This window comes from Acinonyx jubatus, chromosome F2 (genome assembly GCF_027475565.1).
Source record: "Acinonyx jubatus isolate Ajub_Pintada_27869175 chromosome F2, VMU_Ajub_asm_v1.0, whole genome shotgun sequence".
Lineage (NCBI taxonomy): Eukaryota > Metazoa > Chordata > Mammalia > Carnivora > Felidae > Acinonyx > Acinonyx jubatus.
Genome location: NC_069394.1, coordinates 18,298,465 through 18,370,553, shown reverse-complemented (window position 1 = coordinate 18,370,553; position 72,089 = coordinate 18,298,465). Strand labels below are relative to the sequence as shown.

General features: G+C 38.7%; 2 long non-coding RNA genes across 2 annotated transcripts in view; both read left to right on the top strand.

Moving 5' to 3' along the window:
• LOC128312808 (uncharacterized) overlaps positions 1–5,160 on the top strand; it is a 10,336-nt gene extending 5,176 nt beyond the window's left edge. Inside the window, exons 2-3 of the long non-coding RNA XR_008292569.1 lie at positions 3,370–3,508; positions 4,203–5,160. This is a non-coding gene — a long non-coding RNA (uncharacterized LOC128312808). The remainder of the gene's footprint in view (positions 1–3,369; positions 3,509–4,202) is intronic.
• A 16,037-nt stretch (positions 5,161–21,197) lies between these two features.
• On the top strand, positions 21,198–69,409 carry LOC113600470 (uncharacterized). Its single transcript, XR_003421459.2, has 10 exons — positions 21,198–24,284; positions 26,817–26,871; positions 27,837–27,931; positions 28,201–28,321; positions 30,940–31,143; positions 31,433–31,512; positions 32,189–32,212; positions 35,775–35,998; positions 64,736–64,841; positions 67,306–69,409. It is a non-coding gene; the product is annotated as an uncharacterized LOC113600470 (long non-coding RNA).
• The last annotated feature ends 2,680 nt before the right edge of the window (positions 69,410–72,089 follow it).

The window sequence follows — 72,089 nt, the reverse complement described above, 5'->3', positions numbered from 1 at the left end:
CTCTGTGCTGACAGCTCAGAGCCTGGAGCCTGTTTCAGATTCTGTGTCTCCCTCTCTCTCTCTGACCCTCCCCCGTTCATGCTCTGTCTCTCTCTGTCTCAAAAGTAAATAAACGTTAAAAAAAAATTAAAAAATTATGTGATATTAAAGTTAACTTATGATAAGGAGGTATAGCTATAAATGCAACTATCAAAGCACTTATAAACACATATCACATGTATATCCAATAAAAAGGATAAATCCAACATATTACCTAGTAAGATTATCAGTGATGTTTTGTATATCTTAAAATAGGAATATTGGACAATGTAAATTAACCTCCACTTATCTTCTCTTCTTTGGCAGAAACTCTTTTATTTCCTTCCCCCACAGTTTTAATGTGATGATTGTAAATTTGCTATACTTTGTTGGGAAAAAAAAAATTCAATCTAAGATAGTACTTTTCAAACTATGTGTGGAAATGTGTCAGTTTTTTTCCTTCCCCAATCCATCCTTGATTGATATTTTTACTAAAATAAAATAAAGAATGAATCACTAGAAACATAAAATGAAAAACAAGTAAACACATAAGACGAAACAAAATAAAAACAACACAAAAAACCAAAGGCATACATTATGACCACTTTTTATGATCACATGAAACAAACATTATTTTCAAACTGCTATACAAGTTTGTTGCAACTTATTCTCAATGTCTGTTCTTCTCCAGCAGACAGATAATGAATCCTCAGGGATCTGCCCTGCCTATGGATCACAAGGGACAGATTTTTTTCTAGGGCTGGATTCCTTGTCCACATATTCAATTCATTTCAGACATTTTATGAAATCTTGACTCAACTTTGGCACCCTATTTAAATCCTTTCTTTCTTCCTCCTAGAAATTTAAAGTAATTTTTGACAAGAAAAGATTTGGAGGGCCTTGATTTAATCCAGTGGCCAGGACAGAGCTGGCAAATTCCTCTTAGCAGTTTCAGCTCCTTGCTGGGCCACTACGCACAATGCCTCAGCCTTATCACATTCTCTGCATTTGCATTCTGTTCATCGCCTCGGTCAGGCCCTCAAAGGCATTTCTAAGGAGTAGGGTTATTTTTATTAAATTTTCTTTATTTCTCCCAAATGACTTGCAAAATCCTTACCCCTACAAACCCACTCTCTTTACCTTCATTTTTATTTCTCCAATATTTTATTTCTGTTTTTGGTAATGTTCCATAAGAGAAATGACATAAAAATTAGTACATTATGAACACAAAGCTCTCCTAGTTGAAGAAGATAGAAGCAGATGAAAACTACTTGAAAATCTCAAAAAAAGTGGAACTCATGGTCAAAGAAAACTCATTTTAGGCATAAAAATATTTCAGTTAAATTTATGTAAGACATCTTTAATGGACTATAACAAAAATTACATGTCTGAAGAACTTCTCTAAAGATTTTGGTGTTGGCATCAGGTAAGAGTAGGCATGTCTGCACTGGTTGAATGGGTCTTCAATCTGATGCAATTTGCCAAAACACATGTTCTTATAAGTAGTTAAAAGTTGACTTTTAAGCTCTTCACCACCATGTACAGCCAGCTGTGAGCTCTCCCTTCAAGAGATCAATAGAAAGCTCTGTGGGGAAATCAAAGCATCCCTGTTCTGAACCCAGTTCTGGTGCTGACAATCTGTGTAAATTTAGCATATCACTTAATTTGGGGCTTCTTACTTTCCATTTGTTAAATAAAGACAGTGACACCCTTCAGAGAAAGAGTGAGGATTGAAAGAAGAGATATTGCTGAAATTTAAAAGCTAAGGCACATCCCTGCAGTGAAACATTCATTGCTAATGACTTAATGAAATTTTAATCTGAGCTTTTCATTGAACATATGCTGTCCCCCAGGCTTTGTTCTAAGTGCTTCATGAGAATTAAGTCATGTAAGTCTCAGAACCACATGATGTGGCATATACTATATTCTGCATTTCAGTAAACTGAAGCACAGATGGATTAAATCACGTGCCCAGGGGCACATGGCTAGGAAGTCAGGGTTCCAGGATTTGAGCTAAGATCATTCCTGAGTTTACATCCTTAACACTATGCTATACCTTGTCCTAGAGTGGGAGTGATCTAATACCGGCACCCAGATGTTATTTTTAATTTTTATTGGCAAGTCCCAGTGTTTTTACCTATTGAATATTTAAAAAATCTATCCTTTGCTCTGAACTTACATGCACTGCTTTTATTCAGGTCATGCATTCATTTATCAATAAATGATTGTTCATTAATAAGACATTATCAATCATTTGCTCCATGCTGGGGCTAACAGAGTGAACAAGGCACATTCACTGCCAAAATGATGCTTATTATCTCACAAGGACACAGCACTGAACACATATGTACAGAAAAAGAGATTATTTATGACTATGACCAGTTACTTCTTATATTCTTTGCCTCCAGATTTTGTGCTGCAGTAATTAAAATTGCCTGTAGTCTCTAGTCACCTATGCATGCACTGTGTTTCATAATTCTGTGCCTCTGTTCAGGCTGTCCCCTACATGTGAACCCCTTTCCATCCTTTATCTCCTGGTTCATACTATTTTCAAGAAGCCCTTCCTCTGGAAACCCTACGAAGACACAAGTTACAGTGGTCTAAAAGCAAACCATACTAGGATGTTCATTCCTTGGTCAACTACTGAGTCTTTTTCATCACTGAATAAAGATGCTTTCTTAGTCTGTTCAGGCTGCTATAAGAAAATACCATACCATCCATGTAAATGAAAAAAAAAAAAGTATGGGCTGCTTGGCTGGTTGAGTCAGTACGGCATGCGACTCTTGATCTCCAGGTTATGAGTTCAAGCCTCATGCTGGGCACAGGGCTTAAAAACAAACAAACAAACAATAAATGGAAAAAATTTATTTCTCACAATTCTGGAGGCTGAGAAGCCCAAGATCAAGGTCTCCGCAAATTCAGTGTCTGATGAGGATCCACTTTCTCATTCTTCCATGGCATTTCTTCACTGTGTTCTAACTTGGAAGAAAAGAGAAATCTCTCTGGGGATTCTTTTGTAAAGGCCCTAATCCCATTCATGAGGGCTCCACCCTCACAACCTAATCAGCTTTTAAAGGTCCCACCCCTTAATATCATCATCTTAGGGGCTAGGAATCAGCACGTGGTAGGGGGAAGAGGGGCAGAAATATTTAGTCCATAGCAGGTGCCAAGGACAGTATCTAGTACACCATTGACAATCAGCACATGTTTATAGAAATGAACCAGAGGCTCACGTGTTCTGCCCTCTCTCCCAACAGTGTAGTCTCCCAACAGCCTGTTTCCCTCCCACTTGCCTGTGGGGGAGGATATTTTTAGCTATATTGTAGTGATTATAATCAATATTCTTTCCAGCCCCCATTCTTGCTGAGTTCTTACTTCACCATAAATTAGGCACCTGAATTCTGCAGATCTTGGAAAATTCACAGTCCTAATATACCCGTCATCCACACATTTGAAGATGAGGAAACAATTACTTTCAACAGGCATAGAGGTAAAACAAAAGCTTTGAGGTGATTCTGCAACAATATTGCATTCTTTTTTTTTTTAATCTTAGAGATAGATTGGAAGGGGTTGAACCTATAGTACACAATAATTAAGCCTTGTCATATGCTCTAACCAGATTTCACATATACTATGGCTGTGTGACAAGCCAGTTCTACTAATTCCTCTAAGTAATCAGTACATATTCTTTTTGTTCAACATATTGGGGAAAGCCCAGAAACATTATCCAGCAAAGGTCATGGCTGAAATGGTTTCTACCAAAAATGGAATAGAAATTGTGAGTCAGGAAACAAATTGAAATTATATTTGTAAACTAAATAACCAACAACCATTTGTCAGCTGTTTCCTTTATGGTCACACACCCATCAATGAGCAAATCAGCATTTAAAAAATCTAATTTAGATGTCCAAGGATATTATTTTTTCTAAAATTGTTCATTATTGTATATGCAAATTAAATTTAATGTACTGAGCTTTTACTTTCATGGAAATCAGTTTAATATTGAAAGCTGGAGGGGAAAGAAACATCATTGTTCTTTTCTGCCTTTGCGTGTGAAAATAGAATTGAGAGTATTCTGCAAGTTTTAGTTAGAAGAGTCTTATGGGAAAAGCCAATAAAATCAAAGAATCAACAGAATTATGTAGTATTCTTGAAGTTAAAATTGTGAACTATGTATTCCTAAGACAGAAGCAGTATCTACCAAGTACATGGAGAAGAGAATCACCACCCCCCCCAAATCAGTCACCTCAATCCTTCTGTATCCTGCAATAAAATGGGGCACAAGCAAATAAGAGCTTATTTACTGCTGCATAAAAGTTTGGCTGAACAGTCAAGGAGAGGAAGTCTGCTTTCGATTTCAACCATCTGGAAACATTACATCTCAAAACTAAGATCTTTCCAATTTTCTTGTAGGATAAGTAGCGTGTCTTCTCCTTAACTCTACACTCTGTAGACTAGAGCAGATATCATAGAAATAATGATCATCATAGGTAAATTAACCCATGTAAGTGTATCGGTCCTCCAGAACTTTCAAAAACTTGGGGAAAAATATTAACAATGGTCTCTTAAAATGTGAAATCCCCACACGTTTTAAATTAGAGAAATTATTTGCAAAGTCATCATTGCTGTGTTTTGTAATCCCTCGTAAATGTAGAACATAGCTCTCTTACATCTATTTGCCCTCAAAACTATTTTTCTTCTTCAAAGCAAGTAAGAATCACTTTTTTCTCAAGGATATCTGGGTAAAGAGATGTGCCCTGAGTTTCTAGATCAGCCCCCTGAAGTGTTGTTTGACACTTTGCAAGTCACTTAACTCCTTTGGAACTTCTGTTTCTCTCTGTGTAAAATGATACTGACCACCCACTGAACCTACGGGCATGGAGCAGCCCTGGACACTGGAGTGTGCCAGTGCTTAGGATGAAAGTGTCATGTAAATTCCAGGGAGGCAGTGTGGTCCAATGTGGAAAGGGTTCAATTAACCCCCAGGAGACCAAGGGGCTTTGTTTTCAATTCAGAGGCTAAGTGACCCTGGAGACTACCTCTACTCAGAGCCTCGACTATCTCCACAGGACAGTGTGCAGTCTCAATCACTACTCAACTGAGTTTCAAACTTTTATTTCTCTTGCTTATTTCAATTTTTTTTCTTAGTAATTCCTCCTATCCATTTTCTTTTTCTAACACATTCGAATTTATTTATGTATTTTTTTACTTATAAAATATGAAAATGGTTATAAGATTCCAGAACTCTTCTTGGGAAGTTAATGAAAATAATAAACAGAAGTAGCAGTAACTACTTGGAGAGTTCTCCAGACAGATAAAGTCCTTTTGCTATTTTCAAGTAATAGACCAAAATGAAATCAGGTTTCTTAATTTCTCCCTTTCATTGGTCCTCCATTTAGTCTGACCTTGAAGGGAAAAGTAATGTATTTAATTCCCCATGTCATTTAATCATGAATTAAGACAAATAAAATTTTGCAATGAGAACTTAAAAATTTTTACTTAAGAAAAAATGAACAGAGATTATCCAATAAAAACTTTAAAATAAACAGTAGTAAAGATGTTCAAGGTAAGATAATCATTTGAGTCACATCTGACTATAGTAAATTTAAAGAGGCAATTCTCATTCACATTGTCTTTATTGTGGTTAGGGACAATATTTACTTAAAATAAGAGGACTTTTGTACAGTGCTTCACAATTCTGCTTATTTTTTGATGATTTGAGGTTTTCATAATATTTGCCATTCAGGGACATGATCTTTTTTGAAAAGCTCTGCCCTCTTACTCTTCATAAACCAAAATAATTAAAAATGTGGCTTTCATAATGATAGATATAATACACTTTCATATTGTGTCTGCTGGGCACTTCTCATTTGTTTCTTAGTATGTTGATTACATTTAGTCCTGGACACCATTTATAGACGAGCTGAAGTTGAATGGATTATAGAATAAACACCTGTGACAACAGCCCCAGGTGGGTGTCAAAGTGCTTAACTGACCAGCAGCAGAGAGTGTGGCTCCTTGGCAGGAGATTTAAGAGACTGTGTTCAGTTGGATCCAGTGGTGCTTTTTTTGGAGTGAACCATTGCATCTAATTTCCCTTTTGAGGGAGGAAAAATATAGAAAGAAAGCGGTGGAACTGTAGGATGTTTTTAGTTGACATCCAGAAGTACATATTTAAAAATGAGACAGATGTAATTGATATTTAAAAGGAAACAAAAATAGAAAATCACTTTAAAAAGCATAGAAGTGAAAAAGTCTTTTGCAAAGAATCATAGTACATAAATTGGGACTGTGTAAATTCAGTACTTAGTTACGGAAAATTTGCCATGTTTTTCTATTTTGCACATTCACTCCGAAGTATGAATAGACACAGACCAGAAATACAAACTAGCCCCACAGGTGATCGAAGCTGTAAAAATAAGTGGCAAGGTAGTAGTAAAGGTAGTAGAAAACAGCAGGAATCTAGCAAGGGTGACAGAAGAGTGAAAAGGCCTGAGTGAAAAGAGAGGTGTTCACCTTTTTTACATGACAAATGGACTAGAGAGCTACAAGATATCCCAAGCACCCTGAGGATTAAGGATTGCAAAATGGAGGAATGGAGGTGGGATGAGGACTAAAAAGGAGGATTACACCTATCTGTTAGGTCCTCTGGATGGAGTCCAGGTGAGGAGAACCAAGGTTCCCCAGCTGACAGGCAGGCAGCACCATGTCCCAGGTATGTGAATGAAAACAGCTTGGATCTCCCAGCCAGTCCCACTGCTATCTGATTGCAACTTCCCCGGAGTGTCCAGGTAAGACAGGTAGAATCATCCTTCAACCCATAGAATTGTGGGGGAAAATAAATTGTTCATCAAACACTAGATCTTTCTTTCTGAGTCTGTATATTCCAAAGGAGAGGCAAAAAAATCCATTTGAATCATGTTATTCTGCACATAAGATCAATGTTTCTCTCTTTTATTGATTTGCTTTGTTTTGTTTTACATCTGCCATCAGTACTTTTGGCAAAAATATCTATAAATTCCAAATAAGGTGATTTGTCACCAAAAAGATTAATTTTGCATACATCCAGAAAATACAGCAGGTTGAACATCAAGGAATGTACTAGGTTTATTTTACAACAGTTGCTTAAGCTGTGGAAATTCCAAAAATTCAGGTTCAGTAAGGAATTTCAAAACTGGGGCATAAAGGAATGTGTTTTTCCATGAATCCTAGTAAAAGTTCTGAATTTCCTAATGAAATGAGCTCCATGTTGTTAAAAGAACCAGTGATATGAAATAATGACAAATGCTTCCATGACAAGTGCCAGGGAGAGGGGAGCATGTTATAACATAGGACATTGATTAATGACCACTTCCTTGAATCGGTACAAATCAAATACATTTGAGAGATATGCAAGTATGCGTTCTTTGGTGTTCGCTTCCATTGTTGAGCTCTTTAAGTCAGCTTGAAGAATCATCATTTTCTTTGTGAAATGGAAATTATGGTTCTCATATTACACAGGACTTTTGCCATGACAACATAATAGTCACAGAAAGAAACAAATCCAATCTTAAGCTACCATAAAATATTAAACCTCAGATTACAGAACCCTCACAGTTACAACGGGCAACAACAACTAAAATTATGGTGGGTGGGAGGAGGGTTTTCAAGACCAAGACTAGAAGACCAGGACTGGCCCTGAAAATACAGACCAAGGTTTTTTTACAGAATGACCATTAATAATCACTTAGTTGTACCAGGTCAAATGTAAAATACATCCTTTGCCCTTTTCTCCATGTTTTTATTTTTCATTTTAATATTTTTGCATCTTTTCCAGCAGCCCCTTCGGTACATTTAATAGACTCCTTCTTTTGTGTGTTGGTAGCTGCAATGCCAGGTCTGTAAAAGTGGGTCTTAAAACAAACAAACAAACAAACACCCTATTCATTATCTTTCCAAAATGACCCCAGTCAAGCCCTACCCTAACCATCGCAACAAACAACTTCGATTCCAAAAAAGAATGCAATCACTCATGGCAATCAATAGCAACCCAGGATGCTGAACGTTTTTCCTCCAATATTAGACCAACCGTGCCATTTGGCATCAGTACACAGCACTCCTGTTACCAACTTCCCTTTAACAGAGTTGGCTATAAACTCTTCTCTAGGTGTAGCTGCCATCGAGGATTTGTCTGCAGATTTGAGGAGAAGAGCCAGGAAAAACAGTTGTCTTTGCCCAAGAACATAAGTCTATCCAGTAGTGGAACAAGCCAGGGATATCTAAGTGAGCTTTGGGTTTTGCACTCAGCTTAAAAGTGATCCTTGCCTTGATCTTCTCAATGCATTTTCTTAAAGGTATTGAAAGCTGAACGTCTCTGAAGAAAGGTTTCTGCAACCATGGCCAAGAACACTAAAACCTCAAACCCACGTGAATGGGATCAGCTGTTTGTTCTAAACCTCTTACTCACTAGAAGCGAATCAGCTAACCCCACTCTTTCACACACACCAGCATGTTCTTGGAATAGAATTTTGTCTTGGGAGGGTTAAGGAAGTGGCCAGAAACCATATAGCTCATGATTGGACTAGCAGAGTGAGGATAAGAATCTATTCTATCACCCACTCCCGCTCCTTGGTGCCAGGCTGTTTCTTCATGGGCAGGACACCGTTTCTAGTCTTTACAGCAAATTGAAACAAGTGTGAGATGAAATGTGTCCCGAAGGAGTTTCATTCTCCTTCAACATGATGAAAACGCAGATGGATTAACTAATAAAATCAAGAAGTGGTCCAAAAGGTCACACGGTAGCAGAAGTGTCTTTAATATCAAAATTTCGGAGAAGGTTTCAGCTGTAAAAAACACTCAGCGTGTGTTATGGAGACAGTAAATTGAACAAGTGAACTCCTAACTGGTACTTCACTTAGGTAGAGCAAAGAAGAGCAGAGAAAGTTGGGGACTGGACTCAGGAGAGTCTTGATCAGGGCCTTCTGCTACCTTGAAAAACACATTCTTTCCTCCCAACAAACACCCTGTGTACATTGTCCATGGTCTGTCTCTGGTGGAGGTTTTCCCTGCCTTTTGGAGTGATGGTTACTTATTGAATAAATAGAGGTCAATTTCTTTAAAGGGCTTGGGAGGCACCTGCTCATTAGCAAAAACATTTATTTTAATCTTACCTCTTGGAGCCAGTACCGCCAATTTATAGTTTTTCCCCTATTGGTGATTCATAGGCAGGGAAAGTAGGCACTTATGTTAAGTGGGGTGATAAAATGCTTAGGTTAGAGAGAGCTCCTTGAGGTCCCTGGATTACATCCACAAGCCTCCTTTGTACGCAACGTTGCCAATAGAGCTGTATCTACTGGGTACTTTATTTACTATGACACATGGCAATTAACATAACATTTTAATTTGAGGTGTATAAAACAGACAGAAATAGTCATTTCCTTTTTAGAAGCCAATCCTTAAGCCCAGGAACTTCTCATTTATAAATAGGACTGCTGAGCCATATCGATATTCCTTCCCATGCTGAAACCCATTTGTGATAAATTATGTTACCCATGTGTTTACTTCTTCACTCTTTTGTGCAACCCCAAGAAATTCAGATACAGTTTAAATAAGTCACTAATTGCTCTGCAATTTTCACACTCCTCTCCCAAATTTGTAAAATAAAAAATACATTGAACATTTGGACGGAGAACAGACAGGAAGAAAAAGCTTCATTGTATCCATACTGTTTGGATTTTTTTTAATTTTTCCTTTTGCTTAAAAATATGCACAGTAGTATACCCTTTTAATAAACAAAGGGTAGAAAATAGAAATTAATTTTATACTATTCATTATCACTTATTTTAGATATATGAATAACAATTGTTGAACTGAGTTTATTGAGAAAGTCACCAAATAGCATTTGACACACATTGTGTGGACCTTTCATAGAAATACTTGTACCAAATGTTTGATTTGCCTTTTTTCCCCACGGTGGCCAGTGAGGGATCCAGTAAGACAAAATGTTATTAAACTGGCTTTTGCTTGAACTTTACAGGTATAATGGAAGTGGGGGAAACATCTTTTAGGACTAATAGCAAGTAAGAATTTATAAATAAAGCAAGTAATAAAGCAAGTAAGAATTTATTGTGGGCTCTGTAACTGATGTTGTTTACCTCTTTGCCTGGGCCATTGGGAGGTACATAGTTAAGTTGAGTCTATGTAATTAGTTAGGACCTTACTAGATACATTTATTTGCAGTAACTTAACCCCCGGCTTCATTTGCTATTCTACCCTTTTTTCCCCCTGTAAGGTGTAAGTTTTTTTAAACATGACATCTACTGTTATGAACTGAATTGTGTCCCCTCAAAATTCATATGTTGATGCCTTAACCATCAATGTGACTATATTGATGGGGCCTCTAAAGACGTAATTAACTTTAAGTCAAGTCATAAGGGTGGGGCGCTTATCTGATAGGAGTGGTTTCAGAAGAGAAGTGAGAGAGTGTTCTCATGTGGGCACACAGTGAGAAGGTGAGCCTCTGCCAGCCAGAAAGAAAGGTCTCACCAGAAACCAACCCTGTGGAGACCTTGATCTTGAACTTCCAGCTTCCAGAACTGTGAGAAAATAAATTTCTGTTGTTTAGTCTTCCCAATCTGTGGTATTCTGTTATGGCAGCTCGAGCACACTAAAATACCTACCATAATCTTTTTTTAAGCAGTCACACCTCCAATGTAGAGAAGAAGAATTGCACTGTGTATGCTATGTAGCCATCCCTTCTTTCCCTGTGTCCTTAGAGATATTGGCCGATCTCTATACCGTCTTGGAGTGGTTATTGTGGGCGAGAATACTTCTGGGACTTTTACCAGTACCATTCTACCTAATATTCAGAAGTACTTTTTCTCCCATTAACCATATCTTCCTCTTTTATCTATTGTGTGGGTCTGGGGAGGGGGGTGAATTTACTTATTCAAATAATAAAAATCTCAGTCCATCTTAACCCATTCTTGTGCCTTGTAAATGCTGCAGTCCTAGATGTCTGTGGCTTTCTTGGCTCTCCCTCCCTGGTCTAATAAAAGCTGTTCCATAAGGGCCGGGGATGGACTCTCTTTTTAGTGGTTTTCTGGCTCCTGCTCATTTATATAGAAGCAAGGATGACATTAGGAGAACATGCACTTGGGGATACATCTGGTATTTTATAGAGTACCTAAAATCAAATACATCTTGCCACTTCCTTCTGGGGCACCATAAATTCTTCCAAATAATCCAGGGACATAAAAAGTCACATGCACTCTACCGTGAAAATCTTGTTACTAACTCTTATGAATGAGTAGCCATGACCTTATTATGCCAAGAGAGCATTTGTCCCTTCCCTGCCTCGAGTTACATTAAATATTATAAAGCTTTCTACGTTGACTAATAATAGATGACATCCCCCCAAAATGCCATCTCTCTAATAATGAAAAGGCAACTCTACTGGCCAAGAGAGATGAGAAGAAACTTATGGTTCCTCTGGCCACAATTATTGATATAAACCGAGTCATTCCCAGGAATTAAAGATGACAGACATTTGCAAAATTGATTTCATAACACTATGCTATCAACCTCCAACATTTATAACATAAATTTTGTATCCAAGTAGCTTGATATGTTGGGAGTGCTTGGTTGTTTGGTTGCCATTTGTCTTAGCCACTATAATGAAATACGTAGGTCGGGTGGCTTAAACAGTAAGCATTCATTTCTGGAATCTGAAGAGTCCAAGATCAAAGTGCTAGTAGATTCCGTGTCTGGTGAGAGCCCTCTTCCTGGTTGGCGGATGGCTGCCTTCTTGCCATAGTCCTCTCATGGCAGAGCGCGTGATCATCTCTCTCATGGCTTTTCTTACAAGGGCACTAGTCCCATTCATGACACTTCCATCCTAATGACTCAGTTATCTCCCAAAGGCCCTACTTCCAAATATTATCACATTGGCAATGAGGGCTTACACTTAGGAATTTGGGACACCACAAATACCCAGTCCATAGCACTGTTTTGAAAAATAATGAAGCAAAGCACTACTGTTGGAAGGGTTTCCTTGAAGTTGAGAGGGAGCCATCACTTACCCTGAACACTTTTATCTAGCTTTAGTTGTGTTGAAATGTTGGCCTTGCCTTTTTAAAAGAACATTTGAAACTCTCACACACTGACCTGAAAGGTCAAACTTTTGATCAGATGATAGGGTGAGAAGTTCTAGTGAGACATGGCCAAAAGTGCACTCAGTAGATGTTATTGTGACCAGAAGGTCCCAAAGAGCCTATAGCTGTCAACAGCTTCAAAGATTTCAAAGGCCACTCTTCCTACTGCTTTTAATCCTAGACTTTTAAGAGTCACAAACCTTTCAAACCCTTGGGCAGTCTCTGTGAGCTTACCAGCTATTCTTGAAAGATGCATAGATGCTAAGAGCTAGAAAATTGACTCTTTGGCTTTGGTACTTGGAAAAGGACAAAAATTTTCTATCAAACTATGGAAAGAAACATGTGATCTTGATTTAAAACATGTGATCTCAGGAAAATGAGACCCAAGACCCTCATTTCTTCCTTGCAGCTAAGGTTCACTTCAATTTTACCTCTGTTACTTTCAGTTCAAGTAATACGTGAGTCTCTTGGATAAAAAAAGTTCTGACTCTATAAAATAAATACACAATATGTGTGTAAGTGTACACATACATATTTGTGTGTATATTCCTGTATGTATGTGACAATATGTATATCTCCCAGAATAAAATTTGCATTTACTTATATTTAACTTTTTTCCATGTAAAATGTAATCATTGTTTCTGTTTTTATTTCTCAGACATAATGCTTATACATTACAGAATTTCAAGAGCGTGAGTGTTTTAGAGAGTACTGTCTTCAGCCATGCATACTAAATGGCTTAATCTCTTGCTACTGACACTTTCTACTTTATAAATCATTAGTTAGGTATGGTGACCTATATCAACTAAAAATGAGTGAAGATCAGAAGAGATGCATGGAAATAAGATGCAACTAACATTCATTTCTTGTCTTTTAGGACCTGTATATGGATTAGATTTGTGAAAATACAAGTGTAAGGGTATCCTATTGATAGTTAAATAGCTGGTGATGAAAATTTATTAAGTAACCATATATTTCAAGTTCATTATCTCCAAATGGTTTTGAGTGCTTCTTAATCAAGAAAAAAATATCATGCAACCCAAACATATGCATACATTTGGAAATATATATATATATATATATATATATGATTCGCAAAAATAGAAATTTAAAAATTATTACATCAAGATAGATAAAATTACGTAACTTTTATTGTGTTTAATAATAGTACAAAAACATTTTTCTGTCATTAAAATATTTTTAGCAATTACATTAGTCTGAGTAGTACTGTCTCCCTTGTAGTAACGACAATGACTTTTCATTGGCTTATCATAATGAATTTTATTTCTTGCTCACATTAGAGTCCAATGTCAGTATGCTTTCATTGGTAATTTCGTCTCACATAACTTCAGGCTTTGTCCATATTGCAATGTGGCAACATGTGGCCTCCATAGTCACTTTTAAAAAGGGAAGTAAATTCTAAAAAATTACGCAAGAAGTTTTAAGGGCCGAGCTCAGAAGTTAGCACACAACTCTTCAACTTCTATATCATTAACCAGAATCCAGTCAAATGACTCTGGTCTTATAGTGAATAAGGCTGGGAAATGAGGTCTTTATGTGTGTCCAGAAACAATAATGGAGTAAACACCTAGCATTGTTTGTGTGATAATAGAATTTATTACTGTTATAATTAATGTGTTTGATTAATTTAGTTAGAGCAAGACAAATTAATAAGCTTAATAACTATAAAATATTGGCTTCATATACCATATTACAGAAATTCAAAGACCTGGTTCTAAATTTAATTTATTTCAAAACTGGTTTTAAGGGCTTGTGGTTGCTGAAAAAGTTACTTCATAAAGATATGCAGATTAGAATAGGAGAAGAGAACTGGAAAAAGATACTTTTGTGTGTTATGAGCCTTAAAACTCTTTAGCCTGACAAGGGAACGTACTTTATCTTTTGACCCTATTGTTGTCTCACTTCCTGCAGGCCATTCTCTGCAGCAAGAAAAATAACTGGTTCTCTAATGATTTCAGTATTTTGCTATTAAAGAATATCAAAAGTGGTTCCTAAGCATTTATTTTACCTTGAGAGACAATTTTGAAAAGTACATGTTTTAGTACCATCTTAAAGCACTGTTAGAAAAATCAAAGAGCTACATCTTAGTAACAATGGCATCAGACTGTTACTGACTTACCAACTATCAAGGCCCACTATGCCCTCAAGAGGAGCTTCATAATTAATTGAAATGGATACAAATCCATAGTTGACATAGTCTCCATAATAATTTTAAATATTCAGGTTTACATCTTACTTTTATTTTATGGCATGGGTGATATAAAGCCTGTTCTAGTAGAATGGGCTGGCTTCTTTGTCCATGTTCTTGGATTCTGCTGTGCTTACATTTTTAATATTGTCTTCAATTTTTGATTTCTTAATAGGAACATTTTAAGTCACTTACTCATTTCATTAGCATTAGATTTTTTAAAACTACTTGATGTGATTTATAAACTTACTTAAGTGGATAAAAGTAAAGTACAAGTTATTGCAATGCACTAAAATAGAGAAAAATAAATGAAAGCTCCATTGCCAATCCCTTCACATTTGGGGACTTCCATTCTTCCTCTGACCATCTCTTGAGTCTCTGACATCTTTAGTTGTATGTGACCATCTGCTAGGTGACCTGAGTGGGGCCCCCCCCCTTGTCTATCTATGTTTTAAATATTTGGAAAAGAATTGACTTATGTTTACAAATAAATACAAGCCCAAGTTCTAGTATTTTCTTCTTTCAACCCAATGGAGCATTTTAAGCATTCCCCGAGTGTACATGTCCCACATTTGAAGACACTCTTTAGGAACTTACAGATGATTAAGAGTTTTTATGATAAGTTAATCCTAAAACTTTTAGGGAAAAAAAGTTTGATATAAAGCTATTTGTTTTTGCCTGCGTATTAATTTTAGTTTTCCAGTTTAGTACTATTTTCTTTTTATTGTTTATCATAGTCTTTTAGTGTTTACATTTTCTGAAGTCTTAATCAGGCTCTGGATATTAGCCTAGGTGAATTATTTTTATGTGAAAAGTTCAGGGGTGGGAGGGAGGGGAAGCATGGGGGTTTGAGCCTGGGCCAGCGAGGCTACTTCTGCCCATGTACTAAAATCAAGGTTGCCACAGCTTTTGACTGCCACCACCAGCATATTTATGTAAGAAACAGATGAGGCCCTGTGTTTTAATGTTCATCCAGTTTTTTTGTTAAAAAATAAGAAGTAATTACAATTCACATATACAAGGAATTTCCTAAATTTACACTGGATTTTATACTACTTTGGGTAAGATGTTATTGTATCTACTAAATATACTAAATACGTTGTGGTGAACAAGATGGCCCTGAAGTTGGAGTTTCTGGGTTTGAATACTGGCCCTGCAACTTAATATGTGCACAGCTTTGACAATTTATTTAATGTCCTTGAGACTCAATTTTCTGGGGTGCCTGGGTGGCTCACTTGGTTGAGCTTCTGACTTCTGCTCAGGTCATGATCTCTCAGTTCCTGGGTCCGAGCCCCACGTTGGACTCTGTGCTGACAGCTCAGAGCCTAGAGCCTGCTTCAGATTCTGTGTCTCCCTCTAGCTCTCTGCCCCTTCCCCACTCACTCTCTGTCTCTGTCTCTCTCTCAAAAATAAACATAAAAAAGACTCAATTTTCTATCTCATAAATGTATTTGAAGTTTAAATAAGATAATACACTAGCTTGTATGCAGTGCCTGACAGAAAATTTGTGGCCAAAATGTAGTTTTGTTATTATACTAATAGTTATTACTAATATCTATGACTACTATCCCTGAATAGTGTAGGGATAAATATGTATGCATGTATTTATGTATGTATGTATGTATGTATGTATGTATGTATCCTTTGCAAAATTTTACTCTATTTTAAGATGTTTAAGTTTCTTGATTCATCCTTAAGCCACTGATTCTAAAATCCTCTTACTTGCATCATGACTATATAAATCTAAGGGTAAGAGTATGGATGTCAGAATGTGGGTTTCATTGAAGCTCTTAGAAGAGTCTGTTAAGTCCCTGGAGCATCTTGTTTTTTAAGTACTGTTGCTCATTTATGTACTTACATATTTGTTTTAATTTTTTACCATACTACCCCATTATTATTATTATCATTATTATTATCATTATTATTACTATGTTTATTATTAGTGAACCATTAATAACGTGTTTCTGGATTTTAGAGCAGAATACCAAAAGTAAATGCAAGAACAACAAAAATCTGTCCTGTTTGTATCACAGTCTGGCCCATGACTCAAGGTCAGTGTTGAAGCCAACAAAAGAAAAACAAGCCAAGGACTGAATTCATATTTGGACTGTTGCATTCTGGGTGTGCCGTGGAGCTTCACAGCCTTTTAGGTTAGATTACTTACTCTGTTCTCATTTCCCCATGCTCCATGTGTTTTTCAGGAAGAGCTTCCAATGGAAAAGGCACTGGTCCATACCAGCTGCAAGGAGTTTGTTTATAATGATCAATTCAAATGAGCAAACAGTGATTGAACACCTGTCATGTGACACAATCTGCGCTAAGTGGCAGGACACAAAATAAGGAACCAAATACCAGGTCTGCCTTTCAAAGCTTCAAACTGCAGTTGAGAAAGAGGAAGAGGAGAGGGAGTGAGGGAGGAAAAGAGGGAAGAAGGGAGACTGAGAGAAGTCCCATAGGACTTCTACAAGATAAGCACTTGAAAGGAAGAACAAATTGCAGTAGAAGAGGGGAGATGAGCTAAATCTTTTAAACTAGGAGTCCTATTTTGAACCTACCTATAAACTAAATTTTCTACTTGATTTTGAAATAGTAGAGGAATATCCAGGTTTCCACTTCTTATTCCTTTTATTTTAGAATTAAAATTATTTTTTAAGTCCTAAAGATGTGATGCTACAAGTGGAAATTATACTTGCTGAGTTGATAGTGTATGTCATGGCTTTAGACGAGCCTACCTCATTCTATACATGGTATTAATTAAAGCCAGAGTTCAGCTGGTATCCCCCAGCCCTTGCAAGTTAAAGCAGAGAGCGGCTCGCTCTCACTGTCTCTCTCTCTTTCTCTCTCTCTCTCTCAAAATAAATAAACTTAAAAAGAAAATCCTCCAAGTAGGAAAAAGTATTCTTAAACATTGAATTCCAAATAACTTTTTCTTCTATGTAAATTATGTTCTTACAGATGCTAGTTAATTACGGATCAATTATTAGAGATGAGCAATAATAATGAAAAAGTGGAACTAGGATTTCATCTACTAGGAAGAGAGGCATAAAATCTCCTAACTTAAGGGAAAGGCAAAGCTCACCAAGTTCTGCCCCCTTAATCAATTGATGAAATTCAGAGCGGGTAATGTGACCTACCTTAGTTCTGGGCTACCTTATAGCAAAATTGTTACGAGAATCTGTTATCTCCTGATACCTCATCTAACAATTTGTCAGTACAGATTCTTTCCCCACTCTGTCTGGTAGTTGTAGCAGCCAGGTTAGAACTGGCAATATTTCAATCTTTAGGCCTTTTCTTGTCTGAATAGGTCTGTGCATCCAGGAACAAGTAAGACTCTAGGCTACACAATCATCATCACCCTACATCTATGCTTGCTTAGGAGAAATGTGTAGATGAAAGTATTTTAGCATTTCTGTACTACACATCACTCCAAGGATTTGATTGTTTTAGGTGAACACAGGATGCATAACATTGCTAAGAGCAAAACATTTAGCACCATCTCAGTGTTTGAGTCCTGGGTCTACCCTTCACTAGCTCTGTGACTTTGGGCACATTATCATCTCTGTGCCTCAGTTTCCTCATATCTAGAATAAGGGGAATAATGATATGTCACAGGTTATGGGGGTTGAAAGAGGTAATATATGGAAATATACTTTGTGTGTGTTGGGAATTCATTCCTTTTTACTATTGATTGTCTATATTTATTAGCCTATTGGTGGGCAATTAAGCTGTTTCCAGTATAGGGCTATAATAACTAAAGCCACTATGAATATTTTTGTGCAAGTCTTTTTGTGAATACTTATTTTCACTTTTCTTGACTAACAACTGAGGTCATAGAGTAGGTGTGCACTTTACACTACCAGAAACAGCTAGATTTTTTTCCCAAAGTGGTTGTACCATTTTATATTGCCACCAACAAGGTATGAGAGTTGAATTGGCTTTGTTCATTTTCTCTATTTTATGTGTTTTCTTTTTCATTGATTTCTGCCATTGTCATTCTAATTTCTTTCATTCTTCTTATTTTGGGGTTACTCTTTCTTTCCTACCTTCTTAAGGTATAATTTTAAGTCTTAGGGCTTAGTTCTTTTTTTTTTTTCCTTTTTACTAGAAGCATGTAAAGCTATCCATTTCCTTCTGAGTACTGCCTTAGCTATATCCCTCAAGTTTTGATACCAGTTTTCATTATTATTTAAAAATATTTTCTCAGGGCTCCTGGGTGGCTCAGTTGGTTGGACGGCCAACTTCAGATCTCATGGTTCATGGGTTCAAGCCCTGCGTTGGGCTCTGTGCTAATAGCTCAGAGCCTGGAGCCTGCATCGGATTCTGTATCTCCCTCTCTCTCTCTCTCTCTCTCTCTCTCTCTCTGCCCCTCCCCCACTACTGCTCGCTCTCTCTCTCTCTCTCTCTCAAAAATAAATAAACATTTAAATTTTTTTAATAAAAATATTTTCTCACTTCTCTTTTTTAAAAACTTAAATTCTGGAAAAATTTTTGATTTACAGAAAAATTGAGAAGATAGTACAGAGAGTTCCCATGTAGCCCATACTCAGTTTCCCCATTATCAATATCTCCATTAGTCGGTAAACTTGGTACAATTAAGGAATCATTTTTGGGACAGTTATTATTAACTAAAGTCCATACTTTATTCACACCTCCTTAGCTTTTACAAAATGTCTTTTTTCTGTTCCAGAATCCTACAGGATATTACAATACATTTAGTTATCCTATCTCCCTGGGATCCTATTTGCTATGCTGGTTTCTCAGACTTTCCTTGTTTTGATAACCTTCACAGTTCTGAGGAGTACAGGTCAGGTGTTTTATAGAATGTCTCTCTCAGTTGGGATTTGTCTGATGTTTTCCTCATGATTAGACTAGAGTTATATGTGATTTCTTTTTGGTAGTGGATTCTTACACTATCCACATGTTTGGTATTATTTCCTGGATGTGTTATTATCCATAATTTTTAATTTAATTTCATGTGTAAAGAAAATATGTTATTAAATATTTTTTAAAAATGAGACTTGAGCCGTGGCCTTGCATAGTACCATTTTTGAACTATCATTTTGAAGCATCTTTTTTTAGATGGTGAGCACACCATGAGCAAGTGAAAAAAAAATGTGTATTTGACAGTTATTGAGTTTATTCCTGCATAATTATCAGTTAGGGACACATTTATGTTCTGTTAATCTTATCTCTACCTTTTCTGATTTCCTTTTTGTTCCATTACTCTCTTGATTGTTGATAAAGGGGTAATAAAATCTTCAACTGTGATTGTAGGATTGTCTCCTCTCCCTTTCTGTCTGCATTGAAATTTTGGTATTAAATACACACATTTAGTCTCTGATTAACTGACTTTCTTTTTTTATACACTTTAAAAATTTTTATTTTGAGAGAGAGAAAGCACATGAGCAGGGGAGAGGGACAGAGGGAGAGAGAGAGAGAGAGCGAGAGAGAATCTCTATCCTGAGCTTGGAGCCTAGTGCAGGGCTCAATCCCACAAACAGTGAGATCATGACCTGAACCAAAATCAAGAGTCAGACCCTCAACCAACTGAGCCACCCAGGTAACCCTGATTAACTGACTTTATTATCATTATGGGATGTCTGTATTTTAATTTGGTAATGTTCTTTGCCTTAAAATGTATTTTATCTGATATTAATATAGCCACTGCTACCTTCTTATCTTACTATTTGCATGATATATTTATTTCCACTTACTTTCTTAATTCCTATTTGTGTCTTTTGATGTAAATTGTGTCTCTCATAGGATAGACTAGTATATAGCTGGATTTTATGCATTGTGGCAAGCCTTGCCCTTTAGTATGAAGAATATTTTAAAATTTTACATGGCAGGATTATGGACCACAACAAAGCACAGAATTATTAGCTTTTAATTTCAGAAGCCACAGTTTAGGTTTTTTCAGTCTTCTGGTCTTTAGGTTTTTTCAGTCTTTCAGTTTCCATAAGCCAAGTAAGGTAAATAGGAGGGCTATTAAACCCTACAGATGAGTAGGGTGTAACATTTTGAGATGCTATGAAGCTCGCTCAGAGTTCAGCAGCATTTGTCCTCAGGGCCAATAAGGTTTGGAGCAGTTGTGTCATTGCAGAGAAATTTCCTGGGTTATCCATTTCTTCCTTGTACAACTTCGATCAAGTTGCGTTATCTCTCTGACTTTAACTTTTCTTTTCTGAAAAATCCCAAATTTCCTAGATTGTTGAATTCTTAGGTTAAATATTACTTTGTTACTCTATGTTACTTTTCATAATATTATCTATCATGGTACTCATCATGACTTTCAGTTAGTATTTATTGATGTGTTAACTTTTTCAATATCTTACTCTTCCAATAGGCTGCAATATACATAGCGACATGTTATTTTTTTTATTTTTTTTAAGGTTTATTCATTTTTCAGAGACAGAGAGACAGAGTGTGAACAGGGGAGGGGCAGAGAGAGAGGGAGACACAGAATTCAAAACAGGCTCCAGGCTCTGAGCTGTCAGCACAGAGCCTGACACAGGGCCCGAACTCACAGATGGCAAGATCATGACCTGAGCTGAAGTCAGACGCTTAACTGACTGAGCCACCCAGGCGCCCCTTAGTGACATGTTTAATGATTATTTTTATCTCTATATACATAGCTACACATATTTATATCAATATTGATATCTATAGATATATATAGTGCCAATCCAATGCCCTGACATAATAATCATCATCATTTGTTGTGTATTTATGATATGCCAGACATTTCTCTAGGTATTTATATACAATTTTCACAGCAATCTTACAAGGTAGATTATTTTTATGCTTATTTCACAAGTGAGGAAAACAACATAGGACCCAAAATTCTAAGCTATTTGCCTCAAATTAAAGCTAGTAATGTAACATTCTATGTCAACTACACTAAAAAAAGAAAAAAAAATGAAAGAGGTAAACGCTAGAATAAAGTATAGATAATTTGGCTCAATAATGTCACCTAAACAAATCCTTAGAAATATTCTACACTGATTCAAAGGAATGTGGTAAGTGCTCAGAGAGTATTTTTCAATGTATAACAAAAACTTAAAGGCTAATAATTTGAGCTTGTGCTAAATAATTTACACAAAATCGTCTGTTTTAATTCTCTGAGCAATGTCATGACACAGAAGCTGTTGTAATTCTATCTGACAATGAGGTGTTAAGTGGCTAGACCAAGGTCACACAACTAACTTGTTTAAAGATTAGAACTTAAATGCCTATCTTCATCATTGATCTTCCCTCCAAAATTTTCAAGAGGATGAAATACAGAATGATTGTGAAGGTTCTTTGTGAATGCAGAACAACTTCTGGTAGAAAATTCTGGTAAGATAGTGTCATAGTCTGTGGTATGGAGGAAGTATCACCTCAGCACTTCATGACTCTTAATGTCATCGTCTTTGCCATAAGAACTTACAACTCGTTCCACTGAATCAAAGTCTGCTTAACCACACCTCTATCTGAGCTTGCCTTCATGACTTGTTTGTCCAATGAGACAATTAACAATATGACATGAACAAAGGCTTGAAAATCTCTTGTTTATCAGGACTTTCTTCTTACTGCTCTTGGGAATCCTGCAACCATCACCACGTGAATAAATCTGGGCGAGGCTGTGGGATAATTAGAGACATGTGGCCTGTCACCCCACTAACACTGAACCCACAACCAGACTTGTGAGGAATGCCATCCTGACCACCCATCCCCAGCTGAGCTGCTAAGTGGGCCTAGGATGGAACTGCTCAGCCCAACTCACAGCATTGTCAGGAATAATAAATTTTGTGTGTGAGCCAAAATGTTTTGGGGTGATAGTTACACAGCAAGAATTAACTGACACAATTCCCACCTTTGGTTTATTCTTTTGGTTTGTACCATTAGATGCATGTTCCACATGGTGGTTGTGGTGGTAGTGGGGGCAGTTGTCTAGTGAAAATAAGATGAGAAATTGAGATCAATGTGGCCCATACTATGTAATAGCCTGATTTGCTTGTATTTAGAGTGAGAGAAATGTGAAATCAACTGTGGCTAAACACATTATACCCTTAATTACAAATAATTACGTCGTAGATGGGGCAGCTGGGTGGCTCAGTCTGTTAAGCATCTGTCTTTGACTCAGGTCATGATCTCACAGTTCATGAGTTTGAGCCCTACATTGGACTCTCTGCCCACTTCAGATCCTCTGTCCCCGTCTCTCTGCCCCTCGCCCTCCTCTCTCTCAAAAATAAATAAACATTTTTTAAAAAATCACATTGTGGATGAAATGTTTTTGGTGATTGTATTTTACTAAAAAGGATGTTATAAAGGATCATTTTTTTCTATTATCCAAACACACTAGCTGGATTATTTTGGAAGACATCTTGGAAAGAACATTAATTTTCATGCTAAACTTGTTCGGTAATGTTAGCCTCTTTGGAAAATGGATGCTAAGGAGCACTTCTACAATGTTCCCTTAGGATCATTTCGTCTAATCCTCTTCTACCCCTAAGACATCTTCTATAAACGCAAGTATTGGTTGTTACTTAAAACTGTAGATAGAATCTATTTCCTCTATAGCAAACATTGCCAAGATGATTTTGGTAAGCTCACAATTCAAACATACGGCTAACTGTCATCAGTCATAAATAAACTGGATATTTTTCATCATAAAGCAAACAGAAGCCCATGTAAAATATATACTACTTAATGAGTTATAGAGTTCATATTTGTCATCATATGGGGAGGCTCCTTCAAAATCAATGCCAGGGTTCTTTCTTCTTAGACAACCCAGTCCAGTCATTTGTCTTTGGCCCAATAGCTTATGCCAGGCACATGGAAATAACAGAGTGTTCAGATTCCAAAGAATTCTGTTTGATTTTTAGTATTACAATTAACAAGCCATGTTTTGTGGGATAATGAGACTACTTAATATCTTTGCAAATAAATGTTCTTATCTCTAAAATAGCTTGTATTTATTGAGTATTTACTATGTGCGAGGCACTGAGCAGTATGCTTTATATGAGATATCTCATTAATTCTCACAGAAACCCTATGAGGTAGACTTTTCATTATTTTCATTTTTACCCACAAGGAAATTAAGGTTTGGAGAGTTTAAGTATCTTGTCTAAAGTGATAAAGACTGTGATTTGTAGAGCCAGGGTTCTAGAAAGTTCTGACTCCAGAGCTCAAAATTGTTATTACTCGGCCATAATCATTCTCTCCCCATGCTACCTCCATCTAAATTCTCTTGGGAATTTTCCTCCTTTTCACTATGAAAGCATTATAATAAGGATAAAATGAGAATGCATATGTAAGAGTTTAAGTACTTGAAAGCACTATACATATTAATATTCATTCAACAAGTAATTATAAGCAGCTACCATGCAAATAACAATTGCCAAACTGGATTTCAACCAACCTGGCATATGGATACAAACAGTTACTCCAAGGAATGTGCACTAAAAGTCAGAATTGTCCTCCATGGCACCAATGTTCAAAATTTTGCAGTGTACCCAAATATTTTTGTTGCCTTTAATAACTCTGTTGATTGTCTGTGAACATATATAAATATTTTTGAATTAGTATGTGTATCTTCATTCCTTACCTCTGGGGTAACGAGTTCCATATGTTTATTCTCAACTCATTTGTCTTTTTGTTTGTTGCTTAAAGTCTCTCAAATTTCAAAGGATGTTTCTAGTATTCTGAGATCTCGTGAATGAGTTAGAGCCAACTTACTCAAATCCTTCATGATTGTATAGATTTCAATCATATCTTACTCGTTCTCTGTTTTCCCATCTCCCCAATCTGAAGAGTCAGAATATTTTTGAAACTCTTTTTAGAAACATTAGGTGTTGTCTCTGTGATGCCAAACATCTGGCTGAAAATGGAATAAAAAAGGGAAGCATCAGGATGCATTCACATATCCAGCTGTTTGGCATTAGGTACGTTTCTAGTTCTCATTCAGATATGTAAAGGCAGGGAATATGTGTCTGTATCTTCCTTTCTACGAGGGTTACTGAGTGGTGCAAGAGGGTAATAGGTTTAGGAATGATAAATCAGGATGTCATGGTGTCAATACATCCAAGGAGGTGACTGAATTCAGTTTCTGTTCTCTGGCTTTGAAACAATACGATGATTTTCCTCTAGTGGCTTGCAAAGGCAGAGAACTGAAACTGAATTCCAAAAAGGAAGCCTCCCAGAGTGTTTAGTAACTAGATGGGGGCTTTGTTGCTGTTGTGGTAAGTTTAAAAGTTAGGACATCCTGTGGTTTGGTAAGGATTAGAGTAAGCGACCAAGAAGAACTATTAAGGAAGTGTTCTCGAAAACCCTTTTCTCAGACGAGGCCATAATTGTGTAACTTGTATGTAGCTGCAATACTTTCATAGTGTACTGCACAAGACATCTTACATGATAAATTACCTACAACGTTTGGATAATGGAAGAAAAGGGCCATTTAATATTACATACAATGAGCAAAGTATTGCAGTTTCTAATTAAGTGCCCAAGTCTCTTGTACAATGAACTATTTGTTGAACTTTTAAAATATAATTTGGAACCTTTGAGTAAATGACTTACGGCCATGTGGTAAAAACAGAGACATTTATGCTGGGACACATGGATTGCATTATCTTTTCTGAGGCTTGCTTGCTCACTCTTCCACAAGCTGGGCCAGACTACCTGGCATAGCCAGGAAGCAAGAATCCAGGTGAATTGGCAGGGAGGACCCTGCTCTACCTTAGGTGGCAGTAAGCCAAAGGCTATTCTGAAAGAAATTCTGAGATTAATTGTTCTCTGGCAAACGGTACCTTCTGATTTCAGAATGTTAGTGGCATCAAGGACGAAGGAATCCCATTAGGACCTAGGGAACTGTGTAATAGTTTAAGAAGGGTTCCTTGGGTCAAGCTGTGCCACAACCTGTTTCCTGAAATTCAGAGAGAAATCAAAAACTTTGTGCATGGATACATAACTTAAGAACATGAGAGCACATGCCAGCATGTTCATGCATATATTTTGATCCCTTTAACAGTCTTAAGTTATTTGAAGTTCCCATTTACTTGATTTGCCCAGAAACAGTCTCTCAGTTCTTGGGGGGGGAAATGTCTTAAAGACCTACCAAGAGGCTCCAGAGTCTTCTTGGACATCAAGGCTCTTTACAAACATTTTTGATGAGTCAAGTGCAAACAAATCAGATATAAAAAAGCCAGTTTTTTTTTTCCTTGACAAACATGAACTTAATAACAAGGGAATGAGGGGTGGGAGGAATAAATAAAAGGTGGGAAGATCTTGGGAAAACATCTTCTGAGCTTTGATGATCACAAAGTGGTATACAAAGATTTCTTGCTACATGAACACAACCAAGGCTGGATTCACTCAACACTGCTATTGTTTCAGCAGGAAATCTGGTGATAATATTTAGCTCAGTTGCTATTTAGTATTTTCTCAAAGTGACTCTGATATAAAACCCTCTATGATGTCATAGTTCTGCATAGCAATTGATAGTATTAGTATTTGGGGGTGCTTTTTTGAGAATTAGAATACATTCCTGCTTTGTAAATGTGAATATAATCACATCTAGAATTCAGGAATAAAGTAAGGATATCAGGAAAGACTTCTTGCAAAAGAGAGATGCTTAAAATGATTTTTAAAGGATATGAAGAAGTTAGCCATTCGTAGAAGTGTGGTCAGATTCATAGGAAAAATGCTTCTGAGTATGATGAGAGTGAATGGCGTATTCAGGAAACTACAAATAGTCTGGATTCCTAGAATGTCAAATGGGAGGAGGTGGAAGGGGATGAGATTGGAAAGGAAAACAGGGCTCCTATCATGACAATATTCTGAGGGTAATGATTAACCTTAGAGAGGTTGTAATGAGGAGGAGAAATGGTTATACTAAACATGGTGCTGGCTACAATGTGGAAAATTGATTAGATGGAGCTAAGACTATAATTGTGTAAAAGATTTGAGTGATGTTGCAGTATTTCAGGAAGGAGCTTAAAGAGATCTGAAAAGTGGCCATGAAGATTTAGATAGACGGCAGGATGGGAGACTAAATAAAGAGAATCCCTTTCTGTAGTTACAATACTTAGAGCTAGCAAACATGGTGAGATAGTGGAGAGCCTGCCAATAAGCATGGACTCCGGAACATAGATTTGGGGTCCGTAGGTCTGGGTTAAGATTTCCACCTCCAAAACTTTCCAAATGTGTGACCTTAGACAACTCACTTAATCTCTCTGTCCTTTAGTTTCCCCATCTGCCAAATAGGAAGAAAATAATATCTAACTCAAAGTGTTGTTATATGAGGATTAATTGAGCTAATATGTGAAGCATTTAAAGAGTGTCTGGCAAAGAGTAAGCACCGTACGTTATATGTTATTAGTGCCACACACGGGTATTGTGCCAACCTCTTAATATATATTTTCATGGTTAATCTTTCAAATAACCCCATGAAAAGGGTATGCCTTCTTATTTTTCAGATGAGGCTACTGCAACTTGGAGGGTTTACATAACTTTTCCAACATCACAGAGCTGGTAAGTGATGAAGATGGAACATAAGTCCAGAGTCCCATGCTGTTAACATTTTGTTATGACTTTTGTGAAAGTTCAGGCCGCTTGCCTCTGGAGAGATAAATTCAGGAATAACGTACAATATATGACGCCTTCTCTCCCATTTGTGTCCAGAAGAGAATGCATGTAGAGTGGCGTGGTATTGCAGAATGTAGGGAGGTTTGAAGTTAGGACACCTGGTTTAAATATCAGCTCCCTAATTCATGATGCTTGCGTTGAGAAATTTTTTCATCTGGGTGTGGTTGAAGGTGGGAGATATCAAGCTGGAGAAAGCCCTTTATAAATGGTAACATGCCAGATAAGCATTAGTCATTGATCGTCCCTTTAAAAAGAGTAAAATAATAGTCATCCATGACTGTGACTCCTTTTTTCTCAGCCGCCACAGGAAGTCATAAATAAAAATCATCCCTCCCCAACATTGCCGATTCTGCATATTCAGAAAAAATAGCTTTGTCACTTTCCATTGTAGGCAAACTTGAAACTATTGCTTCTTACCTCCTTCCAGTCAGCTCTACGTTAGCATGACTCAAACATTATCCTAAGTTATTTATGGCATAAATGAATTCTCCTTCTAGACAGGAGAGAGGAGACAGAGAGCAGCTCAGAATTTCCTAAACTAAGATCTTTTGTTCTCTGGGGATCCCTGAGCGTATTCCCAAGGGTCCATGAGAATTTTTAATTTGGGAATTTCATGTCAGTGGCAATTTAAAAATATGTACATAGGCATATTTTTGACCATCTGATGGCAACCTCACAACCAATAATTGTCCCATATTGGATAGTGGTTTTTTTTTTTTTTAATTTGTTGCACCCAAATAGTTCCACTTCATCTTGGGCTAAAGTGAAAAAGAAATGGAGGCAGAATTACTATGTAAATGGTGCATTTCTGCCAAGTGGAGGCCAAATGACATCATGTTATGGTTTCACAGTAGTTGGAACAGAGAAGAGTGGTGGAAAAAATGACTGATCTCAGAACACACAGATGTATGGGCGTGATGACCGCAAAAGAACTTGAATCTTAACAGTGAGTACCATGTTCCTTTGTGAGTGGTTTCACTTTCAAGAAAACAACAACATCCATCACATGAAATAAATGTTACCAAATTGAATTTTACTGGGTTGCAACTTTTGTTTGCATTTACTTAGTAAATGTGTTTAAATTTTATAGCTTAGATGATTTATAGGCATAAGAAGTTACATCTAGGTTAGTGTTGCATATATTTTAGCAGCGTTATAACAAAAATACTACAAATCAACATTGATATTAAACAGAACTTCTGTTTCTTTTAAAAGGAGTCTATCCATCACTCAAATTTGAGAAACACTAAAATAATGGAAAAGAATACAGGCTTTGGAATTAGACGGAATTAGGTTCAAGACTCAATTCTTCTACTCCCTGGCTGTGTCACCTTGAGTGAGTTGCTTGACTTTTCTAAGCCTTAACTTCTTCCTTTCTAAAAGGTATTCATTATAACAATCACAAACACTAATTCAGTTCTTCCTATGTGCCAGAAAAGCTCAAAGAATCGAACCTATATTAACTCTTACTGTTAAAACAATCCTATGCAGTAGATACTAAGATTATTTGTATTCGTGGGTGAGGAAAATGAGACATAGAAACATGAAGCAATTTGTAAAAAATTACACACCCATTAGAACATGGATCTAGATGATCTGACTCTAGAGCTGAAGCTTAACCACTTTGATACACTGCCTTTTGAACATCCACCATGGTTTCTTATATATATTTATGTTAGATATGTTCATATGCAGCTTTCCAGGATTAGTTTCTGAGCTCTGCCCTGACACAACACAAGTTCCATGACTGCCCCTCTCCAAACTGGTACAAGCGTGTTCGAGGAAAAGCTGGGAACAGTTCCAAAGACAATCCCCACTAGCATTACAATGAAGTCTAATTCATTCTCAGTGTTTACTAAATGTCGGATACTGTGTTTAACAACTTACATCGTTAACCTTGTTCAAATGTGAAACAACAAAGTGAAAAAATAAATTTCATTTAGAAAGGAAACTTGTTTCAACACTAATATTCCATCTAATGTATATACCACCTTCTTCAATGCATTCTTTCATAAATGGACATTGAGTTGATTCCATGTCTTGGCTACAGTGAACATGGGAGAGAAGACATCTCTCAAGATCCTGATTTCAGTTCCTTTGGATATATATCTAGCAGTGGGATTGGTGGACCAAATGAAAATCCTGCCATTTGCAACCACGTGGATGAACATGGAGGTCATATGCTAAGTGAAATAAAGCCAGACACAAAAAGACAAATGCTACATGATACCACTTACATGAAAAATCTCAGACAGTCAAACTCATAGAATGGTGGTCGACAGGGGCTATGAGGAAGAGGAAATGAGATGTTGGTCAAAGAGTATAAAATTTCAGTTATGTAAGATGAATATGTCTGGAAACCTAATGTACAGCACAGTGATGATAGTTAATTATACTCTACTGTATACAGTTGGCCCTTGAACAATGCAGAGGTTAGGGACACCAACACTCTCCTACAATCAAAAATCTGTGTATAACTTTTGACCCCTTAAAAACTTAACTACTAAGAACTCACTTACCGTTGACTGGAAGCCTTGCCAATAGCATAAACAGTGGATTCACACGTATTTTGTATGTCATATGTATTTTACTGTATTCTTACAATAAAGCAAGCTAGAGAAAAGAAATGTTATTAAGAAAAGCACAAAGAAGAGAAAATGCATTTACAATAGCGTGTGTGTATTGATTTGGGGGAGAAAAACCTGCCTTAGGTGGCCCAGCAGGACAGGGACGGTAGAAGCAGCTGGCCCCAGGATCACAATGTTCTGCAGCCTGGTGGCCTGGATCTGCAGCAGGAGGCACAGGACAGGCCCACAGGAGGCAGAGTACAGCTGCGCCTTATGCCTGAGGTGTACCCAGCCAGTGGCCAACAGCAGGTGCCAACACACAGGAGTGCCTGGCCTCTGGAGGACGCTGGCTGGGGTGCCTCTCGGGGGGGAAGGGTGCTTTCCAGCCGAGACCAGAAACCTTGGAGACCTGAGAACTGGAGTTTCCAGTTAGGATTGCTCACCAAACCACTCCATCCTGCACACAGGGCAGTCCACAGCCCTGCCCAGTCCTAGCCCTGGAGGCTGGTGAAAGCTTCAGCGCTGGCTTCCATGGGTACTCAGAAGACAGCAGGTGAGATCTCTGGGCCAGTTGGCTTTGATTCAGTCCTGTGGAAACTTGGGTGGGCAGTTATAAATAAATGCCTTGTGGCTTTTGCTTTCAACTCTCTTTTTAAAAATCTACATGTAAGTGGATCTGTGAAGTTAAAACCCATGTTATTCAAAGGTCAACTGTATCTGTGTGTGCATATGTGTGTGTGTGTGTGTGTGTGTGTGTGTGTGTGTGTGTGTGTAAAGAGAGAGGGAGAAAGAGACAGAGAGACAGAGAGAGACAGAAAAATTTATTACTAAGGACTGCTCATGTGATTATGGAGACGGCGAAGTCTAGATCCAGGTGAGCTGTTAGTTTATGTTAGTATCATTTCAAAAGTCTGAGAACCAAGAGAGCCAATGCTGAAATTTTAGTCTGAATGTGAGTCTGAGTGTTAGCTTTTATTACTTGAATTACAGAAGAACCATGTCTAAGCTTGAACATGGTCAAGCAGAAAAAGAAAATTCTTACTCAGCCTTTTTTCTTCTGTTCAGGCCTTCAGTGAATTGGATGAGGCCCAGGCATTTGGGGAGTAAAACTGACTCAAATACCATCCAGAAACACCTTCACAAAAATATGCAAAATAATGTTTAAATATCTGGGCACTTCATGGCCCGGTTGAATCGACACATAATTCTTAAGATGGCCAAGTTATGCATTGATGAACTTTACTCACGTACTCATTCAGCCAGTGAATCAGCAAATATTTTACTGGCCTCCATGTGCTAGACACTATACCACATAACCTGAATTTTCTTTTCTTTAAATTTTTAATGTTTTTTTTTTTTTGAGAGAGAGAGAGAGAGAGAGAGAGAGAGAGAGAGAGATTGAGCACAAGCAGGAGTGGAGCAGAGAGAGAGAGGGAGTCACAGAGTCCGAAGCAGCTCCAGGCTCTGAGCTGTCAGCACAGAGCCCCACACGGGGCTTGAACTCACCAACCATGAGATCATGACTTGAGCCGAGGTCAGACGCTTAACCAACTGAGCCACCCAGGCAACCCCCTAACCTGAGTTTTCAAAGGTAAATAAATCTCTTCCTGTCCTCAAAATTGCAAAGGCTATTGGTCATATTAATCAATACAACTATTATCTATGATATAATATAAAAATTGGCTCACAAAGTATTCTATGATCCTTAATAATTGAAATCTTTAGCGTTTTGTAATTATGTTTAAAATATACAGTCTTTACACTTTATAAATGAAAGCCATGCTCAGACCACATCTTTATAGGGGAAGCTTTGTAATCCAGGGGTAAAAGGATTGATTAACTTTTGTGAGCTTTGTTCTCTCCTTTGTAGTCTCCCATAGGGTGTATCCCACAAAGTGTGTCTGTTCAGTTATGCCCCACTGGATATGTCTCTGAGGAAGAGGAAATTGGAGGAGTGAGGGTAAGATTCCTATTTGGTTTCTCTACAAGCACCTTCGATGCAGCGGGACGTGGAGGTGAAGGTAGTACAGAAGAGTTTATCCAGACAACCAGTAAAATAAAATTGACCCCCTCAGATACAGGGTATTAAGCACTACTGAGATCAAGCAAATCACAGACAGCAGTGAATTTTGAATCAAAATCTAATGTAAGGTGGGGGTGGAATAGAGACAAAGCATGGGGTATAGGACCTAACATGTCTCTCCTGAGAAATGAACCTTTTTTTTTTTTAGGAGGGGAGCTCAGGCTAATAATTTGTTTTATGTACCCCCTCATCCCATTCCAGCCCTTAGCATGGCAGTTTTTGGAATGAAAAATTGGGGGATTATGAAAGAAAACATGAGAGGGGATAGTAAAGCAGGTAATAAATAACTTGAATTCTGGATTCAGAGAGACACGAGATGGAACCAAGTGTTGCTATTGAATAGCTGTGACACCTTGGGGGAGGTTTTTCACTCCCTGAGTTTAATTTTTTCATCTGGAATATGAGAATGAGGATCATACCTAATTCTTAGGGGTGATGCAAACATTACACGTGCTAAAACCCGGAGGCTGATGGAACCAGAGGGAGCACTTCAGTGTTAGTTTTTATTACTTGAGTTACGCTACAGTCTAAATAGATGCCTTTCTTTTTATAGGGCCTGGCACAGTATAAACACTCAGTGAGTATTGCTAATTGCTAGTGATAATTGTTGGTAATATAAAAATTATAGCTGCTCTTATAAATTACACTACTATGATAATGCAGAAAAAATTCAAGAAGACTACAGAGATGGAGAAAATCAAACTGGCATTGTCAGATGAGACTTCAACCAAAATTCCAAGAAGAGAGTCTGCTTTCTCCATTTGGAAAATGGCCAGATTTTACCTGAGGTTTCACACATAGAAAAAAGTCTAATTATAAGTATTAAAAAAAAGACAAAAGTTTACCTTGTCTCTATTTCATGTCACTCAACCTCACAATGCAGAAAGCCCGATTATCCACTGTGTCTCTTGCTCTGAGACCAAGAGTAGACATCCTCTTCCATGTGCTTGTGGGAATGTTTGAGGTTTGCCTGGCTCCAAATAGCTAATCCAAGGAAACATCTTCCATTCCTTACTGGAATATTAACCCCAAAGCAAATTGGAGGCTGCTGTGGCAGAACAATTGAAAGCACTTTCCAGAAAATAGTTAGCATGTCACCGTTAGCCCTTCTCCTTTTCTAGAATCGTAAGGGTGCATTGAATTAGCATTTATATATATGTCACCACTTACTGAGTGTTTCCTATGTGCTAGGCTCTGGTAGGTGTTTTGTAAACATTATCTCATCTGAGTCTTAACAACAGGGCTGTGAAGTCACACTGATATCCCAAATTCACATGTGAGAACCTTGAAGCTCAAAGAGGTGAAGGAGCCAGAATTTAAACTCAGGCGTGCCTGAATAAGGAGGACCCCTCCGCCCCCACCGCCACATTATGGTGGACAGTTTTGTTAACAGTTTGACTCTTGAGTGAGTTTGAAATGGCTCAATTTGGTGAGGAAAGCCAGGCTCATCGGCTCATAACCTTTGACCATGGTGTTAATCCAAGTCTTTCTCAACCCTCGGAGCACTGCAGAAACAACCACAGTGGTGCTACTTGCTGAGAAGGGGCTGTTTCTCTCCACGGAATAGACGGAATAGACAGCTTGTTGACTATGCCTTGGGCCACAGAAAACCTGCAAGCCATGTGCTTCAAAGAAAAGCCAGATTTCTCAGCAGAAGTTATCTTTTCCAGATTGTGCAAACTCTGGAGAGCCGAGCTAGTCAGGTTAATGCAGTTTAACGCAAAGGCAAAGTAGGAGGGGAAAGAAAGCAAAACTAATGAATCTCAGCCTTTGATCTCTGCTAATCAAGGCATTTCATGAGGTACTTTATGATCATGTAGTACTCCGTTCCTAATGAAAATGGTTTAAGTATGATTTTACTGGAGAGATCTAAGAAGCAACCATTTAGGGAAGCAAGCCAGATATTAGGTAACTCAAGACCACTCAGGAAATCAAAACAAAGTTACAGCTCCATTAGCCAAGTGTAATGTTTTTGGAGGGAAGGCAAAGAGGCCCAGGTAGCCAGAAATTTTCCCTGCCTTCATTCTCCCCGGGGAAAATATCAAGTACATTGCACGTTCTGGGGCATCTTAATCCCTATTCTTAACCCTATGCAGGCACGGCTACAAGTCTTTTACCACCTTTGCACACGAGCACTCAGCTGTTTACCTTATAATAATTTGCCTTTCCACTCTTGGCAGAGTCTAACTTGCCAGATGGACACTTCATTGAGTGTACATGTTCTGGAAGGAAGGAAATGTCTCCCGGGATGTGTCTGATGGAATACAAAGATGTCCAGTGTATTTCTCTACATTTCAATAGCACTTCATATTTGCAGAGAGCTTTATCATAATGTTTTATTAGTGATTGCATAAAACAACCCAATGAGTGAGATGGTGATGTTTTCACCCTACAAACAAAATCGAGACACATTCAGGCTAATTTGCTTCGGCCCACACAGCAAGGATTAGAAATTCCAGACTCAAAGTTACATATTTCCAGAGCCTCTCTTGCTTTAGGTTTTCTGAGGTTGTGGCCCAAACTAACGCTGAATAACAACTTATAGTGGTTCTCTAAGCATCCGTGCTAAATATAAATTTTATACAAGGCCCTATAAATACATTGTAATGGAATGGCCATGAGGGTGATTTGCCACTTTCTTCTTTATTTGCATGATCTCACACTTTTCTGGTTCTCCCCGTTGATCTTCAGTAACTCTTCTGTTACACGTCTTTCCTCCATTTTCCCCCCCAACTGTGAATATCTCCAAGAGTCTAGTTCCTGCGTTTCTAATCCCACTACTCTCTCCAGCTTCAAATAACACCACAATATTAATAAATCCCAAATTGCCATATTGTTCTCCTTCTTACAAATTCTTTCTGTCTTTTACTCATTCTTTGATTCAACACATATTTCTTTTATCTACCACATTCTAGGGGCACACGACAAATAGGTGATTAAACACCAGATCCTTTCATACAGCTCATGGGCTATCAAGACAGAGCCACAGAGAGAGGATTCCACTATTCTGTAACACATGTTGTAATAGTCTTGGCATTATTAGAGCAGAGAAACATTTTGCCTTGCCTGGACTGGCAACTAAAGGAAGGAATCCTACAGGAAATAAATTTGTTCCTATTTCTCAGTTCCAGTTGATCATTCAGTCACTCATTTATCTGATGATTAATTAGTTAGCACTTACTGTGTGCAAGTCCAGAGTGAGAACACAAAACATTACATAAGACACTTACCCATGACCTCAAAGATTTTACTATATAGGCAGGAAGAAAGGATATTTCTACAAAACCAGAAGGTGTCTCCATCACATTGATATTTGTCTTCCCTCACTTATCTGGTTGAACAACTTTTATCTCTCACCTTCATTGTTTGTTTTTGTTTATTTTGTATGGCCCTAGTGGAAAATCAGTTTTTAGAAAGGGTAGACCCTTAATGAAAAACTTTATGTCTACTAATTACTTACCATGTAACTGAAAGGAAATTGCATGGCCGCTTTGAATTTACTTCCTTTTTCCCCAAATGGGAGTTATTAATGGTATTAATACTATAAGAATGTTATAAGAATCAAATTACAGAGATGCTGTTATACAAAGTATTTTTCAAACTGTAGCCTGCCCACCATGTGAATAATGGCTAGATTATTTTTACATTTTAGGTATGATAGATTTATTTTAAATTTTTAAATTAAATTATTTGCAAATCCATGAATAAAAGGGATGCCACATCTGTTTCAAGTAGGATAGATCATAAGATGTTTAACAGACTTTAATCTATTTTCATCATGTGCTCCAAATAATTCATAAAGTGTTAGTAACTGTCAAAAGGCATTGGAAACCAGAATTTTAATTTTATAAGAAAGACTGTAGAAATCATTGAGTGATATCTCCCATTGTGTAATAAGATAGTTGGGATTTAAAGTGGCTTAGTATCTTTCCTAGGGTCATAAAACTAATTAAACATAGACAGGAATTTGAAGCTCATGTCTGCTGCTTTCTCATGCATCACACTGTATTTCTTGAATAGGATCAATTTCTTACTGGAGGCAAATTAGTTAGGTCATATTAGGCCAAGGAAAACAAGATCCCATCTGTGGGATATGTGATCTAATGGATTTTATTTCTCTGCTGTTCTGCTTTACTTAGCACCATGTTCTACACGCGATGGAGTGGGAAACAAGCTGGCACCAAGAATAACGGACTCTCGTATGGTGGGCATGGAAACTGATATCCTTCTACGAAGTCTCCGAAGCTCAGATCGCTTATTCCTAGGGACTCCATTCATTTCCATCTCCAAAGCTCCCACTCGCCACATGCCCCAAGGACTCTGTGAAATGATCCTCTGAATGATCTCCTGAGAGATGGAAGAGGTAGGCATTGACTCATCCCCTCTTATTCCACCCACATTGGTCAAGGGTTGCCACACAGGGAGATAATTCACTCACACCTCCACATCTGATGCCTGGTGGGTGTCGCTAGGGGAATTACACCATAATGTCAGGGAAAGCCCAGGGCAGAAAACGAGAGACGGACGGGTGGTTTGCTGTAGCAGGTAGTGTCAGACTACACAAAAACTAAGCCACTGCTGAGGCCCATGCTGGAGTAAGGCATGCCAAGAAGAGGTGAACGCAAACATGAAAGGTCAGATCTTACTAGGTATCGGATATTCTTCTGTGCAAATATTGACACGGTACTTACCATGCGTCATATATCCTTTTATGCAAACACACACAGAGTACTTTATAGGCATCATACATACTTTGGATTGCTTACGTATTTAAGTTATTTAACCCTCACGATAGCTTACCATGTATGCACTGGTACTGTATCCATTTTACAGATGAAGGAACTGAGACAGAGACATTAAGTTGCCTAAGTTCACACATTTACCAATGTGTGAACTCAGGCATTCTGGCTCCAAAGACCATGCTCTGGCTACCCTACATGGGGCAGTGCTTTGGAAGTGGCCACAGAAGAGGAAAGCTTGACTTCTAAGCTGGTGTAAAATGAGTAACTGTGAAGGACACATGAATCACTCCAACGAATGTGAGGAAGTGTAATGTAATACTTCAGAGAATGCATTCTGGGGTCACACGGGCATTACTTTACTTTTTCACCCTCTTTCTAGCTACATTGCACAAACCACTTAACCTTTAAACCTCAATTCTTTCCTCTGCATCATGGATCATCTTTATTTCACAGAGTGGTTAGAAGAAGTAAGAATTTTTAAAGTGCAGACAGCACTCAGTAAGTCCTTCAGAAACAAATGGCAGCTTGAAAGTGTGTATTTTAGAGAGTTTTTATGATGTCACATGTCTCTTCTGCTTTTGAAAGTCCTCTTTAAAGGAATGGGAAAGAACGAGGCTTGGAGCTGGCAGTATATGGCTCAGGAGGGGGCAGGCACCTTATTTATTTATATACTTGCCTTTTAGTTGAAATTCCTTTAAAATGGTTTTCCTGCCCTTGGCCAACACAGAAAACAAACAATCCTAACACTGAACAGGACTGAGTTCTCTCTGAAGGAAAATCCAGAGGCTGCAGCATGGATAGAGCCCTGGGGGCAGCAAATCTAGGTTAGAATTGCAGTTCCGTGATTGCTAACCTCGTAGGTCATTTTTTTTCTTAGTGTCACGGAGCATTAGCTTTTGCATATTGGAAATGGGTATAATAATAATGCTTATTTAGCAAGGTTGTCTTGTTGATCAATGATATGAAATAGGTAAAGCAATGGGCCCATACTATATGCCGAACTAAGATTGTCTGGTGGGAAAGAAACTATGAGTCCAAATTCTGTCCAAAGGGAAAAAAATCCTTGCTGTGACTCTTTTTCCACCCTTATTTTCCTCCTTATTGTCCGTTACTGTTCCTGGGGCCAGCGGGGAGGTACTTTCTATGTATATTTAAGTTGGCATTTGATTATTGGCCCAAAGAAATGGCAAGTGGCTAAAGACAACGGGGCTATCTGTGACAGAATGGCTGGTGTTGGCGTGGAAAGATTGGTACATAGTAATAGGGAAATGCATGCAAATCTGATTGGAATACAATTTTGGAAGCATCATTTTCAAGGAATGAAATAAATTGCACTTTAAGAACAGAGGGTGGGCCAGAACCAAGTCTTATTGGTGGGTGATAAGAGAATAGAAAAGAGAGGGTTCTTTGGATAAGGGCTGTACTTATTTTGTTTTCCAGGAGATTCAAATGGGACACACTTGGCCACATAATTGCTCCTGGGTGCTACACCTACAAAATTGGTTGGGCAGCAGTTCTTGCAGTTGTGAGGTCTGGGAATGAGGACTGGGTCATATACGAGACCACAACTGCTCATCTTTTGTGGTCTTAGTTTGACATTTGGCCAATGTTGGACAGGTGCCTAGTTGTCTCCTAGGAGATGGTTGGATTCAAAGCATAGAATCTGGGTTACGGCAAAGATCATATCAGTGATGTTATGCATGAGATATCCTGGCACTCATCATTATCTAAATCCATTTGGTACAGGGTGTAGACTTGCTCTGGGATTTGGAAATGAAGTAGGCACTACCCAATTTCCCGTGTAAACTTAGTGATATTATATTAATAGAAATATCATATATTTCATAGTTCAAGACAAAGGCCCGTTCCCCAAGAATTCTGGGGAAGCTCCCCAGGGGCAGTCTCATCCATGCATATAATCATCTCATGACTTATGCTTTCCTTGGTAGCCGCCCACCATCATCCCACCCACACTCCTCGTCCACACTAAGGTGCCCTGCCAATGAAGTCATCACTTTAGGGTGGTATATCATGCTGTTTGTTGTTTGTGACTTCTGAGAAATGTTACTAACTGTATCAAGAATACTATTTCCCAACTCGCCCAAAGTTGTGACATTCTGGAGATTCCAAAATGATGTTTTGCTTAAGACTTCTTAGGACTGGAAAAATCATCTATTTTATGCAGAGAGGGAGCAAATACCTTCCCCTCCTAACTGGAGGCAGATATACTCTGGGACATTGTAAGGGGCCCTAGCAAGGTGTTCCCATGATTCTATGTTTTATGATATTCACAGCATGTATTTAAACTGCAATCAGTGAAGGCTGCTGTCTCTTTCTTCTACCCCTCTGTCATACATAGCCCTGTGTCTACTGGCATTGGAATGGCTAAGGGTAATTGGGGAATCTGGCTAAGGGAAAGTTAAATTGGAGGACTCTTTAGATTGGATACAGTAGAGCAGATATATGTGGTTTGTCGTTAATTCTGTGTTGTAATTAATATATTTCTAACCACCCAATATAGAAATGGCTTCTAGAAATACTTCTGCTGCCCTATGTGCTGGCACAGCATTGTGATAGGAAGTTCCAGGCCAGATGACTTAATGTGATATTAATGGGTCGTCTGGCATGCAGCACCAGAATTATATGGCTGGGGGGAAAGAAGAAACAAGTTTGAAATGTATGACCTAGGAGCCAATTCTGGAAAATTCTACCATTTTTTAAATGTATAAAGTTGCAGGCAGGGGATTTGGGTTTCATCAAAGCCTAGAGAAAATGGAAGCCCTCTTCTGTCAAGAACAAACTTGATAATGTAACATAATTATAAATACTCCTTATGCTTTTTGTCTGGTACATGTAAATCATACACAGTGTAATTTATCATAATTCTGTGTTTATAAGGGCATAATTCTAAAAGATACTACAAAGGATGGGTATGTTTATAACTATAGTTGCATGTTTTATGCATGTTATTGATAATAAGGAAATTTTGATCAGTTATAATAGAGCAAAGGCTGAGCTATCTCTCTATTCTATTATCAAAACCACAAAAATATCCTGTGAATAGGCAGCGATCAAAGAGTACATAGCCAAGAAATATAGGAGAAGAGAATTACAGAGGTGGCAGACAGTTAACAAAAATACCAGTTTTGTGGATTTTTTGGTAAGGTTTATAGTGTTCATTGACTTTTTACATATTGTAACTTCCTGTGGCTCCTTTTGTCATAAATAAATATTCACCTGTTTCTTATTTTGCGCTGATAATTTGCATTAATTTTCTTGAAGTGGTACTCCTTGACTGTATCGAATTTCAACATCACAAAACTTGGATCTGTTTCTATGTCTTCCCGCTGTACATCCTGTCATCCAGGCCTGGGGCGGTTGAGCATTGGTTGTGCCTCTGTGCTACACAGTGAGCTTCCTTGAAACAGTTGATTCAGCTCCCGCTGCCCCTGCTACCCCCACAGGCTACTTGGTGCATGGGGGTGAGCCAGGGAACAGGAATCATTCTGACCTCTTCCAAACCCAATGACCTCATTCTCTATCTCTAATCTGAATCGTTGACCCCCAGACCACATCTTTTTAGGCTTTCCCCTGCCCCCCAGACAATCAACCTATAGACAACAGGGGAACCTGACTCCTCTCACAGACATGTCAGAATCTCAGGACTGGTTCATGCGGGACTCCTGCTACAGAGGATATTCTAACTGAGGTGACCAAAAAAAGGAAAAGGTCATGTGGGTGTGAGAACCAAAGTTCTTAAAAACTTCCTAAGAACTAGTTTAGGGAAGCTGAGTCACTAACTTGAAGATGGGCAAGAGAACTGCTCTTCTTTGAACAATAAATTACATCACACCTCTCTCTGGCTTAAAGCCTTTCTGTAACTTTCCTTTGCATCTGAAATAAAACTGAAAGACCTGGCAATGGTCTTTAAAGTCCTTCATGATCTGCCCCTCCCTCCAAACTTTCTAACCACAACTGTTGACTCTGAGCTTTGCTCACCACGTTGTAGGCACCCTGGCCCACTTTAGGCCCATCAGACTTGCCCAAATGTCCACCTCTGTGCCTGAAGGTACACATGTCTTACTTTCTGGACATTCTTGTCCATGCTTTTCATCCATGTTCTTACTTTCTCATGCTTTAGGTCTCCACCTACATGTCTCGAGCTTCTCCTCAAAAACAGTCTTTTATGACCACACTACCTAAACTAGATACCAGCCCTTAATTTCTATCTCGGCATCGAACACTTACACAGGATCACACAGGATGTTAATTAAAATACTTAGCACTTAAAAATTTTTTTTAACGTTTATTTATTTTTGAGACAGAGACAGAGCATGAACGGGGGAGGGGCAGAGAGAGAGGGAGACACAGAATCGGAAGCAGGCTCCAGGATCTGAGCCATCAGCCCAGAGCCCAACACGGGGCTCGAAATCACGGACCGTGAGATCGTGACCTAAGCTGAAGTCGGACGCTTAACTGACTGAGGCGCCCACCCAGGCGCCCCTAAAAAAATTTTTTTTAATGTTTATTTATTTTTGAGAGACAGAGAGAGAGAGACAAGCGCAAGCAGGGGAGGCACAGAGAGTGAGGGAGACACAGAATCTGAAGCAGACTCCAGGCTCTGAGCTGTCAGCACAGAGCCTGACACAGGGCTCGAACTTACGAACCGTGAGATCATGACCCGAACCAAAGTTGGCCGCTTAACCGACTAAGCCACCCAGGTGCCTCAGTGTTTAGCACTTTTTATAATTATTTGATTAATCTATAATCTTACTTGTGTTTTTATCTGACTCGTTGGCCAGGTTAGAGATTTTATGGTACCTAGAAGATTCTTCAAATGACATTACAAATATAGCCACAGGAACTTATAAAAAAGACACATATGATGCAACTTAAAACTTGTGTACAGTTCCAGATCACATTGGCTATTGATAGATAGATAGATAGGTGGATAGATAAATAGGTAGATGATAGATAGATAATAGATGACGGATAGATGATAGAGATAGATGACAGGTAGATAGACAAATAGATATGTGCTAAATTAATACATGATACATGCATGAATGAGTGATTCCATAAACTGAAGGTAATAATTAGAAGCAGAGGCAAGTGGCTATGAAGATAGACATGTATTATCTAGGCCACAAAATTTAAGAGGACTTTCACTCTTGGTTTCTGCAAGGTTCTTGTAATGTTTCATATGCTGATTCTGCACTTGCATGAACTTAACAGAGAGCCTCCTTAAATTTTTGGCTCTAGTCACTCTCTTATCTCATCCTACTCTGAGCTCTGAAGTTGTGACCTAGCAGATACTCCAAACAGAGACAGATGCACTACATTTGCCTTAACCGACAGTCATTTGGGGTGGGAATAATTTATGGTGGCCTAATGTTCATGATTAGCATGGACAACTTCATTCCTTAGCTGTGTTCTTGATGACACAGTTTTGATAACTCTCAGGCCAGTGGTTCTCTGTCTTCAGTGTGCATAGAGAATCACACAAGATGTTAATTAAAAATACATATTACCATCTCTTGCCCCAGGGATGACTCTCCACACACTTGGAAACTCACTGCTCTAGTCCTTCTTGACATCAGCTGCTTGCCCTTTAATCAATTCTGTGTGGAAACACAACAGGAACTCGTGGCAGAGACATTGTTACAGGGTCACCAAGCCCCGTTTCATTTTCTTTCTAGAAACATAAGCCGCAATCCTCACCTACCTTGAAGTCAGGTGAAGCCGTGGGAAGGAGTGATGAATGTCACATCTGGGTCAGGTCCATAAAAATGCCCAGGTGATCCTCTATGTTCTCTTCTTTCAGTCATTGACCAACCAGATGCAGAGCATACAGGGGACAGTCTAAAGACACAGGAGATGAGAGGAACCATTTAATGGAGGGATCCCACATCTCTGACTGACTGTGTAGAGCAGTTCCCCTGGACCCAACACGATCTGGCCTATAATGTAAGTGAAAACAAAGCATTTATTGTGCTCAGCCCCTGAGATTATGTGTCCAACAGCCAATATCACCTTCCCTGGCAAATGTGAAACTCAATTTCCTCCACTGATTAAGGTAAAAAATGTAGGACTTGGCATTAGCATGCTGTATTACTTTAAAAATTTTCCTTAGTATTTGGCATATTTAAATGCCCTGAAATTCATATGAGATGACAAAAAGACACATTATGTCCATATTGAAGATCAAGGTGTGGACTCTAGAATCAGACCTACTTGGTTCTGTATCTCACCGCCACCACCTACTTACCAACCGTGTGCTTGGGAACAGTTAATAATCTCTCTGAGCCATGGTATCTCATTTATAAGATGAAGGGGACAATAGAACGTTGTAACTAGTAATGCTAGAAGGGTAACTATTATTACTGTAATCATTGTCATTACCATATGGTTAACATGATAATTAATACTTGTATTTAGTAACATTAATACTTAATGTATAGATTAAGGTATATAATAGTAATGTAAATAGTTATATGATATAATAAACCTATTTTATTATTAATACACATCAGTAGTATCATTATTGATATTCATAATGTGTACTAATATTGGTATTATATATTAGTATCATATTTAATATAACAATATAATAGTATTAGTAATATATATTAGGAAATATATATATTATTGGTATTAGTAAAATTAGAAAACTCTTATGTCTGTTTTTTCCTTGATCATATTTTCAGGTTTTGCAAATCCAGAGTTTTTATCCCATCTATTGGATATTGATGTGATAATTCTAACTGTGTTGAAACTAGTCTCAGTTAGGGGCACCTGGTTGACTCAGTCACTTAAGCATCAGACTCTTGGTTTCAGTTCAGATCGTGATCATGCAGTTCGTGAGTTCAAGCCCAGTGCTGGGCTCTGTGTTGACAACACAGAATCTGCTTGTGATTCTTTCTCCCTCTGTCTCTGCCCCTCTCCCCCGCTCACTCTCTCTGCCTCTAAATACATACATACATACATACATACATACATACATAAACTTTAAAAAATAGTCTCAGTTAATTCACAATGCTGTTTGATAACTTTTTTCATGAAGAATTAATATCTTTTACTTTAGCAAATATGTGATGCTATTGAGACACTTTGAGGGCACCAGCCACTAATTCATGGATGCACATGCGTGTTTTATGTTGTTGGTTCCCACTTCGTGAAGCTATGCCATGACTTGTTCTCCAGTCTTTTGCATCTGATTAAAATAAATAAGAAATGCCTGAATTTTGTGTTAGTCCTGAGATATAAACAGATTTCAATGAGATGTCAAGTGAAATCCAACAAATGCGCATCAACAATGTTTGCCAATAATATTGCAAGAGACATTGAAGTCTCTTTTCTTGTGAAAATTTTAGCTCAGAAAAGTTTCATCTTTTAAAAAACTGAAGGGAAAATAAGTGATTCATTTTACATATCAGATAGACAATCTGCATGTTGATATATGTTACATTAAAAATGTTTGTGTGTATAATAGTTACAATTTAGTAGCTGACAAGTACAGATTTCTTTTTAACTGCTTTATTGAGGTATAATTAGCATACATTAAACTCCACATATTTCAAGTACATTTCAAGTACAGTTTGATAAATTTTGACAAATGTATGCACCCATGAGCTTATCACCACAATCAAGATCAGAAACATATCCATCACTTCCCAAAATTTCCTTGTGTCCTTTTAGAATCCCTACCTCTTTCTTCTCCCCAGGAATCCCTGATCTGCTTTTTGTCACTACAGATTTGTTGGCATTTTCTAGAATTTTATAGAAATAGACTTATATAGTATGTTCTCTCTTTTTTTTTTTTTTTTTTTTTTTTTTGGTCTGGCTTCTTTCTTAACATAATTGTTTTGAGATTTACCCATGTTGTTGCATATGTAAATAGCCCATTCATTTTTATTGTTGAACAGCATTCCATTGCATACATATATCACAATTTGTGTTCCTATTCCCTTGTTGATGGACATTTGGATTGGTTCCGGGTTTGGATTATAACAAAATAAACTGTTATGTCTATTCATGTAAGTGTCTTTGTATGGACATATGCTTTTATTTCTTTTGAGTAAATTCTTAGGAATGGAATAGCTGGATCATATGGGAGGTATATGTTGAGTTTTTAAGAAACTGTCAAACTCTTTTCCAAAGTGGTTGTACCATTTTACATTCCCATGAACAGTGTATAAGAACCTGCTTTGGATTCTGTGTCTCCCTCTCCCGCACTCTCTCTCTCTCAAAAAGAAATAATAAACATTAAAAAAATTTAATGTGCATTTCTCTAATAACTAATGATGGTGAACATCTTTACAGGTGCTTATTTCCATTTGAATATCTATGGTGAAGTTTCTGTTCAACTCTTCTGCCCATTTTGGGGGGTTGTTTATTCTTAGAGTTTTATTTTTTATTATTGTTTTACAGTTTTTACAAGGTTATATAAAATAGAGTTTTAAAAGTTTTTTGAATATCCTGGATAGAAGTCCTTTATTAGATATATGATTTGCAAATATTTTCTCCTAGCTTCTGGCTTTTCTTTCTCCTCCTCACAGTAGGGCAGTAGGTTTAGCATTAGTCTTTTAAGAAAACAGGACACTGGAGTTAAGTCAGTTGTTTCCAATATGAAATAAAATGACAATTGTGCAGCTGAAGCATGCGATAGTCATTCACACATGACTTCTGCAAGGTTTGGTGGCACTGTGCTTAACCCATGACCCTTGCTGGCATGGGTACCACTTGTCTGTGACAGCCCTCCTCTCATGTGAACTCAGTCTGTCTTACTTACCTGTCAGTACCAGCCATTCATTGCTATGATGACACCCTTTCCAATATGTAAATCCAGTTACATAATTGTTATTTCTATCTTTGATCAAAAGAGAAATAGCCAGGATTTTGAATGCCCAGGCCTATCTCCCAGGATGGCGTGATACTTCAAAATGTGATACACAAAGCACAGGAATGCACATGTGACAGAACACAGCATCTCACAGACCAGTGAGAGAAACAAACACACAAACCGATGCAAATTGTCTCTGGTAGAAGGCAACCTGAGACATATGGGGCCTACCTATGCTGTTAGAATGAATAAGAGATTAGGATTTAATATACAAACATGTTCAAACCCTGACTATGCCACTTATTAATTCTGTAAATTTGGGTAAGTATCTTTGTACCTCGGGTTCCTTTTCTAAGCTCTAACTCAAAGAATTGGTATGAGATCATGAGATAATGTATCTAAAACTTCCATAACATGAGGTCAAATAATATTTTTTTTTGTTGCCAGTAAACAATAAAAGTAGAACAGGAAAAAGTAGTTTGGATCAATAATTATAATTGATAACATTTTTTAGAGAAATTTCCATGTGCTAGGGGTACATGCATTGTTTTTCCCATTTTACAGATGAGGAAACTGAGGAAAACAGATTAAAAAAAAAAAACTTGTTCACGTTGATACTTCTTGCACAACGACTTTACCATAGGCCGGCTGACTGGAGGGAAATCCATCAGATAGTCTACTTATTGTCTGTCTGGTTAATTCTGTATCAGGGCTCCTTAACACTAGCAGTGTGGACATTTTGAGCCAGATAATTCTTTGTTGCAGGAGGCAGTCCTGTGCGTTTTACGATGTTCGGCAGCATCCCTGGCCTCCATCCACTAAGAGCCAGTAGCCCCTTTATCCCCAGGTGTGATAACCAAAGGTATCCATGGGCTTTTCCAGATGTCCCCAAGAGTTACAATCACTTCTGTTCAGAACCACTCCAATAGATAAAAGCACGACTCTGCAAGCAGATAGAGTTTTGGCCTTTGTGTAAATGAATTCATAGCACAGCATCACACTGAACAGTTAATACAGTCGCCACATTTGTGCTTGGACTTCGTGAAGTTGTAATTTTGCAATCAGACCCACTAGTATAATGCGGGAGGGCCTGAACTTTGATTCCCACTTAAGAAGTGGAGTTTTGCAGGTGGTGCATTCAGGATCCTTTGTCACTGTCATCTAAAGCTGGAACATATCTTTGGGACACCTTCCTGGCTGGCTGCATCTGTAATGTTTTCAAGCTGTTGTACACAGGAGGCCAATACATTAAAGTCAGGGAAAGAGGGGCCTCCAGAGAGCTGAAAGTAGGTCCCTAGGTCTTAGTGGGAGCTTTTTGCCAAAGGAGTCAAAATTGCAGCTTCTCTTGGCCTCTGGTATGGCCAAACTTTCAAATGTTATTAAAACATATTTTCTGGAGTCTAGAGGAAGGTGAAAAATGAGATATTCGTCATAAAAATTGCCAGGGGGTCAACTTGGCCCTTGTTGGATTGATTCTGTTACACAGGCACATCCTATTGGACACTTGGTGTTTTAACAAATATAAGTAGTCCAAAAGCCTGGTATAGCTTATTTTCCCTCATAAATGTGGTTGTTCATAAAAGAAGACCTTGGGAACCAAAAATAACAGAAGCACAGTTTGGGGCGCCTGGGTGGCTCAGTTGGTTGAGCGTCCGACTCTTGATTTGGCTCAAGTCGTGATCCCAGGGTTGTGGGATCGAGCCCTGCATCAGGCTCTATGCTGAGTGTGGAGACTGCTTGTGATTCTCTCTCTCCCTGCCCCTTCCCACCCACAAACACACACGCATACTCTTTCTCTCTAAAACAAAAATTAATAAAAAAAATTTTTAAAGAAAGCATATTTTGTGGACTATAGTGGTCTGCTTGTTGGGGAATGGCAGTCAGAGTAAGTGGGAAGCTAAGGCCACATTTCCTGCCAACTATTTGCTGAGGAAAACATTTTAGTGCTAAAAAGGACTTGGTGGTAACAATAGGCCTTGCTCTGTGAGCTTGGGAATAGTTTCTCCCCTGAAACTCACTCTTCTCCCTTGTAACTTAAAGGAGTCTGACTAGATAATGTCTGATGTCCTGCTAATCAAAAGTTATCGGTAGTGCTATGGCTAAAACCTGGGTTTCCTGACTGTTTAGTGCCTTCTCTTGGAAGAAAGTGGAGTTCTCAGGAAATCATCCTCAGAAAAGAAGTTGAGTCCAGACCTGGCCAATACCTGACATGTAAAATGTGTACTAAGCCTATAGTCTCAGAACCACTAGGCAAATGAAAAGTCAGTAGCTAAAAGGTCACTAACCATTTCAGGCAGGAGACAATTGCACAAATATTGAAGAATGTCATGTTCATGTAATTTGCAAAACCCAGGCAATAAGTGTCTCCATAGTATCCAATACTTCAAAACTTAGAACGTTATAATGAAGAGAGCTAAGTTTTAAAGTTTTCATGCAGATGTTTGGCATTGCACAGACATCACCGAAGGACAGCTGGGCCATTTGCTCCTATTATTAAAACATATTCTTTGTGATCAGTCATTGCACATCTTCTAAATTCTCTCAGACAAGTGGGAGAGTGATGACAAAAAGCACGGGAATCTGCTCTACTTTCTGTGGAGAGTGTTAGATTTGCACTTGCTGTTATGGCATAGTCTGGGAGGTGTGAGAAATATAAAATTTAACCCTGCACATTTCCAGGACTCTGTTTTAACATTCATTCATTCATTCAAAACAATCTATTGAATTCTTGTTATGTGTCAAAAACAGTGCCAGCACTAGGGAACTCCTAGTCCTTCCCCTTAGAAGGATAATTGTCCAGTGGACAGAAATATTAATTAAATAATCACACAAGCAAACATGAGAGTCCAGCTCTGATAAGGTCTTTTATGGAGAGAACCATAGTGCCGTGAACACACAGAGTGAGGAATGGACTTCCTGGTGGCTTCTCTAAGGAAATAGGATTGACCTCGGGAGAGGGTAAAAGAAAATTGAGTCAAGTGGGAGCAAAGCAGGTTCCAGGCATATGAAACAGAATGTGTCAAGACCCTGTGTTATGGGTGAGTATAGGAAGCATAAAAAACTGAAGAAAGTCTCTGTGGCTACTGAGGCTCAGTGACAGGAAGAATGGGATCCGTGAGCCTCGACTCTCGGTTACAGTAGGTGGTGGCTAGCCCAATCACACGTGATTGTTTCCGTTTTACCAATAGCCAAATCCTCCCCATTTCCCTAAGAGCAATGGGGAGACACTGATGATGGCTTTAAGGCAAAGGATGTAATTGGTCAGATTTATGCTACTTGGAAAGGCCGCTCTGGCTAGTGGGTGAAGGGTAGATTTTGGATGGAGGTGAGTAGACAGCATGCAGTGAACCAGTTAGGACTCTGCTACTGAAGTCAGTGTGGAAGATACGCATAGCTCAGAATGTTGTTTTGTTTGAGATCGAGGAGGAAAATGCAAATATAGGAGAGAAACTGGAGAGGTAAAATCCACAGGACTTGGTGAGGACTGACCGTTACTATGGGCTCAGTGAGAGAGGATGTCGAGAATTCTTGGGCTTCTGGTTATGCAGTAGATCTACACCGGGCCCTCTGTCACCCCAAGGATACGGCATAAGGAACAGGTTCATGAGTTTGGAAAACCATCAATTAAGTTTTGGACATAGGAACTTGAGGAAGTATTTGGGATATTGTAGAGGAGATATTCATAAGGGTTCTGGAGGGGCGTCTGGCTGGCTCAGTCGGTAGAGCGTATGACTCTTGATCTTGGGGTTCTGAGTTAGAGCCCCGTGTTGGGTGTAGAAATTACTTCAAAAAACAAAATAAAATAAAATCATAAGGATTCTTGAGATGAGCCCAAGCCAAAGCAAGGCTTTGTCTCGTATCACTACACTGGAGAAAGTGAAGCTTGGTGGTACCAGGAAGAGACATGTTGATGAGAGACAGGTACTGGTTGCCAACCAGCCAGCCCTACCTCCAGGAATGAGCAAGGAGTTGGGTGCTGAGCCTCATGAAAGGGCTTGGAGGGTCTGGGCATTTCTTGGGACAACCACTTCCATGTCCTGTGTCATCTCTTCTGCTTTCTTCTACATTCACAATTTTAGCTGCCTGTTCCCTGAGACTGGGTGTCCCCGGGGCATCAGGGGGAGAGCGGTGTGCAATGAGAGCCAGAAAGAATGTTCCACTTTGCTCCAGAAAGGATGCCTCTGATTAAAAAGATTTTCTTGCCATTCAGAACTCATAATCAAAACACATGGCTCTTTGAGGGTGAGAATGAAGTCAAATATAAATGGTGTGTTGAAAGGAACATGTGCAGAAGAGGGAGTCTAGAAAAGGTTATTTTTCCTCCCCTGTATAGGAAATGACTATATCCTGATGTGAGGAGAAACACCAAACTGAAAAGCATTATTTGAGAGTGCCGCTTTTGATTGAAGTTACAAAACCTACATCACATCCAAATGTTAGATAAGCTCACTTCCCACTTGCTCCCATTCTGTTTTCATTTGCCATATGGACTCTCACACCCATTTTGAGAAAGAAAAACTAAAGTGTATTGGTGAGATATCCTTCCCCCCACTACCGTCACCAGTTATCTCCTCCTCTGAAAATATAAACTATCCCTTTTAGCAAGACTGAAGGGTCTTTATCCATTATGTGCCACTGAAACTTTAAAAGAAAGGTGACTAGATGGGGGTGCCTGGGTGGCTCAGTCGGTCGAGCACCCGACCTGGACTCAGGGCATGATCTCACGGTCCATGAGTTTGAGTCGGGCTCTGTGCTGACAGTTCAGAGCCTGGAGCCTGTTTCAGATTCTGTGTTTTTAAAAATGTTTTTTAAAAATCTAAAAGAAAGGTAACTAGAAACAAAATGTCTTATTTCACTCACTCATAAAATTTCCCTCTTTCCGTTTGATAAACATTCACGTTATTTTACGTGAAGCAATCCTTCACATGAGCAGTGAGAAAATGCTGAAGCAAAGGAGAAATTCTTCTATTAAAGTGTTTGCATGATACTTGAGATTGGCTTGCCTAACATCTTTTCCATCCTCCTTGGGTGTGTTTTCCAGGCTCAGAGTCTGCAAAGCTGGGTTCCAGATGTGATTTAAGTTCTGCCAATTGGGTGCAGTGATTGGCAGTGAAACTGAATTCCACATGGAATTAAGTAGGGACAGCGGTGGTGGGATGGGAGACACTCATCTCTCTTGTGCAAGATAGTAGACACAGCATCGCCCTGGAGATAAAAATTCTAGAAGTGATTCCTTGTCTCTTGACGTAGAGCATTGTTATCCTGAAGGCAGGCATCATTTCCAGCTCCCCAGCTCTCCAGCTCCTGCCTGTACTAGAGGTAGCCATCTCCTTGGCAAGTCAGTTCTGCAGTGTTATCCTAGAAGTCATTCCCGGAGGCACAGCCTCTCTGATCCTTTCAGGAATTTGGAAAATACCTTGAAGTACCTGATTCTCTGTAGAGCAGAGCAGAGTAGTTTGGCATGGACACTCTGGGAACAGAATATTCGGGTTGAAATCCTGGCTCAGCTAATCAGTAGCTGTGTTATTTTGGGCAACTCTCTGAACGTCAGGTTTTTCTTCTGCAAAATGAGGAAATAATTTACTGCTAGGGCCATCTCGAGGACTAAGTCTGTGCCTATATATAACACACCCTGAGCAGAGCCCAGGACACGGGAGGCACTCAGTACATATTAGTTGTTCCCATGATGACATCCTTTACTGCTTAAAATAATGAAAATGTTTCCTTCTTCCTGCAGCTGAAGCTTGACTGATACAAAGTGCATTCAAGTTTGTCTCCATTGTGCAATTCTGGATGAATTACATTTTTAGTTACAAGGTTCATAGTCTCAAAGATGAACATGATTTTGATGGCTAACTAACTGTATTTGAATACTTGCAAAATATATTTCTCCAACCTCTGTAATATACAGGAATTATTAAGGAAAAAAGGCGTGGAAGTAAAAGGGTAAATGCAGTACTCTGCAGGATAGTAAGGAAAGAAAATTGTTTTTTTCTTATGTATTTGTTCTTTTAAATGTGTACCCTCAACATAAAGATTATTCTGGGCTATTAAGAACTAGAGTAAGAACAACTGACAAGCAACTTTCCTATGCTTTTTGAGAGATGCCTTGTGCTTAATCAATTAAGATCAGATAAAAAGGAAAAGAGTAAACAACATTAAAAACCATGTTTGCTCTTAGCTATTACGTTTACCATTTGCGGGGCCCTCTCCTCTGAACATTAATGAGATCCCTGTGAAGCAGTGTTATCATTATCCCCATTTTACAGATGAGGAAACTGGAGCACAGAGAAGTTGTAAGGGACAGAGTCAGGGTTGAACACAAAACATGTTGCAGTACCAAAGTCCACACTCTTAATCCCTGCATCATACTTCCTTGCATGTAGTAGAATAGCCTTGCCAGTTTTTCATCTTTACATCTAAGATAGAATTCCCCATATGTAGGGACCTCTGCTCATCCCGTGCAAGACAAAGAGAAGGGAGGGGTTGGCGATTCTTCCAATGAGTTCGAGGTAGGCTGCCACAGATCTCTTTTTAAATGCAGCAGAAGCCAATTTCCTTGTTTAATTGTGTGTGAGATGTAGCAGTTTATAAACTATGACATATTCAGTCATCCACACACAGGTACAATACTCAAAGTGAAGAGTGAAATTACATCTGCCTTCCCACAAGCCGTGGGTCTTCTGAAATGCTTTTCAGACTAATTGCCGTAGGTAGAGGATAAAGTGCTTGAGTTTCTCAAGGTCTGATCTTCATATTTCCAACACATGAAAACATCTGACAGCATTGTTAGGGATTGGTGCTTATCATCTGAGAAAAGCCTATAATTTTTCATAATTTGGCAAGTGTTCAGGTATTGCTAACCTTTATGTTTTAGAAACTAAGCATGCATTTTCTCATGAAAATATATATGTTTATTATTATGAAAGGGAAGGAAATTTCTGTTAGAATGCCTGACTGCATTTATAGAATCTTAATCATGTCTCTTTTCTTCCCTATCTAGTGGAGACCTTAATAGGTAGTATGAAAAATATGTGTTGAAATCCTCATTTTCCTTTTCAGTAGTAAATAAAGCCTTTTTTTTGAAAATACACAGACACAGAGCCATCCTATACTGTGAACGGGATATATTTCTGAAAGCATAGTTACATATAAAATTCAAAATAATGCAAAACAAATCCTGATAAAGAGTGGCCATTTGCTCTGTGGATTTATCTCAATCATTTGATGTATCAATTTTAAATTACATAAATGTTCAGGGACACCTGGGTGGCTCCATCGGTTAAGCATCCAACTCTTGATTTCAGCTCATGATCCCATGGTCGTGAGATGGAACCCTGTGTCAGGAGTGGATCCTGGTTACGATTCTCTCTCTCTGCCCCTCCCCTGCTCACATTTTCTCACTCTCTCTCTCTCAATAAATTTTAAAAAATTAAATAAATTACATAAATGGTCACACTTTTTTCATATAAAATGAAGGTCTATTAATATCTACATTATCTTATTGAAAATTTTTAAAATCAAATTCATATAAAATATAGAAACAAAAAAAAGAACTGCATTTGATTTTTCAATATTATATGCATATATATTAAAACCTGGGTGTAAAAACCAGAACACTTATCAACAAATAGATCTGTCTGCAGTTGGGTCAAATAATGTGGATCCAATATGAAAGTATAGAACGTATCATTCAAAAACAACTTAAATGTGCATATACTCTGATGGAAGTCTGTTAGTAATTCAGACAGTGGGACACATGAGCTTTAATCTTGAGGCTGGGATTGAGTTGGAGCTGGTTTGAGCAGGGTTTGTTTATCTGATATATCTAGAGTTAGAGCCAGAAGTTTCGTAGTTTTTTTTTTAATTTTTTTAATATGTTATTTATTTTTGAGACAGAGAGAGACAAAACATGAGTGGGGGGGGGGGTGGCAGAGAGAGAGGGAGACACAGAATTTGAAGCACGCTCCAGGCTCCGAGCTGTCAGCACAGAGCCCGATGTGGGGCTCGAACTCACGAGCCCTGAGATCATGACTTGAGCCAAAGTCGGTCACCCAGCCAACTGAGCCACCCAGGTGCCCAGAAGTCTCCTAGTTCTGAATAGTTTTAAATACCTATTCCCATTTGGACAGGGTTGATAACCCTATTTGGAGATAACCAGTACTCACATCTGAGCTGTTGCGTGCGCATTGGTTGGACAAAGCCGTGTTTTGAAAAACAGCCTCCTTTGCAATAACATCTGTATTTGTATTTCAGGTTTGTGGGCTTTCCTTCTTTCCTGAGTGTTCGAGGTAAATGTAGACATTGGCAAATGTGACTGTAATGGTTGGCCTATCAACCAAGAGATTAATGAGGGACAATTGAACAATAGATCAAAAGCAAGTTACCTTGCTGTGTGTTCCTGGGAAGGATGGGTCAGGGCACAGTGAGAGAACATAGGTTTTGGGCTGTTTCATTCAGGGAGAAGAATGAGGAAGAAGAACAGGATGGTAGGAAGGTAGCCAGCTAGCAAAAACCTACCAGAGAATGGGAAAACAGTGTGAGGCAGTTAGCTGAGACAGCTTTGAGGAAAGAAGTGAAAGGGATAAAACCTCTGTAGGGAGAACCAAAAAGAATCACAGAATCCAGAATGTGGGTGTTGGTGGTCATATTAATCTTAATGGACACTTTAAGTGGTTTTTCCAACAAGAGTAGTTGTTCTTATCATTAATAGTTGGGCATTTTCTTTTTTGGTGGAATCTTTTTGTTTTATTTTGTTTTGCTTTCTTCACAACGGATAACACTCAACTGATATTCAGAAAACCCAGTATGTCTGTGTCTATAGTCTAGTCATTTGCAAAAATTGACTCAAATCACTAGATTAGAACAATTCATTTGAGATTTAATTTTCAGTTATTCAATTTATCAATATTAAAGCCAAGGTCAACTCCTTGGATATGCAACCTGTGCATCTGGACCGGACCCCACGCTCAGAAGGCCTATCCTTGAGGTTTAATGCTGTGAGGACACCATCCTGAAATTCTTAATAATTCTATCTTTGAGTTGGAGTTTTGTAGGTAAAGTTGGACAGGACAGTGGAGCATGAGCCAGGGGCTTGCAGCCTCAGCCCCCAAGCAAACTACCTCCCTCTACCTTCCTGCCTCCCCAGGATATGTTCTTAGCCACCTGCTCCTCTCCTCCACTCAGCAATCACTGCCAACCTCCACCCCAGGGCCTGGGTGTCAGTGCAGCAAGGGATGAGATCGGGTGTACCTGCTCTCTGTGCTGAGTAGTAGGGAGGGGACCTGAGTGCCTGTGAGGGTCTGAGTCACCTTCAAATGTTTCTGTGCCCATCGGACCATATGCTTAAATAGAAAATTAAAACCACCATCAGAGGGAGAGAGAGAATGGCTGCAAAAGACATGGGAAAACTTTGTACTTGTTTTTGAACAAGGGATTCCACATTTTCATTTTTAACTGGGCCCCACAAATTATATAGTTGGTTCTGATTAAAGATTCCTTTTTTTTTTCCAACTAGAAAAAAAGTGATTAGTCCAGTGCTTTTCAAACATTGTTTAAAGGACAGGATTCATTTTTCAAAGAAGCATTATGGGAATCACCGACACTTAGAAGAGACCAAAGTAAAGCTGCCTTATCTTGCTGTCCTATGAAGTGCAAGGAACCATCGACTCTGTTTCCTCACTCCCCCTCCTGCCACAGGTGACCGCCACCCAATTATGCAATCTGACAGCTCCAAAGCATACAATCTGAAAACCATTTAACTCCTCCATACTCTTCATTTGATAGAAGTGGGAACCCAGGCCCAGAAATTAACTTCTCCAGATTCACAAAACGTTTCCTGGTCAAATCCTGCTTAGTATCCAGATCACTTGTTATCCAGTCTCCCCCTGTACTGCCTCCCCTCAGTTATTTCTTTGCAGTTTTTGGAGGAACAAGCCCCCTTGATTATGTTTAAGGATGCCCAAGATGGCATCCACCACTAGCATGTTGTTGTGGCTGACAACGTGTACTAGGGAGATGCCCCATGCCCAGGACACAGGTCCTTCTCATTCACTTCAATATCCCCCTTCTTCCTCACTTCTGCTTTTTCACTTGGACTTTCTATGTGCTGGACCCTGAGATAAGAGCTTTCCTTGGAATAATACCATACTTAATTCCCATGGTACTTCTCTAAGTGGTCAGAATCTGCTTCTGAGGGCATACATGAGGACGTACAAAAGGGTTCATTCAGTGAAGCCCACCCAGCTAGGGATATCAGAGCTGGGATTGGAACACAAATCTGGCTGTCTCCACAGTCCTGTGCACCTACCTGGAGGCAAGGCATCTCCTTTTCTAAAAAGAGGCAAAATCAGGACTAGTCACTCCTGGGTTCCCTACTGCTCCCCAAATTCTTTCAGTCAGGAACCTAGAGATGGAAGGACATAATAGGCCTGTCTCTCTCCAGTGAGATAATAAGGCCTATTCACTGCAGGAGGCTGCCCATGGTCCAGCATCTCCTAGATTCCCAAGGGCAGGATGGGAATAACCCGTCATGGACCTCAGATAGAGTTGCTCAAGGTGTATATCTCAGGAGTATATTCCAGAGGAAAACAAAATCATAAGTTTTAATTACTATGCAAGCTTCTGAGGCTGTGGCCCCAGCTGGAATTTAAGAGCTGCCAGAGCCCGCTGCCGCCCTGGGCAGTTTTCCAGCATCCACTCTTGGAAAGTTGACAAGTTTTACCCGTGAGTGGCAACTCTGGTGTAGCTTATCTTAATCAATCATAGCACTTAAGGAACGTGCTACAGTTGGTGCCCTGAACCACTGAACTCTGGACACTAAGTTTGTCACCACACTAAGGAAAGGGGGAGGTTTCCAGTTGTCATGGTCTATCAAAATTGCTCTTTTTCCACCTCAAATAATTGAAATACTTGCTTTCACAGCCTCTAATCTGGATCTTCAAATATCACCCCTTTAAAAAATAGCTAATGTTTGGAAATATCACTAGCCAAATTTTAACCTATTTCATAGAGTGATGATGCTTAACTTCCATGCATAAGGAAGTGCTCATTTGGAGTGCTTTTTTTATTTTGGGATAAGTCTCTCAGTTTAATTAATACTGAAAATTTTCTTCAGACATACAAAGATTTGAAATTATTACATTGCAACTTAAATACTATTTAAAATGTAAGATCTGTATGCATTAGAAGTCCTCAACTGACGGGTACCTGGGTGGCTCAGTTCGTTAGGCGTCTGACTTTGGCTCACGTCATGATCTCATGTTCATGGGTTCAAGCCCCACGTCAGGCTCTGTGCTGACAGCTCAGAGCCTGGAGCCTGTTTCAGATTCTGTGTGTGTGTCTCTCTCTCCCCCTCCCCTGATCTCTCTCTCTCTCTCTCACTCTGTCTCTCTCTCTCTCAAAAATAAATGAAGATTAAAAAAAAAAAGAAGTGCTCAATTGATGTGAAAGGTGCTTTTATGATTTTAAAATTCATATCAGATTTTGGGGCACCTGGGTGGCTCTGTCAGTTAAGCATCTGACTCTTGATTTTGGCTCAGGTCATGATCTCATGGTTCATGAGTTGGAGCCCCACATCGGGCTCCATGCTGACAGCACAGAGTCTGCTTGGGCTTCTCTCTCTACCTCTCTCTGCCCCTCACCGGCTCATCCTCTCTCTCTCTCAAAATAAATCAGTGAAACTTAAAAAAAATTATATCATATTTCCAAAGACCCATTACTGTCCTTTCTTTGAAAGTTTCAACAGAGCGATACAAAATAATAGTATACTTTACAATGTACACATTCATGTATTTGCTCCTCAATATTTATTAAATATGTGGTATTTCCCAAGCTTTGCACTAAGTGCTGAGGGCACGTGAATCAATTGGCTCCATCCCCTCCTCCATATAAAATTGAGACCAAGATTTTTAGGTGTTGTGATTCAGATAGGTGCTGGGTACAACAAAGGCAATAACCAACAGTGGTTGGTACTATCTGGGGTTGGTAAATTTGGGGCTGGGAGCGACAGAGTTCAAGTGAGCTTCGTAGAATAGGAACAAAGGAAAACACTAGGCAACATTCAATTAATTTATGTGAAGTCCTTTATCAATTACTACCTTATTTAATTTACATGATCTCATTTAGATTTTGTACCACACCAAGAGTTATATAACAAAGGAATCATCTCTATTTTACCAGCAATATTATTTTGGGGAGATATCAAGTAGAAGGTAAGATACAGAACCAGGACTCAAACCCCAGTGTTTTTTTGTGTTTGTTTTTAATCCTAAGTATATTCTCTTTCCATTATACAAGAGTGAGGCCGGGCACATGCCTGTTCCTATCCTGTAACATGTGACATGTTCCTATCCCGTAACACAATACCCAATGTGTAGCCTGTCTCAATGACTCAATGACACCCCAGCAAGAATGTAGTAACTCATCAAAGCCACAACACAACTCTGGTGTCGTAAAACTAAAGAAGCCCTTGGAATCAGAACATCAAATTCAAATCACCACACTGTCACTAATGAGCGGGATGACCAAAGGTCAATTACTTGGTTCATTCACAAGTTCCCTATCCTCTACAATCAGAGAGCTGTGCTCATGTCACAGAATTACTCCAAGGGAATGTTTCTCTTGGGGACACATATTTGATTTTAGTTGAATCTAAATTTCAGTTCTCCACTAGTCTATTCCAGACTCTTCTACCACTCCTGTAATTCAGAGCAGCCACCTCCACCAACCTCCAAACCCACCAAAGATGGTGGAGCTATGGAAAACTGGTGAGCCGTGGAGTGGCAAGGTCAAAACTGTGTTTAAATTCATCTTTCTTCTTCATGTCACATTTCCATTATAGCTTTATTCATCGCCTTTTAAAATTCTTTTTTAGAGCAGTTTACCCTCCCACTTTTGATATATAAACCCTCACTTGAGTATTTTATCCCATCTCAATTCTACCTATTGAAAAAAGGATGCCATGGATGTGGATACAGGGAGATGTGAACAACTGAGGCCAGTTTTGTAACCATTCTACCACAAGAAAGGGACAGAAAGGCAGAATCTTCCTTCATAGCTGCAGTGAAAACAGTGTCCAGAAATAAAGTCAGGAGTGATTTTAGGTGATTTGTTTTCCTTAATGGATCTACTTCTGATCATTCTGTCCTCATTGGAGCAACAGTTCTGAACATGGGAATTTCTCTAACATTCAAGTCTGGCAGGATCATCAGAAATCAAGTGAACAAGGATCCATGAGGCAGGGGAGCCAATAACAGGCAGTAACCAGACCCCACCAAGCCAGCATTCGGGGAACAGGGTAGTTGCACAGAGGAGGGGGCTCCTGGCTTTGTAATTGTCAGGAGGAGCAGGGAGGGGAAACCAGATGACCTACATGCCTGAACAATCCAAGCTCTTGCCATCGCTATGACTAATGATTTGATAAATGAAAAAATGTACTTTAGCTGACAGGTCACTACATCACCATTGTGTGCTTTCCTTTAAACCCTGAGAGCCAGAGAGGAGGTTCCTTATGCTGTTTGCAAATGGAAATTAATGATTTTTTTTCTCACACACGGACTTGCTAGCAGGGATCGCATCACTGTTTTCCGAATTACGAACTGTCCTCTCACGTGGCCGGGCAGGCGTTCCCAGCATGGCACGCCTCCACCTCCAGCCTCTCCTGTGGATATTTCTGCTATGATGATTTTGGATCCTTTATATTATGGAAAGAAACAGAGAATAATCAAGTGTAGCCCTTTATGATGTCTGTCTTCGTAAGATTCCATACCATGCTGCATCAAATTTGAAAACAAAGACATTATTGCAGCGAAGTGATTTTTTTAAAAGATTAGCATGTGTTAAAGGCATCTTTTGTGATGTTAGAATAGTGTGGCGTAGATTTGACAGATGTAAACGATCAAATTGCATGTTTTCATAAGATTAACACATTTTAAATAGATACCTGAGAACATACTTCTTTTTTTTTTTTAAGTCCTCATCTTCCAGGAAAAGTAAGTTTCAAATATCTCACTCAACTTTTAACCGTATCACATAACTATCAGCCAGTTACATACATGGGTGGATCAGAGTCCAAATCATGTTGCTGGTATCCGGCTTAGCAGTAACCACATCTTAATGGTACTTTAAATCTACGTGCATTCATTAAATGTCAAATGTCATTTTGTCATTTGAATCAGTGATGTAAAGATAAAGGTGTTCCAGTACCAAGTCCAAATCTCCCTCCTCAATGTTGGTATATGGATTCATAACTAATTCACTTCCAATCACAGATTTTATGTGTGGTATTCAAACACATATAAACCCTTCACTAAAAGTTGCCACATAGCTTGTAAACTACGTAGGCTCATTAGCTTTGTTCTGCTTTCCTTTAGGATGCAGGACTAATACCTTGATCAACAACCCAAATTCAGAATATTCCTGTAGTCTAAAACCGAATTTCCTGCTGGGAATTTAGCCGGAAAGAATTTCCTGTAAGAGAACACTAATCCAAGAGATTTGCATACAAATTTGGATATTCGTTCATTTTTTCATTCTTCCAAAACCATTCTTATGGCACACGTCGTTAGTTCCCCGAATTAGGTAGGCTCTGTGCTCATGACACGGAGATCAAGAGTTGCACGCTCCAGCAACTGAGCCAGCCAGGCGCCCCCAGTTCCCTGAGTTAGAGTTTAGATTGTAGTGGTCACTAGCTGGATTTTGTGTAAAGACTATTTAAAGAAGGGATGTTTCAGAGTGGAAGGCATTCAAAAGGAGGAAAGAGTCCAGTTTTGGCAAGGACTTGGAAGAAATGGCTGCCCTCAAATTCTCCTGTTAAAAGTAGCAATTAGTACAATCTCTTTGGAGGGCAATTTGGCAACAGGTATGAAAAGCTATAAAAATATGCATTCTCTTCCATCCATTAATTCTACTTCTAAGAATTTAACTCAAATAATGAATTAGAGAAGTATTTATGCAAAGATGTGCAGAAAAATATTTCAACTCAGCATTCTTCATTCCAGTTAAAATTAGAAACAATCTAAATGCCCATTAATTGAAGATTGGCCAAATAAATTATGGTACATTCAAAAAAGGAAACAATGTCACTATTAAAGTAATGATATAAATCAGAATGAAATATTAAAAGTGGTTTCAATACTGTTAAGTGAAAAAACAGGTTGTAGGACAGTACTTTTATGGTATAGAAGTAACTTTATGTGCGTGTGTGGGTGTGTTTTTATACATATTCATGTGGATATGTGTGTGTATACACATAAAGTCAGTAGCAAAGCTGAACAGAGTATAAACAATAGCTATACAGGGATAGTAGGAGAAGAATGATAAAGATGATGTTTGCTTTTTTATTTCTGTTTTCTAATTTTCTATTTAAATATTTTAACTCAGATTACTTGTATAAAAATAAATACATGGAGGTAGAGTAGGCTGGAGCTCCTGGGTGGCTCAGTCTGTTGGGTGTCCAACTTTTGATTTTGGCTCAGATCAAGATCCCAAGGTCGTGGGATTGACCCCTGCATCAGGCTCTGTGTTGAGGGTGGAGCCTGCTTAAGATTCTCTCTCTGTCTTCTTTCCCCTCCTCTGCCCCTCGCCCCCGCTTGTGCACATGCTCTCTCTCACTCTCTCAAACACAAATTAAAAATTAAAGGAAAAAGTAGAGTAGGCTAATTCAGTTGAGTATATTTACCTAAAGCAGAAATTAAACTGCTGACCAGACAATTCATTGTCCAGACTAGCCTGACTGTTAAAGAACTCTTGAGGCCATTTGAATAACATACTAAGGAAATTAAGTAGCTGATACAGTATTAGAATATGTCTCTAAAGTTATTCTTTTTTTTAAATGTTTTTAGAGTGTGCATGTGCATACATGAGGGAGGGGCAGAGAGAGAGAGGGAGACACAGAATCCAAAGCAGGCTCTAGTCTCTGAGCTGTCAGCACAGAGCACAATGAAGGGCTCGAGCTAGTGAATCCGAGATCATGACCTAAGCCGAAGTCAGATGCTTAACTGACTGAGCCCCCCAGGCACCCCTATTTAAAGTTATTCTTAAAGAGAATTTCTCAATAACAAATTTTCCTGGTCTCTTCCAAGTTTCCTCTTTTCCAGAACATTCTAACTACCTTTTTTTGTTTTTTTTCCTCTCTGTCCTGATGATTAATTTGTGCATGTCTATTAGGAAAGAGACATGAATCCCCCCTCAACATAAATCTGGGCACAGCATTGCTCAGCACACATACACAGTCTTTTCGTTCACGGTGACCCAAATTCTCTAGCTGTATTTTTCATATAAAACCTCTTCTGTCCTCACAGTCTCTGACTCAGACTAAGAAAGAGAGAGAATATTTAGGTTTCCGAAATGCAGCAAGAATTTGGATAGAGTCCTCAGACAACTTACTCATTTTTTTTTCTCTTCCTGGTTTCTGGCTGAGATATGTGATGTTGGAACATTATAAATCCACACCCCAGTCTTTAAAAAATGAGGAAATACATCCATAAAGAAACAAAAGCTCCTGAATTGGATGCCCTTAGAAATCTATCTAGCTGTAAATGGGCTTTAGAAGAAGCAGCCTGGGTGCCGAGGGGAAGGAAGTTGGCGGGGTTACACTAGTTGTATATGGCACAGCCAGAATTGTACCTAAACTCTTCACAATCTTGGTCAGATTTGGAGGGGGGTGGAGGGCAGAACTGGGGAGAAGAACATTTAACAGAGTCACAGGACGATATATAAAATATTTGTTAAAATTAGAGAATAATAAATGTCTTCACTGACCAAGGTCTGAATGAATTAACAAATAAGAATAAGGCAATGGGATGGCAAAAGATGGCCTTTATCACTGACAAAACTGATATGGGATGCAGTGGCTAATATATTTGGGAAAGTGGACTTATGAATACTGAGCTGGCAATCATCCTCATCCAGATATAGAACATTCTGGACAACTACAACCTCCCCTCTGGGAGCAGACAGGGAACAAATGGTAACCCTTGTTCTCTGTAAACAGGCTACCTCCAAGGAAAAGGAGAAGGGTGAAGTGAGCTGAGTATGCCCACTTCACTTCCTTAACTAACCCATAAGTCTCTCCTGCTCCCCTGCAGAGCAGTAGATAAGAAGGCAAGAGAGGCCAAGAACGTTAGGCTAGTAGAGCTTCCTCCATGTGGTAGGAGGACATTCCCATACAGCAGTCTGATCATTTCAAATACCAGGTAGTGTTTTCTTTTTTATCTCTTATAAATTTGATGGATTCCTGGACAGAAATAAGGAGGATATGACAAACCAAGAGAGCTCATTCTTCACAATCCTCCTCCCTCCATCCCATAACTTTCTGTCACTCCCTGCCCCCAGTGAAGTATATGTGGGGTACCTGCGTAGCTCAGTCAGTTAAGCATCCAGCACTTGGTTCCAGCTCAGATCGTAATTTCATGGTTCATGAGGTCAAGCCCTGTGTTGGGCTTTGTGCTGACAGTGAGGAGCCCACTCGGAATTCTCTCTCTCTTTCTCTGTCCCTCTGCCCCTTCCCCACTCATACATACTCTCTATCTCAAATAAATAAGTACACTTAAAAAACACCTTGGAAGTATATGTAACTCTGATTTAGAGGAAGAAAACATTACTTGTAAAGGAAGGAGACTTTTTGAAGATGGGATTCCCAGGTAGGAAGGCAGTGGAGGAGCACCTAACTGATATCCCCTTCAAGTTGGAAGAGCCCACACGGTAGAAAAGGTGAAGACTTTTCTCCACAGATGGAGTATGATGAGAGAGAGCCCAGCAGATGTGTCCTGGGACTCTGGGACATAAGAGAAAGGAAAAAAAGAGAAGGTAGCATGGCTCATCTAGTAACACATCCAGTACCTACAACCCACAAGTGGAACAGAGGAGATTCAGAGTGCCAGTGTGACAACAGAGTAAGTATATATTAGTCGACAGAAAAGCCTTGGGTCACCGGCCCCGGAACATGGACAGAAGAGGGTACATCTCCCAAACAGGTGTGGAGAATATTACCAGTTGGTTTTATAACTGAAAAGTCTGAGAAGAATCAACAAGGTTGAGAATGCCCTGTCAAAACTGAAATAGCCTCTCAACATAGCCAAGCAGAGCACCAGTCCTCATCCATAACAGGAAGTGGACAAGAGTGAAAATGAATCCCACCTTCAGTATACCAGTATGGCCAGTCATGAAGAAATTGCCCCCTGCTCACATGAAACTCCCTTTTCTTCCCCTCTGCTTCATTCTTGAGAATTGAGGATTGAGGTTAAGTGGAAGATAAGGAATATCTAAGAGAAAGCTTTTAATTGGACTGATCCTGAGATAGCAGTCCTGAATTCATACAAAAAAAACCCAAAACACTGGATTGAACTAAGACATTCAAAGAATTAATAATTAATTATATTAATTATTCTGTGCAGGATCAGAAATGGGAGCTCATGAGCTCAGTTAAGAAAAGTTCCCTTTGGACAAATGCACCCCAATGTTTATAGCAGCACTACCAACAATAGCCAAATTATGGAGACAGCCTACATGTCCATCAACTAATGAATGGATGAAGAAGATGTGGTTTATGTATACAGTGAAAACTACTTGGCAATGAGAAAGAATGAAATCTTGCCATTTGCAACAACATGGGTAGAACTGGAGGGTATTATGCTAAGTGAAGTGAGTCAGGCAGAGAAAGACAGATATATGTTTTCATTCATGTGTGAAACTTGAGAAACTTAACAGAAGACATGGGGGAAGGGAAAGGGGAAAAATGACTTCAAACAGAGAGGAAGGCAAACCATAAGAGATTATTAAATACAGAGAACAAACTGAGGGTTGATGGGAGGAGTGGGGGAGAGGGGAAAATGAGTGATGGGCATTGAGGAGGGCACTGGTTGGGATGAGCACTGGGTGTTTTATGTAAGCAATGAATCATGGGAATCTACTCTCAAAGCGAAGAGCACACTGGATACACTATATGTTAGCTAACTTGACAATTAATTATGTTAAATAAGTAAGTAAATAAATAAATAAAGTTGGCTTTCCATCAAAAAATACTTTTTAAAAAAAGAAAATAAAAAGAAAAGTTCCTTTTTGCATATGTGGGTTTTGTGAATTATTTTGACTGTGGGTTCATATAACCATATCCATAATTTAATTGTGCTATTCTTTTCTTCTGACCACTTCAACTTCAGATGGAGGGCCATTGAATAGAAAAATTATGCTATCACATGTGCTGTAACTAACAGAGCAGATTTTTACAGACCTGATTGTAAAGTGCTCCAAGGAAGGCAATTTGAAGTACTTCCACAAGAGAATAACATTTCTCGGTTTTCCTTTGGATTTTAACCAAGACCCTCAAAATGAGATAAATCCAAAATCACAGCTCTTGACAGCAGTAGCTGAGAGGTGGTTGTTTGGAGGATGTAATCTCTATGACAACCTTATGTTTGAGAGAGTTCTTTTTAGATTACATCAATGATACAAGTTTCCTTGAAGAATGACGTAATGGGTTTTAATGCTCATTTTCTATTTTTTTAATTTTTTGCAGATGATGATGTAAAAGGCTGAACCAAAAATAACAGCAGGTCTTATATATACCATTCCTCTGCTGCACTGGTAAATTACAGCTGTGGTCTCCACGTGGTAATTAAAAGGTGTTTATGGGTAACCATCGGCCTACAAAGTTATCTAGATGTTCCACAATACATGATCCAAGAATCTTAAATCAGAGACCTAGAGAAACTTACACATTTTTTCTAACATCTTCCCCCACTCCAGTTTCACAGATGATGAATCCAGGATTTAGAAAAGTGTTGCTATTTGGTTAAAATGACTGGATTCACCTGTGGCAGAGAGAACCTATGTCTTGGGAAAGTCGTTCTTGGCTTCTTGTACTTGCAAGTAATGTATGTCTATTTTGACTCAATGTCACAAAAAACATAATCCATGAAGATGTATTATCGGTCCAGAATCAGGCAGGACAGCATAGAGCTTCAGAGCCCTGCCTCTTAAATTAGACTGCTTGGTTTCCAAACTTGAGGCTTCCATTTATTAGCTGTGTGAGTGGATGAGTAGCTTAACCTCTATACCCTAAATTCCTCATTTGTGTAACAGAAAAATTAATAGTGTCTATCTCATAGAACTCTTGTGAAGGTTAAATGGTTTAGTGCATATAAAACATTTAGAACAGAGGCTTACATAATAAGACTCAATAATGTCATCTCTTCATATATATGGAGACATTCACCCAAGGAGGAATCACACACCGACATAATAAGCACAGTGAAGAATTGAGAAGTTAACATTTTTGTATTTATATTTGCAATCGGCTTGCATACAGATATAATATTCATTGGAATTGGATAGACATGTAACATTGGTAAGAAAGGCTAAGAATTCAGATCCTTGACGTTGGATATCACCCCCTTGTTCTCTCAGATATTTTTCTCTTTCTTATCATTTCTAAAATAATTAGGAAGTTTATAAAGAAAAGAGAAAATTAGGAGCAGCTGATGGAAGTCTTCTGGCTCCTTTCCTGGCCACTCTGAAAATGTACAAAGAGTGAGCTAAATTCAAACACCGAACATCCCACGGATATCTTAGAATCCCACTTTCCCCGATTAGCCCTATTCCCCTACTCTGGGTCTCTCAGCTGGGGAATTCCTATCTGCAAATCTCAATGGGTCCTCATTTGGATGAATCCTGGGAACCCAGACATATCACACAGCATCTGGGAAACATGGGAAACCCTTCAGCTTGCCTCCCAGAGCTCTCCATGGATGAGAAACATCTGTTATCATCTTTTTAGTCACAGGGTATTTGATGGGTTTATTTTTCTGCTTTGCTTGGGGTATTCTTAGCTCATCAAAATATTTTCCATTAAGAAGTCATCGCAAATAAGGTATGATAAACTCATGAACTTGAGGCATTATCAATCATAAAAACGTAAAACATCCCAGCTATAATCATGTCCCATTATTGCAAAAAAATGTAGTTAAGATTTTCAAAAGATTTAAAAAAAGAAGATATCCAAAAGATTGCGTTTGGGGCTCTTTGCAGAACAGCACCCAAGAAACGCGCTATCTGTGAGAGTGGTTTGAATACAACGGAAAGAAATAAAAAATGCAGCAAAGCAGGTGCAAAGGGTGTTATAGTCATTGAGGCATTGATGTAACTGTCTTAAGTCCCATAAAAGAGTAGCATTTGGCAGGTCTCTATATAAATGAAGTTAAGTTTGCCAGAAAAGTAAAGCAACACTACTGGTAAGTTAAAAAAAAAATCATATCCTATCAGAATTTCCCTGCATTTCATCCAAAACTTCTATGAAACTCTGGTAACAGGCTGATTCATCACATATAAATTCCATTCCAAAAAATAAAAAAAGAACTATAACTTTCCCACAATTGCTCTGTAGAAAAGCAAAGAGCAATATCGAAAATATGTTTGCTAGTTTCTTGTTCATAAAAAATGTGCCATTTTTCTTAGTGACTATTTCTCCCTTAGGCGCCACCTCACCAAAGTAGTAGTGTGATAATGGAGAATCTACGCTGATAAAACTGAATTATAAAATATTCTTTTTCTGAATTAAATGACTTTGGTTACATGATACAAATGAATACAGAGAAGCATAGATCATAAGATCTGTGGCTGTGAGGAAGGAACATGCTGGAAAACAAGTCTTTGGATGGAGTACTAGGAAGGTTTTTTTTTTTTTTAACTATTAAAGATCTGTTTACAGTCTACAGTGTCCCTTTTGGGTTGCACTTTAGCTAAATAAAATGACAACTATCCTCTGTTTATATTGTGGAGATTCCTGTGGTTGTGGACCTTCACCCCCAGGACTAACCCATCACAGAGACCTCTCCCAAACCCCACTCCACTTTTTCTTACCCCTAAAGATTTTGCAATGATTCCACTTCCAGTTTTGGAATGAATATTCTAGAAGTATTATTTAGGAGTTTGAATTGGGTGTGTGTGAAAATTATAATGTGGAAAGTTATTTGCTTAGCTGGTGATTATAAATGGAAGTTCATTAGTTAAACTTGCTAAGCATAGACTGGGCTGGTTAGTGCCCAGAGAAAAACAATCTGTGATAATATATGCCATCTTACTTTCAAGGTAAGGAGTCCAGAAGACAGAAGGTGAAGGAGAGGTCCTGCCCTGGGAACAACAATCTAAGCTTCTGACTATTGGTTCATATGACACAACTCCCCCAAGTGGGTGGATAAGACTTCTAGTAAGCCATCTCCATGGAGAAGCTTCACAGACCATTTCCCCGGTAACTGTAGGTATCCCCCTGACATCTACTCATCTGCCTGAGGAACTAACTATACACCTGCTTGGACATAATGAGTCCTTCATGATGAGGAAGAGGGGTTGTGGGTAGAGTAAGAGAAGGCAGTGGCTCCGTCTTTGTTCAGTATGGTGACAAAGGGTCCTGGAGAGGTCATTGGTCCCTCTTCTGAACAGTCAGTTTCTCCACTTTTGTTCTCCAGACAAATGGAGCTGTGAAGAGGAGAAAATAAACAGTTTACATGTCAAGCCTGTGTACCTTTACTCTGCCTTTTGCCCAGCGTCAAAATTGCTAAGAGCAAAAGGTTTTCTTTTTTTCTTTTTCTTCTTTTCTTTTTTTTGGAATGTTATGCGAAAACAATTTAGGTTTTTATATTTAAACTAAAAAGACAATTTCATTATCATTAACCAAGCATTACATTGATCAATGTCTGAAAAAAAGTTTTCTAGGAAGGACTAGTGTCTTCTGAAATATTAGTAAATTCTTCATTTAAAAAATTCTGTGGTCTAGTCAGTTTGGAAATCATGTTAAACAAACTTAAGTGGATTTGTTTTCTGTAGAAATTCTCACAAACATTAATGCACTATTAATTTGCTGTCCTAGCCAATTAATTATCCCAGCTAACAGTACTATCAGACAGAGAAAGGGGAGAGACAGGAGAGGAAAACAAAAACATAATAAATTGCTTTAGGGAGGCAATCAACCACATCTGCTGAAATGTTATCAGCATGCATTATGGACCCCGTATGGCCAGGAAAAAGTGATAAATAATAGTGCATGAAACATCAGTTTATCTTTTTTATCTCAGTTATATAGTTTGGCAAGAGACATACAAGACAAAACCCTGGTGTCAAATCTTGTGGATCACTGTCATGTGAGTTTGTGCAAATTATTTAACTTCTCAAAGCCTTGATTTTCTCAGCCATAAAAGTGAGCTAATACCTAGCCCTTGGGTTATTGTAAAGATTGCATGAAATTATGAATGCAGCACTGGGTACAGAAATGATCAATTGTTTCCTTCTTTCTCTCCTGGACCTTCATGTTTTCCTCAGCTTCAATCAGCCATTTGAGCATAAAGTGCCTCAGACAAGAATGAGGGCCACTCTCCTGCTATGATGACAATGGTCTCCTGCAGAAAACAGTCAGTGTCCAAGAGTGATTGTCCCTATAATAACTTCTGCCATTCATTCCATTTATCCATTCACCAAGGCAGCCAACACATTCCTATGAGGTACCTACTATGGATCAGGCTGTAAGGATAGAGAGGGGCGTGTTTCATTCCCTGACTGAGCTTACTGTCAATAAGTGAAAACTACCATTTAAATAAGCAAGAGCAGACAAGTATGACAGCAGATCTGATGGGAAATATTCCGGCTGCTAATTGTGCACCTGGGAATCTGAGAGAGGCAGAAATTTAGTACAGCCACTCTTCCTCTGATACACAGTGAAGGAGCCCACATAAAAATCACATCCCCAGTGAAACAGGAAGTGAAGACCAGAGTGAAGAAAAGAGTGGGAGGGACTGTGCCTTCAGGTCTCACTTGACCTCCATAGCAACTCACAAAGGTGGTAAAGCAGAGTAAGGAATTTTTCACAAGGGCAAAGCGCCAGTTCCCAGTGGAGCCAAGGCTATTGTCCAGGGTTTCCGAGCCCTGGGCCAGACTCTTTACCATTGTATGGTATCAAGGTGCCAAAAGTAGGATAAGCCTAGAGGAATTTCCTTCAAACCCCCAATGAAGGAGAAGGACGACCCCATTAGTTTCTTCATAAATAATGCTTCCTTAGAATTCTGGGCTTTTCCTTTTCACTTCTCATGCCATTCCCAAAATTTCACTTTGTTCTTACCAGCATCATAACATATCTGATTATACTTCCACAAGGCCAAGGACTATGTCATTTTTCTCCATATATTTTCAGTACCTAGCTTGTGTTGAGTGATATGATTAATTAATTGACTTATTAACTGAGATTAGCTTGCTCTACTTGATATAAATAATTAGTAAAACGTTGGCATTAAATTGGTTATTATTATTTTGTGAAATGTAATAACTTCTTACCGAAGTTTTTTTTAACCTTCAATTTTGCTCTCACTCTGTTTGTTCAGGTAAGTGACTGGAGCAGAGATATTAGAGTAGGTAAGGGGAAAGGTCTCCTCCCTGAGTGATATACAAGAGTCTAAAGAGTTTATAGTGTTTTTCTTACAAATGCCTTCTGGGGAAAAACATACTAAAAACCAGCAGAGATTATTCTTGATATCCACCCCCAACCCTGATTTTTGTGCAATTGGTGGATTAGTTATCTTTCAGTGTAATGAAAATGATCAAGCTAAAAATGTTCTGGAAACATTATCAAGACAAGTCAAATAGAATTCAGCTCAAGCCACGTAAAGTCTTATTAATTTCAAGTATCTTTTGAGAAATAACTTACTCCTTGAAAAAGAGAAAAGGAAAATATTAGATACCAAGTTAGCCTTGAGCTTAAAATGGTCATGTTAATTGTGGATTTAGGAATCTGTAGGAAGAGCTCTCTGTTGATGATGAACAGAGACTGGGGTGGTGGGGTTGGGGGGAAGTGTTTCAACAGGCTTTACATTCATATAGTTTTGTGTCTCACTTTTGAGGACTTGAAGTTCACCTTAGAGTCTGGTGATTCTATTCGTGGAAGCTGTCTAGTCACTTAGCAAAGGATAAACAAGCTAATTTTATCACTAGAATTGTTTTAGCACTACCTTAAATGATGAACAATAATGCCTTTAAACTATAATTGGAAAATGGTTTGCCTGCTTGTTCTTGGGCAAGCATCTACTATGAATTCATCGAGGTCTTCCTTCATTTGGCTTGACAGTCAAAATTTGGTTAAATAAATGTTCTCACTGACAGGCTAATGCACATAACACAAGTCAGGGAAAAAAATGTGCCTTGGAATATAGCTTTTCCAGAATATTTTGACACAACTTTTATTTATTTATTTTTTATTTTAAGTAAGCTCCACACACAATGTGGTGCTTGAAGTCATGACCCTGAGATTAAGAGTCACATGCTCTACTGACTGAGCCAGCCAGGCACCCCTTAACACAACTTTGATTTAAATTGAGCATTGTCACCAAGGGTGGAAATGAAAATGTCTCCTTTCCTCATCTTCCAAAGATGTTTATAGGATTCCATTTGTCTGCCTCTAATTCCTTAGGGATACAATTATATTATTGGGTTTCTTAAAGGGTGTTTCACATATTTATATGGTTAGTTTAATTTTACATTGCCCTTTGTGGACAGGACTATTTGTCTTGCCAAATGGAGAGCCCACACAGAAGTCACATGCACAAGTGTTAGGGAAAATTTTTAAGATTATTTGCTTGAAGAAGAGACACTACTTCTTATTCTAAAAAGATACAGAAGAAATCAAATCTCCTTGACTGTAACTGGTTATTAAGAATTTCTGCTTGAATTATCTCAGGACAAATGAAAACCATGCCCATAAACCAAATGCCTTTCAATCACAAGGTTTTATTTATTGATTTATTTTTTTATTATTTATTATTGAAGTATAATTGACATACAGTGTTATATGTTGATATACTTTTTAAGTCAATAGTGAGAATAGTAGGCCAAATGTACTGTGGAGCTAGTGAAAACAAAAATATTTGGAAGTTTGGGGTGCCAAAAAACCTCTGAATACACAATATACATAGACACTACTACAGAATGATATGAAAGGGAATTGTTTGGTAATTCTGGCTCTGGGTCTTTCTTATCTAATGTGATTTTCTTCTGTAGGTCTGAGACTGAGATATACATAGAAGTCAGATGAAAGTCAGAACCCCATGAACAATAGACTGAATTCCCAGAAAATTTGATTATGCAAAGGCAAAATGCACCCCACTGCTGAAAATCTGCTCTCATTATCCAAACAAGACCAAAAGACACTATCCAGAAAAGACCAAAATGTGTGCTTGCAATATTTTAGTGATATAAGCCCTGTCTTTTGATTTATAAGACCCGGTCTTAGTAACTTTGGTATAATCTGGGAAAAACACTTAACCCTCTTCCACATAGGGATACTAATATATGTCTTAATTTGGGAAGAATGTGAAGTACTGATATTATTGAGAATGTCCACCCTCTTGCCATACTCATCTGCTAGATTTTGTTAGATGCCCAATTTTTTATCTCACTGGACTGTGCTTGAAGTACACTTGACTTCTTAAAAACTATCATAGCACAATTCCCAATCAATTGTGCAGCTGAAAGACCCTGATTCTAGTTCTGACTGTGCTTCTGGTGAATTGTTGCCTTTGTATAAATCAAGCCCCCTTAGGACCTCGGTTTCCTCTTCTCTCAATGAAGGGATTTTCCTGGATTAGTTCTAAGGGCTAATTCTCAAGAGGGTCTGCTCCTACTCATGCCCACTGTTCTCCAGCACATACATGCCTCCCCCTACACACACACACACACACACACACACACACACACACACACACACACTTTATCATCCTCTTTGAGAATCTACCTTTCCTGTTGTTCTATCAGCATCTGGTTACATGTCTATCACAGGCTGGAGAGGAAAAAATGGAAAATACGAAGAAGTAGCCACAGGCACAAAAAGTGATGCC